The 70,118-nt window shown below is 45.3% G+C and overlaps 11 protein-coding genes across 11 annotated transcripts; 6 read left to right on the top strand and 5 right to left on the bottom strand.

Moving 5' to 3' along the window:
• Window positions 1-18,139: 18,139 nt before the first annotated feature.
• LOC138673897 (uncharacterized) lies at window positions 18,140-20,593 on the bottom strand. Its single transcript, XM_069761931.1, has 2 exons — window positions 19,929-20,593; window positions 18,140-19,145 (listed from the first exon to the last, which is right to left on the bottom strand). The coding sequence occupies exons 1-2, from the start codon at window positions 20,177-20,179 to the stop codon at window positions 18,164-18,166; spliced, it is 1,233 nt and encodes a 410-aa protein (XP_069618032.1). The 5' UTR covers window positions 20,180-20,593; the 3' UTR covers window positions 18,140-18,163.
• A 3,539-nt stretch (window positions 20,594-24,132) lies between these two features.
• Window positions 24,133-25,348, bottom strand: LOC138673896 (histone H2A.J). Its single transcript, XM_069761929.1, has one exon. The coding sequence runs from the start codon at window positions 25,319-25,321 to the stop codon at window positions 24,917-24,919; it is 405 nt and encodes a 134-aa protein (XP_069618030.1). The 5' UTR covers window positions 25,322-25,348; the 3' UTR covers window positions 24,133-24,916.
• Window positions 25,349-25,600: 252 nt separating this feature from the next.
• LOC138673895 (histone H2B) lies at window positions 25,601-26,057 on the top strand. The gene has a single exon (XM_069761928.1). The coding sequence runs from the start codon at window positions 25,641-25,643 to the stop codon at window positions 26,019-26,021; it is 381 nt and encodes a 126-aa protein (XP_069618029.1). The 5' UTR covers window positions 25,601-25,640; the 3' UTR covers window positions 26,022-26,057.
• A 1,096-nt stretch (window positions 26,058-27,153) lies between these two features.
• Window positions 27,154-27,515, top strand: LOC138673894 (histone H4). The gene has a single exon (XM_069761927.1). The coding sequence runs from the start codon at window positions 27,166-27,168 to the stop codon at window positions 27,475-27,477; it is 312 nt and encodes a 103-aa protein (XP_069618028.1). The 5' UTR covers window positions 27,154-27,165; the 3' UTR covers window positions 27,478-27,515.
• A 3,646-nt stretch (window positions 27,516-31,161) lies between these two features.
• On the bottom strand, window positions 31,162-31,679 carry LOC138673893 (histone H2A.J-like). The gene has a single exon (XM_069761926.1). The coding sequence runs from the start codon at window positions 31,645-31,647 to the stop codon at window positions 31,243-31,245; it is 405 nt and encodes a 134-aa protein (XP_069618027.1). The 5' UTR covers window positions 31,648-31,679; the 3' UTR covers window positions 31,162-31,242.
• Window positions 31,680-31,953: 274 nt separating this feature from the next.
• LOC138673892 (histone H2B) lies at window positions 31,954-32,427 on the top strand. Its single transcript, XM_069761925.1, has one exon. It carries the CDS (start codon window positions 31,983-31,985, stop codon window positions 32,361-32,363), a length of 381 nt encoding a protein of 126 aa, XP_069618026.1. The 5' UTR covers window positions 31,954-31,982; the 3' UTR covers window positions 32,364-32,427.
• Window positions 32,428-32,437: 10 nt separating this feature from the next.
• LOC138673891 (histone H3) lies at window positions 32,438-37,069 on the top strand. The gene is made up of 2 exons (XM_069761924.1): window positions 32,438-32,578; window positions 35,965-37,069. The coding sequence occupies exon 2, from the start codon at window positions 35,973-35,975 to the stop codon at window positions 36,381-36,383; it is 411 nt and encodes a 136-aa protein (XP_069618025.1). The 5' UTR covers window positions 32,438-32,578; window positions 35,965-35,972; the 3' UTR covers window positions 36,384-37,069.
• Window positions 37,070-40,798: 3,729 nt separating this feature from the next.
• Window positions 40,799-41,342, bottom strand: LOC138673890 (histone H2A.J). Its single transcript, XM_069761923.1, has one exon. The coding sequence runs from the start codon at window positions 41,299-41,301 to the stop codon at window positions 40,897-40,899; it is 405 nt and encodes a 134-aa protein (XP_069618024.1). The 5' UTR covers window positions 41,302-41,342; the 3' UTR covers window positions 40,799-40,896.
• A 283-nt stretch (window positions 41,343-41,625) lies between these two features.
• LOC138673889 (histone H2B 1.1-like) lies at window positions 41,626-42,029 on the top strand. The gene has a single exon (XM_069761921.1). It carries the CDS (start codon window positions 41,638-41,640, stop codon window positions 42,016-42,018), a length of 381 nt encoding a protein of 126 aa, XP_069618022.1. The 5' UTR covers window positions 41,626-41,637; the 3' UTR covers window positions 42,019-42,029.
• A 5,593-nt stretch (window positions 42,030-47,622) lies between these two features.
• Window positions 47,623-48,075, bottom strand: LOC138673888 (histone H2B). The gene has a single exon (XM_069761920.1). The coding sequence runs from the start codon at window positions 48,069-48,071 to the stop codon at window positions 47,691-47,693; it is 381 nt and encodes a 126-aa protein (XP_069618021.1). The 5' UTR covers window positions 48,072-48,075; the 3' UTR covers window positions 47,623-47,690.
• A 284-nt stretch (window positions 48,076-48,359) lies between these two features.
• On the top strand, window positions 48,360-48,808 carry LOC138673887 (histone H2A type 1-like). Its single transcript, XM_069761919.1, has one exon. The coding sequence runs from the start codon at window positions 48,398-48,400 to the stop codon at window positions 48,782-48,784; it is 387 nt and encodes a 128-aa protein (XP_069618020.1). The 5' UTR covers window positions 48,360-48,397; the 3' UTR covers window positions 48,785-48,808.
• Window positions 48,809-70,118: the final 21,310 nt, after the last annotated feature.

Here is a 70,118-nt window from a genome sequence, read left to right as displayed (position 1 = left end):
AATGGGAAGATGTGTGGTGTGGGCAGGGACTGCTCCGGGGCAAGGAATAAAGGGGATAAAGGGGAAAGGTGCATATATAGGCAGAAGTTACATCTAAAGAATATTCTGCCAATTAAAGAGAACAAAAAATAGGGAAATATATATATAAAAATACGTCAGTTTATGCAAGAAGGACAAGGGTGCCAAATAGTCTAAAAACTTTGATATATGCAACAGTGGATCAAAAAACAGACATATGTATCAATAAAAAGCATATATATGATTAACATAGTGTGAGAATTTCCAAGACTCCAATACGGAGAGAACTTGTCCTCATCTGGAATGGGTTATGCCGTTTGCAGTATGATGTAATTTGCAGATCTATTTCACTACGCCGCAGCAGTGTCCATCATGTCCATGAATTTCAAAGGAAAGAAGAGCATCGTAGACGAAATACATAGGTGAAACTGTTGTAGAAGAAAAGCATAAGTGTAAATATAAAAACATGATAAAAGCACTAAAAAATACATAAAATAAATTAGAGAAATGGGGCAAAACTGAGAATTTCATTTATACCATATGGTTGAACTGACCCTATTCTGTGGATCCACCGGGCCTCCAGCTGGGCAAGGGATTTCCTCCAATTACCCCCTCTAGCATCTATGTGAATTTTGTCTATCCCAAAGGCTTTTAAAAGGGAGGCATCACAGCCGTGTGCCACCTTAAAATGCCTAGGTACCGGTTTTAAAATGGCAAGGTCTTCAATCCCCTGGGCATTAATAATGTCCCGATAGTGTTCTCTGATTCTCGTTTTAAGCGGTCTCGAAGTAAGGCCTACATAAATTTTAGAACAGGGGCAAGAAATATAGTAGACTACCCCAATAGTATCACAAGTTATGTGTTGGGTTATTGAAAACGTCGTTCTCCCATCCCAAGATTTGAATGTGGTGGCCCGTACCATATTGGGGCAGGCAATACAATTGCCGCAAGGGTAAAAGCCCCATTTAGGACCTTTGGATGAAAACGCCTTTTCCGGGGTGGACCCCGAGTAGTAGCTCCGGACCAATTGGTCCTTGAGGTTGGGGGATTTTCTGTATGTGATAGAGGGTCGATCCGGGAGATGCTTTGCGAGGGTATGGTCGACCCTTAGGAGGGGCCAATATTTTGTGAGCGCTGCTGACATATCTTTCCAATTTTGATTGTATGTGGTGATAAAACGGATTTTCGTATCAAAGGTAGTTTTATTGCGAGGTTTCAGTAGGTCAGTACGGTTGGCCTTTTCGGCTCTCTTTAGTCCCCTCTTTATACTTCTATTGGAGTATCCTCTGTCCTGGAAGCGTGTAGCTAATGCGGCTGCCTGTTCGAAGAAGTGCCCGTCATCAGAGCATATGCGTCTTACTCTGAGAAATTGCCCAATCGGGATACTAGAGATAAGGGGCCGAGGGTGGGAAGAGGTGGCATGCAGGAGGGAGTTCACTGCGGTCTCTTTGCGGAATATACTGGTTTCCAAACATCCCCCTGGGGGGCCTAGTATTTGGATATCTAGGAAATCAATAGAAGTCTGGCTGCGTTTGTGGGTCAGTCTTATGTTGTATCCATTATCATTCAATATCCCAATGAACTCCAGGAGGTCCTGCTCTGGACCCTGCCATACCATAAGGATATCATCTATATAGCGGGCCCAGAACAGGACCCGCTCGATATGGGCTACAGGTTTAGTGAAAAAAAATGTCCCTTTCCCACATTCCCATAAAGAGATTTGCGTAGGAAGATGCAAAAGCCGCACCCATTGCGGTCCCCTGCTGTTGTTGGTAGATGCTCTGCTTGAAAATAAAGAAATTGTGCTCAAGAGCAATCCTAAGAAGGGTAAGGAGAAAAAGAACAAAATCGGGTTGGTATTCCGACATTTCAAGGAATATTTGTGTGGCCCTGATACCATGTTGGTGCTGAATAGAGGTATATAGGGATTCAACGTCCAAAGTTACCAACCACATGTCAGAATCTAAAGGGATACCTTCTATTTTTCTGAGAACATCACTCGTGTCTTTGACGTAAGAGGGGAGATCTGCGACTAGAGGTTTGAGGTAATGATCCAGGTATTTGCAAATAGTTTCTGTCAAGCTACCATTACCAGAAACGATAGGGCGTCCAGGGGGGTTAAGTGCGTTTTTGTGGATTTTGGGTATGAAGTATATACACGCCATCCTCGGGTAGAGTGGAACTAGATGGTTTTTCAAATCCGCGGTTATGAGACCCTGATCGAATGCTTTATCCAAAATATCCTGCAACTCCCCCTTAAATTTGACCGAGGGGTTAAACGTCAATTTTTTGTAGCAGGAAATGTCCCTTAGCTGTCGAAAAGCCTCCCTCTCATACATGTGTATGGGCCATACCACCACATTACCCCCCTTGTCTGCCTGTTTAATTATGACCCCTTTTAGCTTCTTGAGTTCGGAAAGGGCTGACCTTTGTGAGAAGGTAAGATTGTGATTGGTTACAGGAGTTTTAATCCGTTCAAATTCCTGGGTGACGAGTTTTACATATAATTCAATGTTGGGAAATAGGTTGAGTGGTGGAAATTTTTTGGGGACGGGAGGAATAAATTTACCTGAAGGTGTAGGGTCTGGTGGCTCGTCACTGAGTTCCTCAAGGATGGCAATGGCTCGCAGCTCATCCTCAGACCACACATCCTCAGATCCTGGTTTATCATTAAGTTTTTTCAACACTAGCTTACGGGCAAAAAGTTGGAGGTCTTTGATGGCTATGAAGGGATCACAAGCGGATGAGGGTGAGAAAGACAAGTCCAAACTGAGAACCTCAATTTGTGATGGTGATAGGGTGATAACAGAGAGGTTAATTACCTGCAGTTTGGAAGAAGATGCATTACCCGGTCGTACATGGGTTTTAGTAGGCGTATAACTTTTTTTACTGGGTTTGTCCTTACGCAGGTTATAGGCTCGCTGCTGAGAGCTGCCACTTTCCCTTGAGGAAGTAGATGATATAGAGGACGAGCGTATAGTTGTCCGCTCACGTCTTTCACCAGAGGGCCATTTGTATATGGAGCCATTATTAAAGTCACTCAAGTCCCTTTGAAACTTCCTGGCCTTGGTCTCTTTCACCTCTTTTTCCCATATAACAAATTGGTTGTCAATATCCTTATTGATTGCCTCAATTTCTACAGCCGGAAGATTATCCAGCAATTTGGAGCGAGTAGATTCAATATCCGTATCTAATTTTTCAAGGGTTTTTTTATTGTTCCCTATTAAGAGTTCGATCAGTGACTTGGAGCAGGAGGTACAGGATTCCTCCCATCTAGTTCTAAAAGTGGCATCCTCAATAGGAAAAGAAGGCATTATGCGTACACGCAGACCCCTGGGTATCAGTCCCTTGGCCAGATAGCTCTCTAAAGAGGCTTTGTTCCACCAGGTCCGAGTTCTTTTTTTGAGAAGATATTTCAGTGTATTTCTCAACTCAGTTTTTTGCCCATTTTCAGTAGTACTAAATTGCACAGTGTCTCCACAAAATACCGTATCTACACAAGAGAGCCAGGTTTTGTCCCTTGCTTTGTAATCCATCCTGGCACGTGGATGAAAACCTGTAACTGGTACAGAAAACAACAATAACCTCAGAAAGAGTACATGCCTAGGAAAGGCAGCTTTGACAAAAGATAAATGCATCCAAAAACTAGAACAAGAGAAAGCTATAGCCTTAAAATAGTAAACATACTTTATTTCAATCACAAGACATAAAAAAGCATTATCATAAAGGTAAGTAAAAAATGGGTTATGCGGATACAGAGTGCAAATTATATAATCGCCCCAGACTAGAACCAGGCAATGTCATGGGTCATTAAGTGCAGATAGGCCAAGGATTGTACGTTAGTGCAAATATAAATATATCCTAGTAACACCACTTTGCATCTTACCCCTCGTCAAAGCTACACGCGAAACGCGCGTCGGGGAATCGCTCCACGGCTGCAGGTAATGTGTCCTTGCCACTGTGCCTTATCCATTCTGGGTCACCACGTCAGTTCGCTACAGCAGCACTTACTTAACCGCTGACAATATAGTTAGGCCACATCATCCACTAGGATATATTTATATTTGCACTAACGTACAATCCTTGGCCTATCAGCTCTTTTTGCATATAGAACCGCTGCACCAAAGCACATCAGCACTTTATTAGCCATTAGAAGCGTTTGTATGCTCTTTACTATACCCTGCACTTAATGACCCATGACATTGCCTGGTTCTAGTCTGGGGCGATTATATCATTTGCACTCTGTATCCGCATAACCCATTTTTTACTTACCTTTATGATAATGCTTTTTTATGTCTTGTGATTGAAATAAAGTATGTTTACTATTTTAAGGCTATAGCTTTCTCTTGTTCTAGTTTTTGGATGCATTTATCTTTTGTCAAAACTGCAGGTAATTAACCTCTCTGATATCACCCTATCACCATCACAAATTGAGGTTCTCAGTTTGGGCTTGTCTTTCTCACCTTCATCCGCTTTTGATCCCTTCCTAGCCATCAAAGACCTCCAACTTTTTGCCCGTAAGCTAGTGTTGAAAAAACTTCATGATAAACCAGGATCTGAGGATGTGTGGTCTGAGGATGAGCTGCGAGCCATTGCCATCCTTGAGGAACTCAGTGACGAGCCACCAGACCCTACACCTTCAGGTAAATTTATTCCTCCCGTCCCCAAAAAATTTCCACCACTCAACCTATTTCCCAACATTGAATTATATGTAAATCTCGTCACCCAGGAATTTGAACGGATTAAAACTCCTGTAACCAATCACAATCTTACCTTCTCACAAAGGTCAGCCCTTTCCGAACTCAAGAAGCTAAAAGGGGTCATAATTAAACAGGCAGACAAGGGGGGTAATGTGGTGGTATGGCCCATACACATGTATGAGAGGGAGGCTTTTCGACAGCTAAGGGACATTTCCTGCTACAAAAAATTGACGTTTAACCCCTCGGTCAAATTTAAGGGGGAGTTGCAGGATATTTTGGATAAAGCATTCGATCAGGGTCTCATAACCGCGGATTTGAAAAACCATCTAGTTCCACTCTACCCGAGGATGGCGTGTATATACTTCATACCCAAAATCCACAAAAACGCACTTAACCCCCCTGGACGCCCTATCGTTTCTGGTAATGGTAGCTTGACAGAAACTATTTGCAAATACCTGGATCATTACCTCAAACCTCTAGTCGCAGATCTCCCCTCTTACGTCAAAGACACGAGTGACGTTCTCAGAAAAATAGAAGGTATCCCTTTAGATTCTGACATGTGGTTGGTAACTTTGGACGTTGAATCCCTATATACCTCTATTCAGCACCAACATGGTATCAGGGCCACACAAATATTCCTTGAAATGTCGGAATACCAACCCGATTTTGTTCTTTTTCTCCTTACCCTTCTTAGGTTTGCTCTTGAGCACAATTTCTTTATTTTCAAGCAGAGCATCTACCAACAACAGCAGGGGACCGCAATGGGTGCGGCTTTTGCATCTTCCTACGCAAATCTCTTTATGGGAATGTGGGAAAGGGAAATTTTTTTCACTAAACCTGTAGCCCATATCGAGCGGGTCCTGTTCTGGGCCCGCTATATAGATGATATCCTTATGGTATGGCAGGGTCCAGAGCAGGACCTCCTGGAGTTCATTGGGATATTGAATGATAATGGATACAACATAAGACTGACCCACAAACGCAGCCAGACTTCTATTGATTTCCTAGATATCCAAATACTAGGCCCCCCAGGGGGATGTTTGGAAACCAGTATATTCCGCAAAGAGACCGCAGTGAACTCCCTCCTGCATGCCACCTCTTCCCACCCTCGGCCCCTTATCTCTAGTATCCCGATTGGGCAATTTCTCAGAGTAAGACGCATATGCTCTGATGACGGGCACTTCTTCGAACAGGCAGCCGCATTAGCTACACGCTTCCAGGACAGAGGATACTCCAATAGAAGTATAAAGAGGGGACTAAAGAGAGCCGAAAAGGCCAACCGTACTGACCTACTGAAACCTCGCAATAAAACTACCTTTGATACGAAAATCCGTTTTATCACCACATACAATCAAAATTGGAAAGATATGTCAGCAGCGCTCACAAAATATTGGCCCCTCCTAAGGGTCGACCATACCCTCGCAAAGCATCTCCCGGATCGACCCTCTATCACATACAGAAAATCCCCCAACCTCAAGGACCAATTGGTCCGGAGCTACTACTCGGGGACCACCCCGGAAAAGGCGTTTTCATCCAAAGGTCCTAAATGGGGCTTTTACCCTTGCGGCAATTGTATTGCCTGCCCCAATATGGTACGGGCCACCACATTCAAATCTTGGGATGGGAGAACGACGTTTTCAATAACCCAACACATAACTTGTGATACTATTGGGGTAGTCTACTATATTTCTTGCCCCTGTTCTAAAATTTATGTAGGCCTTACTTTGAGACCGCTTAAAACGAGAATCAGAGAACACTATCGGGACATTATTAATGCCCAGGGGATTGAAGACCTTGCCATTTTAAAACCGGTACCTAGGCATTTTAAGGTGGCACACGGCTGTGATGCCTCCCTTTTAAAAGCCTTTGGGATAGACAAAATTCACATAGATGCTAGAGGGGGTAATTGGAGGAAATCCCTTGCCCAGCTGGAGGCCCGGTGGATCCACAGAATAGGGTCAGTTCAACCATATAGTTTAAATGAAATTCTCAGTTTTGCCCCATTTCTCTAATTTATTTTATGTATTTTTTAGTGCTTTTATCATGTTTTTATATTTACACTTATGCTTTTCTTCTACAACAGTTTCACCTATGTATTTCGTCTACGATGCTCTTCTTTCCTTTGAAATTCATGGACATGATGGACACTGCTGCGGCGTAGTGAAATAGATCTGCAAATTACATCATACTGCAAACGGCATAACCCATTCCAGATGAGGACAAGTTCTCTCCGTATTGGAGTCTTGGAAATTCTCACACTATGTTAATCATATATATGCTTTTTATTGATACATATGTCTGTTTTTTGATCCACTGTTGCATATATCAAAGTTTTTAGACTATTTGGCACCCTTGTCCTTCTTGCATAAACTGACGTATTTTTATATATATATTTCCCTATTTTTTGTTCTCTTTAATTGGCAGAATATTCTTTAGATGTAACTTCTGCCTATATATGCACCTTTCCCCTTTATCCCCTTTATTCCTTGCCCCAGAGCAGTCCCTGCCCACACCACACATCTTCCCATTCTAATGCTTTCCCATTTATGCACTTGTGTTTTCTCTTTATTTATAAGCCCCAAATGTACCTTTGCACACACCATTCTCTCACAGAGATTTCCTTCAGACATAGGGCATTGTTTCCCCCTGCTTAGTCCCTGTTTGCTGTTCGCCGTACACACTGAGTACCTGCTGAATCCGCCTCTGCAGCGGTGTGCGCTCCCGCTGGGCGTCCTGCTTGAGCGTTGCCGGGGCAACGCGTCTATTGTGGTACGATGCAGCCTCCCAGCTCTGACGCGTCGAGCGGGGAGGAGCACCGCCACATGACGCCGAGGCCCGATGACGTCGGCGGATCCTCCCGGCGGAAGCGCCGCCTCAGCCGCTGCCATTATGTCCCCACATGATATAAGCCGGTAACACCACTTTGCATCTTACCCCTCGTCAAAGCTACACGCGAAACGCGCGTCGGGGAATCGCTCCACGGCTGCAGGTAATGTGTCCTTGCCACTGTGCCTTATCCATTCTGGGTCACCACGTCCGTTCGCTACAGCAGCACTTACTTAACCGCTGACAATATAGTTAGGCCACATCATCCACTAGGATATATTTATATTTGCACTAACGTACAATCCTTGGCCTATCAGCTCTTTTTGCATATAGAACCGCTGCACCAAAGCACATCAGCACTTTATTAGCCATTAGAAGCGTTTGTATGCTCTTTACTATACCCTGCACTTAATGACCCATGACATTGCCTGGTTCTAGTCTGGGGCGATTATATCATTTGCACTCTGTATCCGCATAACCCATTTTTTACTTACCTTTATGATAATGCTTTTTTATGTCTTGTGATTGAAATAAAGTATGTTTACTATTTTAAGGCTATAGCTTTCTCTTGTTCTAGTTTTTGGATGCATTTATCTTTTGTCAAAGCTGCCTTTCCTAGGCATGTACTCTTTCTGAGGTTATTGTTGTTTTCTGTACCAGTTACAGGTTTTCATCCACGTGCCAGGATGGATTACAAAGCAAGGGACAAAACCTGGCTCTCTTGTGTAGATACGGTATTTTGTGGAGACACTGTGCAATTTAGTACTACTGAAAATGGGCAAAAAACTGAGTTGAGAAATACACTGAAATATCTTCTCAAAAAAAGAACTCGGACCTGGTGGAACAAAGCCTCTTTAGAGAGCTATCTGGCCAAGGGACTGATACCCAGGGGTCTGCGTGTACGCATAATGCCTTCTTTTCCTATTGAGGATGCCACTTTTAGAACTAGATGGGAGGAATCCTGTACCTCCTGCTCCAAGTCACTGATCGAACTCTTAATAAGGAACAATAAAAAAACCCTTGAAAAATTAGATACGGATATTGAATCTACTCGCTCCAAATTGCTGGATAATCTTCCGGCTGTAGAAATTGAGGCAATCAATAAGGATATTGACAACCAATTTGTTATATGGGAAAAAGAGGTGAAAGAGACCAAGGCCAGGAAGTTTCAAAGGGACTTGAGTGACTTTAATAATGGCTCCATATACAAATGGCCCTCTGGTGAAAGACGTGAGCGGACAACTATACGCTCGTCCTCTATATCATCTACTTCCTCAAGGGAAAGTGGCAGCTCTCAGCAGCGAGCCTATAACCTGCGTAAGGACAAACCCAGTAAAAAAAGTTATACGCCTACTAAAACCCATGTACGACCGGGTAATGCATCTTCTTCCAAACTGCAGGTAATTAACCTCTCTGATATCACCCTATCACCATCACAAATTGAGGTTCTCAGTTTGGGCTTGTCTTTCTCACCTTCATCCGCTTTTGATCCCTTCCTAGCCATCAAAGACCTCCAACTTTTTGCCCGTAAGCTAGTGTTGAAAAAACTTCATGATAAACCAGGATCTGAGGATGTGTGGTCTGAGGATGAGCTGCGAGCCATTGCCATCCTTGAGGAACTCAGTGACGAGCCACCAGACCCTACACCTTCAGGTAAATTTATTCCTCCCGTCCCCAAAAAATTTCCACCACTCAACCTATTTCCCAACATTGAATTATATGTAAAACTCGTCACCCAGGAATTTGAACGGATTAAAACTCCTGTAACCAATCACAATCTTACCTTCTCACAAAGGTCAGCCCTTTCCGAACTCAAGAAGCTAAAAGGGGTCATAATTAAACAGGCAGACAAGGGGGGTAATGTGGTGGTATGGCCCATACACATGTATGAGAGGGAGGCTTTTCGACAGCTAAGGGACATTTCCTGCTACAAAAAATTGACGTTTAACCAATCGGTCAAATTTAAGGGGGAGTTGCAGGATATTTTGGATAAAGCATTCGATCAGGGTCTCATAACCGCGGATTTGAAAAACCATCTAGTTCCACTCTACCCGAGGATGGCGTGTATATACTTCATACCCAAAATCCACAAAAACGCACTTAACCCCCCTGGACACCCTATCGTTTCTGGTAATGGTAGCTTGATAGAAACTATTTGCAAATACCTGGATCATTACCTCAAACCTCTAGTCGCAGATCTCCCCTCTTACGTCAAAGACACGAGTGACGTTCTCAGAAAAATAGAAGGTATCCCTTTAGATTCTGACATGTGGTTGGTAACTTTGGACGTTGAATCCCTATATACCTCTATTCAGCACCAACATGGTATCAGGGCCACACAAATATTCCTTGAAATGTCGGAATACCAACCCGATTTTGTTCTTTTTCTCCTTACCCTTCTTAGGTTTGCTCTTGAGCACAATTTCTTTATTTTCAAGCAGAGCATCTACCAACAACAGCAGGGGACCGCAATGGGTGCGGCTTTTGCATCTTCCTACGCAAATCTCTTTATGGGAATGTGGGAAAGGGACATTTTTTTCACTAAACCTGTAGCCCATATCGAGCGGGTCCTGTTCTGGGCCCGCTATATAGATGATATCCTTATGGTATGGCAGGGTCCAGAGCAGGACCTCCTGGAGTTCATTGGGATATTGAATGATAATGGATACAACATAAGACTGACCCACAAACGCAGCCAGACTTCTATTGATTTCCTAGATATCCAAATACTAGGCCCCCCAGGGGGATGTTTGGAAACCATCTCACGCCTGCCTTATTAGAAAACACCAGTGATTGTCTTACCGCTGTCTCTAGCATCATGTCCTCCCTCTATCTGAAACTAAACCTGTCAAAAACTGAACTCCTCGTGTTTTCTCCCTCTACTAACCTACCTTTGCCTGACATTGCCATCTCCGTTTGCGGTTCCACCATTACTCCAAAGCAACATGCCCGCTGCCTTGGGGTCATCCTTGATTCTGACCTTTCATTCACCCCCCACATCCGATCACTGGCTCGCTCTTCTTACCTGCATCTCAAAAACATTTCTAGAATTCGCCCTTTTCTTACTTTCGACTCTGCAAAAACTCTTACTGTTTCACTTATTCATTCTCGTCTGGACTATTGTAACTCTCTACTAATCGGCCTCCCTCTTACCAAACTCTCCCCGCTCCAATCTGTCCTGAATGCTGCTGCCAGGATCATATTCCTCACCAACCGTTACACCGATGCCTCTACCTTGTGCCAGTCATTACACTGGTTACCCATCCACTCAAGAATCCAGTACAAAACTACTACCCTCATCCACAAAGCACTCCATGGCTCAGCACCACCCTACATCTCCTCTCTGGTCTCAGTCTACCACCCTACCCGTGCCCTCCGCTCCGCTGATGACCTCAGGTTAGCATCCTCAATAATCAGAACCTCCCACTCCCGTCTCCAAGACTTTACACGTGCTGCGCCGATTCTTTGGAATGCACTACCTAGGATAATACGATTAATCCCCAATCCCCACAGTTTTAAGCGTGCCCTAAAAACTCATTTGTTCAGACTGGCCTACCGCCTCAATGCATTAACCTAACGATCCCTGTGTGGCCTATATTAAAAAAAAAAAAAAAAATTAATTAACTGGTTCATGCAGCTTTACATGAACACCCAAGCCTTACACTATGGCTGGTCCGAATAACTATAGCAATTGTTACCATCCACCTCTCGTGTCTCCCCTTTTCCTCATAGTTTGTAAGCTTACGAGCAGGGTCCTCATTCCTCCTGGTATCTGTTTTGAACTGTATTTCTGTTATGCTGTAATGTCTATTGTATGTACAAGTCCCCTCTATAATTTGTAAAGCGCTGCGGAATATGTTGGCGCTATATAAATAAAAATTATTATTATTATATTATTATTATAAACCAGTATATTCCGCAAAGAGACCGCAGTGAACTCCCTCCTGCATGCCACCTCTTCCCACCCTCGGCCCCTTATCTCTAGTATCCCGATTGGGCAATTTCTCAGAGTAAGACGCATATGCTCTGATGACGGGCACTTCTTCGAACAGGCAGCCGCATTAGCTACACGCTTCCAGGACAGAGGATACTCCAATAGAAGTATAAAGAGGGGACTAAAGAGAGCCGAAAAGGCCAACCGTACTGACCTACTGAAACCTCGCAATAAAACTACCTTTGATACGAAAATCCGTTTTATCACCACATACAATCAAAATTGGAAAGATATGTCAGCAGCGCTCACAAAATATTGGCCCCTCCTAAGGGTCGACCATACCCTCGCAAAGCATCTCCCGGATCGACCCTCTATCACATACAGAAAATCCCCCAACCTCAAGGACCAATTGGTCCGGAGCTACTACTCGGGGACCACCCCGGAAAAGGCGTTTTCATCCAAAGGTCCTAAATGGGGCTTTTACCCTTGCGGCAATTGTATTGCCTGCCCCAATATGGTACGGGCCACCGCATTCAAATCTTGGGATGGGAGAACGACGTTTTCAATAACCCAACACATAACTTGTGATACTATTGGGGTAGTCTACTATATTTCTTGCCCCTGTTCTAAAATTTATGTAGGCCTTACTTTGAGACCGCTTAAAACGAGAATCAGAGAACACTATCGGGACATTATTAATGCCCAGGGGATTGAAGACCTTGCCATTTTAAAACCGGTACCTAGGCATTTTAAGGTGGCACACGGCTGTGATGCCTCCCTTTTAAAAGCCTTTGGGATAGACAAAATTCACATAGATGCTAGAGGGGGTAATTGGAGGAAATCCCTTGTCCAGCTGGAGGCCCGGTGGATCCACAGAATAGGGTCAGTTCAACCATATGGTTTAAATGAAATTCTCAGTTTTGCCCCATTTCTCTAATTTATTTTATGTATTTTTTAGTGCTTTTATCATGTTTTTATATTTACACTTATGCTTTTCTTCTACAACAGTTTCACCTATGTATTTCGTCTACGATGCTCTTCTTTCCTTTGAAATTCATGGACATGATGGACACTGCTGCGGCGTAGTGAAATAGATCTGCAAATTACATCATACTGCAAACGGCATAACCCATTCCAGATGAGGACAAGTTCTCTCCGTATTGGAGTCTTGGAAATTCTCACACTATGTTAATCATATATATGCTTTTTATTGATACATATGTCTGTTTTTTGATCCACTGTTGCATATATCAAAGTTTTTAGACTATTTGGCACCCTTGTCCTTCTTGCATAAACTGACGTATTTTTATATATATATTTCCCTATTTTTTGTTCTCTTTAATTGGCAGAATATTCTTTAGATGTAACTTCTGCCTATATATGCACCTTTCCCCTTTATCCCCTTTATTCCTTGCCCCGGAGCAGTCCCTGCCCACACCACACATCTTCCCATTCTAATGCTTTCTCATTTATGCACTTGTGTTTTCTCTTTATTTATAAGCCCCAAATGTACCTTTGCACACACCATTCTCTCACAGAGATTTCCTTCAGACATAGGGCATTGTTTCCCCCTGCTTAGTCCCTGTTTGCTGTTCGCCGTACACACTGAGTACCTGCTGAATCCGCCTCTGCAGCGGTGTGCGCTCCCGCTGGGCGTCCTGCTTGAGCGTTGCCGGGGCAACGCGTCTATTGTGGTACGATGCAGCCTCCCAGCTCTGATGCGTCGAGCGGGGAGGAGCACCGCCACATGACGCCGAGGCCCGATGACGTCGGCGGATCCTCCCGGCGGAAGCGCCGCCTCAGCCGCTGCCATTATGTCCCCACATGATATAAGCCGGTAACACCACTTTGCATCTTACCCCTCGTCAAAGCTACACGCGAAACGCGCGTCGGGGAATCGCTCCACGGCTGCAGGTAATGTGTCCTTGCCACTGTGCCTTATCCATTCTGGGTCACCACGTCAGTTCGCTACAGCAGCACTTACTTAACCGCTGACAATATAGTTAGGCCACATCATCCACTAGGATATATTTATATTTGCACTAACGTACAATCCTTGGCCTATCAGCTCTTTTTGCATATAGAACCGCTGCACCAAAGCACATCAGCACTTTATTAGCCATTAGAAGCGTTTGTATGCTCTTTACTATACCCTGCACTTAATGACCCATGACATTGCCTGGTTCTAGTCTGGGGCGATTATATCATTTGCACTCTGTATCCGCATAACCCATTTTTTACTTACCTTTATGATAATGCTTTTTTATGTCTTGTGATTGAAATAAAGTATGTTTACTATTTTAAGGCTATAGCTTTCTCTTGTTCTAGTTTTTGGATGCATTTATCTTTTGTCAAAGCTGCCTTTCCTAGGCATGTACTCTTTCTGAGGTCACAAGTTATAGAGTTTAGACAATCCCTCGCGACCTATCACGTTCCCTAATCAAAGTTCTTTTTATACTTATATAGTCCATTCTCTACCTCTGATAACTAGTAAACTCCACAGCTCAAGCATCCTTTATCCCCATTCCCTCAAGATGGCTGGACCATCATTGTAAATAAGCCCCTGTACTTTATCTCCCCACCACATGATTGTTGATTGTAAGCTCTCATGTGCAGGATCGTCATTATTTAGCTTTAATTATTGTATTATTTTTCACATTGTTACGACTGTCGTATATGAGTTATTACATTGTAACGTGTTGCGAAATATGTTGGCGCTATATAACTAAACATTATATGGCACAATTTGGAGGTTATGAAGCACTACGCTGATGTATACCGAACTATATTTAGGTATATAGCACAATATTGGGGTACACAGCACTATATGGGAGTACATGACATGATAGTGAGATTGGTGTGTTATATGACATTTTAGCTTAATGATGGAAGGTTGTGATTCCTGTGACCCCTAATGTGGACATTGCCCCCCACACTCTGCACACACTGGATCTATCTATCTATCTATCTATATATATCTATTATTATTATTTATTGTTATAGCGCCATTTTTTCCATGGCGTTTTACATGTGAGGAGGGGTATACATAATAAAAACAAGTACAATAATCTTAAACAATACAAGTCATAACTGGTACCGGAGGAGGGAGGACCCTGCCCGCGAAGGCTCACAATCTACAAGGGACGGGTGAGAATACAGTAGGTGAGTATCTATATCTATCTTCTCTATTTATCTCTATCTATATCTATCTTCTCTATTTATCTCTATCTATATATATATATATATATATATATATATATATATATATAATCTATCTATATCTCCATCTCTATCTATCTATATCTCCATCTATACATAAATAATAAATAAATCACCTATTTTTTCTATTGGAGTGCTGCCTTCATTTTTCTGGACAATAGCATGAGGTTTGGTATATACCTGGAAGGATTTTTTGCACCCTTTGTCTTCTTTTGGTGCTGCTTTTTGTTTTCTCTATCTATCGATCTGTATCTATCTATCTATATCTATTATTATTATTTATTGTTATAGCGCCATTTTTTCCATGGCGCTTTACATGTGAGGAGTGGTATACATACTAAAAACAAGTACAATAATCTTAGGGTACGTTCACATTTGCGACGCAGCGTCGCCGGCGCAACGCACGACGCATTAGGAACGCACAATAAAACGCAACGTTTTCGACGCATGCGTTAAACGCATGCGTCTAAAAACGCAGCGTTCTTTGCGCGTTTTTGTTGCGTTTTTGTGAAAAACGCGTTTTTCGACGCATGCGTTGTCAAACAATGATGTCATTTTCCACCCAATAGCATGACAAAGAACCTTTATCTAGTGTCTAGACACTAGATAAAGACCACCAATAGATAGAAGAGGGTGGGTATAATGAAATTTTAGTATATATACCCCCGGAATATATAAATTCCTCCCATGTTGCGTGTTTTCAGCATCAAGATGGAGCGTCCCATGGAGAGTATCTACCTCAATATGGAGCTGGATTTTGCCATTGCTAATGCTTACGCTATTGCCTGTCATGAACAAAGAAAAAGAGATAAACAACGGAGGAGGAGTCATCGGCGCTTTTGGCTACACCCTATAGTGGAAGTCCGAGAGAGTCGTGGAGCCTACCATTGTTTATTTGGCGAGCTAAATTACAACCTGGAAAAATATTTTGAGTATACCAGGATGTCTCAAAACAGCTTCCGCTATCTGCTGCGTCTGGTGGAAGGAGACATTACCAGGAAGGACACGCAGCTCCGGAGATCAATTTCTGCCGAGGAACGTCTGCTGGTGACTCTACGGTACGTAATGTAGCTATTTGAAGGACTTTATATAGTTCTGCCCTTTTTTTAAATAACCTTTTTTTTTGGTGGGGGGCGGGGGAGGAGGGATGGAAAATGTAATTTTATTTTATAACAATGTACTTTAATTAATTAAATTTATTTATTTTTCTTCTTGTCAGTTTCCTGGCAACCGGAGAGACCTTGAGATCCCTGCATTTCCAGTTTCGGATTGGAGTCTCCACACTTTCGGGTATTATTGCCGACACATGCCGCGCATTGTGGGACAATCTCCGTGAGGAATTTTTACCAATCCCAACTACAGAATTATGGCAGGCCAACGCCCAAAAATTTGAACAACTGTGTTCTTTCCCTAACTGTATTGGAGCAGTGGATGGGAAGCACTTTAGGATTACAAAGCCAGCAAGAAGTGGATCTCTTTTTTTTAATTACAAAAAATACTTTTCCACCGTGCTGATGGCAATTGCTGGTGCGGACTGCAGGTTTCTCGCCGTGGACATTGGAGCGTTTGGCCGTGCAAATGATTCACGGACATTTAAGGAGTCTGATATGGGCCGAAGGTTATATGAGAACAATTTTAATTTCCCCCAGCCACGACCTCTTCCCAACACCGAAGGCCCGGCCATGCCATTTGTTGTGGTTGGTGACGAGGCTTTCCAAATGTGTGCCAACCTACTGAAACCGTACTTCAGTCGGGGCTTGAACCACACAAAAATAATTTTTAATTATGGACTGTCCAGGGCCAGAAGAACTGTGGAGTGTGCCTTTGGAATCCTTGTCTCCAAATGGCGGATTTTAGGATCCGCCATTAATCTGAAAATTGAGACAGTTGATCAGGTGGTGAAGACTTGTGTGGTTCTCCACAATTATATTATTGCTAAAGAGAGTCAACGTGGAACTAGATGAACCCATACCAAACCCATTGCCTGATTTCCAAGATCATCCTCTGAGGACAACTTTGGAAATTGCTCAGATGAGGGATCGATTTGCTTCATATTTTGTTTCAGATGTTGGCCGTGTGTCATGGCAAGATCAAATGGTTTAATGTAGAAACAGTATTTCATTCTGCTGAAACTGTAACTAAATTTATTGTGCCTTTCCGTTTAAAAAAAAAAAAATGCTACCCCATGTTACAATGTTGTTGCCAATAAAAATTTTTTTTAAACAAATCCAATGTTCTATAACCAAATGTGTGTACCACAAAATGTAGTAATGTGAGCACCAGTTACCACATTGACTCTGACAATACAAACAAATTGTTCACATAGCCGTGTGTTTCATAGTTTTACACGCGAACATGATCGGCTCCCACCTTGTCAAGCAATTAATCTTGCAGACTATTTGCATATGGAACCTGGCATCATGGAGCGTGATGGCTGAAGCAGGTTTTCTGCCGCTGCATGTGCCGCGGCTGTGTGACAGGCACTACACATGCATGGCGATGCCAACAAATAGGCCTTGGATGTGCATGTGTTCTGCCTGTCACACAGCCTCGGAACATGTGGCTGCAGATCATAATCCGCACTCCATGAAGACGCGGCCCATATGCTACTAGTCTGCAAGTGTTTTGCTTGACAAGGAGGGAGACGATCATGTTCGCTCAACTCTAGTGAGTTAACACTATTGAACTCAGGATGCTGGAATACGTCCAGAGTAAAATAGTGGCGACACTTGGCCACGTGAACATTGCTACCACCTCACCTGACCAATAACCTTAAGGTACCGTTACACTAAACTATTAACCAACGATCACGACCAGCGATACGACCTGACCGTGATCGTTGTTAAGTCGTTGTGTGGTCGCTGGAGAGCTGTCACACAGACAGCTCTCTCCAGCGACCAACAATTTACCAGGGTAAACATCGGGTTACTAAAGCGGCCCTGTGCTTTAGTAACCCGATGTTTACCCTGGTTACCAGTGAAGACATCGCTGGATTGGTGTCACACATGGCGATCCAGCGATGATAGTGGGTGATCTGCGACCAAAAAAAGTGCTGATCATTCACAGCGACCTACGATCTCCCAACAGGGGCCTGATCGTTGGTCGCTGTCACGCATAACGATTTGTTAACGATATCGTTGCTACGTCACAAAAAGCAACGATATCGTTAACGCAATCGTTATGTGTGACGGTACCTTTACAGTAGGTTTGGAAAATTGATATATATTTAATCCTCTTTGTGTTTGTAACATCTCATAGTACAGTGAGACACCCCAAAAAAATTTACAACAAACTTGATAACATTGTGTCAGACATTGCAGATATGAGGTGTTAAAAACACAAGATTTGTGTATACGGCGCACGGTGTGAGTTGGTGCAAACTTTATTTTAGACCAAGAAACTACAATGTTGTTATCAAAATAACAATTTTATTTAGGGATGAAACAAAAAGAAAAATGGGTAAAGTTTAAGGGGTCAGAACTTCCGCAATTAAGGGGGATTGATATCCACCAGTTTGGGAGTGGGTGGAGGAGGAAGAGGAGAAGGAGGAGCAGGAACCACCATACAGCAAAACACTTGAGGGTATGCCGACGTCTGACCACCCTGTGGTCGATGGTGGCAAGATTGCCAACGCAGGAGGTGAGGGAGGAGGCACGACAAGTGTCTTTGGCACTGTGGACTGGCTCTGGCTACTCCTGCTCCGGCTAGACCCCGGCCGAGAGCTTGGTGTTGCTATTGGAGCAGCCAGAGCCGCCGTAGATGTTACAGTTTTCGCCCGTTTTCTTCTTTCTCCCTCTGGGTGTTGTTCTGCCTGGCGTCTTTGTGGCCTTGAAGGCCTGGCAGGAGCAGGACTTTGCGGCTCGGTTCTATGGTGTCGGTGGCCCTCGGCACGCGGAGCTCTGTGTGGGTGCTCTGCAGCAGGAGTCGGAGTCATGCTAGCCAGCGATGGTACTGCGGGCATTGTAGTCGCTGACTGCATGACCCGAGCCTGCTGCAGAGCAGTGACGTAGGCATTGTTGCAGGCCTGCATCACCAAAATCTGGAGTTCCGGCGTAAGATGTTCCAACATGCCCTTCGCAATGGCACTAAAGAAATGTTTTGCCGGCCTCGAGAGCTCAGATTCCATTGTTTGAAGGCGCCGGTCGAAATTGGACAGAGCTGTGTCCATTTTATCGCCCAGCGCCTTGAAACAATTCTGGAAGACCGTGCTCAAATGCAAAAATTCGGGCATTAGCGGCCTGTCCGAGGCCCGCTGACGCTGTCGGGAATACCCGAAGGAAGGAGCGCCAGTGGCCTCGGACAGGGGAACATCTGATGGACCGGCTGCCGGTTCTCCAGATGGTGGTGCAAGCCTACTCTCGCTGTGGGATGGCTGTGACGGGTCAGATGGCGATTCACGAAGGACCGCTCCAGAGGGCCGAACAGGCTCGAGGGTGTTGCTGTGTGTTCTGTGAAAACAAAAGGAAAACATTAGTATACAAAATAAAACATTTCACATTCGCCAACATTGCATCACACACTATAAAATTATAATTTGGCCTTTTATGTAAAGGGTCAGTTCCGTCTGTCAGTCCTAACGGTATTAATTCGCTGAATGTTACGGCCAGCTGTCTGTCATGGCTGACGCAAACAATCAGCGCCGGGCACAGTCATGAATAAAATGGCCGCTCCTTACTCCCCGCAGTGAATGCCTGTCGCCCGCATACTCACCTCTCTCAGCGTTAAACACTTACCGGCGGTAACTGTTGCCGCCGTTAAGGATGTAACCAAATTTTTACTATTGACACTGCCTATGCCGCATCAATATTAAAAATTGATAAAAAATTTATTAGAATAATTACCATGCTATACTCAGCCATGGTTTGCGTTTTTAAAGGACGCCATGGTTTACGCTTACCGTTGGAACTGCCATGATGTCACGGTCATGTGACCGAGACGTCATCACAGGTCCTGCAATCAGACCAACCCTGGGAACAGAACCTGCCGCGGACTAGAAGGTCTCCCGTGTGTTTTATTTTAACGTGTTATTTGAAACTCTGATAATCCAGGAAGGGCAATATACTACGCCACAATGAAATATTGCGCGTGGCTGGCCAATCTACTATGTGTCTGTGTGCTGTATACTGGGCAATATAATAAATGGCTAGGCAATAACTATGTGGCTGGGGAATATACTACGTGAATAGGCATGTTGTTCAATACCCGATGTGTGGGAATCGGTAAATACTTACTGTCGGCGGGCAAGGACCGGTCTCAGGAACTGCAGAATTCTGTTATACTTGTATGTTGATGTCCTTGCCGCAGCAGCACCACTACGTGTCTGTCCCTCCTTTTTCAGGCCCCGATTGAAACGGTCCTTCATGGAGTGCCATCTGGTCTTCAATTTTTTGACTGTGAAAAAGTCAAACAAAAAATTAAGGTTGAGATAAACTTTTTTTATTTGATACGCAACCGTGTGCGATGCCACAAAAGTAGAACACATCACAAACGGTTGTGTATCCTGGCCTGATGGATCAGAGCGGAATTTCGGCAATACTTACCAAATTTATCTTTGTCCGTGGGTGAAGCGCTGTCAAAGCCATCCCACAGCGGTTTGGCCACCTCAGCCCACATCCGTCTCAACACCACCTGGTCCACCTAGGTTGTTTGAAAAAAAACTTACTCACCGTCTTGCCACCACAGTTTGGCCCCGTGGACGCTGCTCCTGCTGGGTCTGTTCCTCCTCACTTGAAGAAGCCTGGAAAATAGTTTTAAAAAATTGAGTGACACGTCTACAAATGACACCGAATAGTAAGCAACAGTAGATCATGTACTCACCTGACTCCCCAGCGGTGTGGTGTGGCTTGAGTCGCTGGCCAATAAACTTGATGAAATTCTCAAATGAAAAAAATGTAATTATTTTACTATTATTATTATTATTATTATTTATTATTATAGCGCCATTTATTCCATGGCGCTTTACATGTGAGGAGGGGTATACATAATAAAACAAGTACAATAATCTTGAAAAATACAAGTCACAACTGGTACAGGAGGAGAGAGGACCCTGCCCGCGAGGGCTCACAATCTACAAGGGATGGGTGAGGATACAGTAGGTGAGGGTAGAGCTGGCCGTGCAGCGGTTTGGTCAATCGGTGGTTACTGCAGGTTGTAGGCTTGTCGGAAGAGGTGGGTCTTCAGGTTCTTTTTGAAGGTTTCGATGGTAGGCGAGAGTCTGATATGTTGTGGTAGAGCATTCCAGAGTAGGGGGGATGCACGAGAGAAATCTTGTATGCGATTGTGGGAAGAGGAGATAATAGGGGAGTAGAGAAGGAGATCTTGTGAGGATCGGAGGTTGCGTGCAGGAAAGTACCGGGAGACGAGGTCACAGATGTATGGAGGAGACAGGTTGTGGATGGCTTTATATGTCATGGTTACTATGCACAATACAGAGGAAAATATAGGAAAATATCAAGAAATCCATACATTAACATTACGACCACAACGAACAGTGCACTCATAGTACAATGCCAACTGAACTAGCGCTGAGCAAACAACACAGCCATACATTGAAATAAAAAACAATGGCAGGGACGACACAATGCCAGAGTATAAACAAAAGCATAATACCAGTCCCAGGAAAGATAAGAAAACAAATAAACAACAGACCCTATGTACTAATCCAAAAAGACAGATTTTTTTGAGCCAAATTTTTACAACATTGATTTCCAAAAGGCACAAGAAAAGGCAAACCATAACGCCATACGTTACTATAGAAAAAATAAAAAATCTAAAAAGAGTACGGCTACATAGGAAGCACTGAAATTCATCAGAAAACATTTCTATTTAAAAAAAAAAACACAGTGGAACAACCGCATGCACGGAACAAACAAAACAGCACAATAGATTTCAGAAAAAAAAGTAACAACCCAAAAAAAAAAAAAAAAGAAAAGTCAATCCTGGATACACCACCATACTTTACAATAAAACCAACATGGCCGGAGACAATGAAACGCCATAATGCCAGAAATATACATCACAACCAGAATACCAAAAACACCCCCCCCAAAAAAAAAAAAAAATGGAAAAGAAAAGTCAATCCTGGAAAGACCACTGTACTTTACAATAATCAACAAGGCCGGAGACAATGAAACGCCATCCTATACAACGCCATACATCACAACCAGAATAAAAATACACCAATGTCTTTACACAACCACAGTGCAGAACATACACAACTTGCAATAAAACAATTTACAAATAAAACATGTAGAAAATGCGCAGAATCATTCTATACTTACATCTCTTGAAAGCAGATGATGAGGTCTGGTGTCTTGGTATGCTGCAGGACAAGTGACAAAAACAATGCAAACTTTTGTTTATATATGGGGGAAGTTTTTTCACTGTCTAGACACAGTCTAGACAATTTTTGGATAATTTTATTTACCGACGCATGCACGACGCACGCACTTGCGTCCCGTGCGTTGTCAATTGGTTTCAATGGGGATTGTAACGCAATTACGACGCACGTGCGACGCACGCGTTTTTACGACGCTACAAAACTGCAACATGTAGCGTCGCCCGCGCCCCGCCAGGTGCGGCCAAATGACACATGCGTCGTGCGTTGCACCAAAACGCATGACAACGCATGTTCATGCGTCCCCAATGTTAAAGATAGGGGTGCATGACGCATGCGTCGTTATGAGTCGACGACGCTGCGTCGCAAGACGCTAATGTGAACGTAGCCTTAAACAATACAAGTCACAACTGGTATAGGAGGAGAGCAGATCCTGCCTGCGAGGGCTCAATCTACAAGGGACGGGTGAGGATACTGTAGGTGAGTATCTATACAGTGGGGCAAAAAAGTATTTAGTCAGTCAGCAATAGTGCAAGTTCCACCACTTAAAAAGATGAGAGGCGTCTGTAATTTACATCATAGGTAGACCTCAACTATGGGAGACAAACTGAGAAAAAAAAATCCAGAAAATCACATTGTCTGTTTTTTTTATCAATTTATTTGCATATTATGGTGGAAAATAAGTATTTGGTCAGAAACAATCAAGATTTCTGGCTCTCACAGACCTGTAACTTCTTCTTTAAGAGTCTCCTCTTTCCTCCACTCATTACCTGTAGTAATGACACCTGTTTAAACTTGTTATCAGTATAAAAAGACACCTGTGCACACCCTCAAACAGTCTGACTCCAAACTCCACTATGGTGAAGACCAAAGAGCTGTCAAAGGACACCAGAAACAAAATTGTAGCCCTGCACCAGGCTGGGAAGACTGAATCTGCAATAGCCAACCAGCTTGGAGTGAAGAAATCAACAGTGGGAGCAATAATTAGAAAATGGAAGACATACAAGACCACTGATAATCTCCCTCGATCTGGGGCTCCATGCAAAATCCCACCCCGTGGGGTCAGAATGATCACAAGAACGGTGAGCAAAAATCCCAGAACCACGCGGGGGGACCTAGTGAATGAACTGCAGAGAGCTGGGACCAATGTAACAAGGCCTACCATAAGTAACACACTACGCCACCATGGACTCAGATCCTGCAGTGCCAGACGTGTCCCACTGCTTAAGCCAGTACATGTCCGGGCCCGTCTGAAGTTTGCTAGAGAGCATTTGGATGATCCAGAGGAGTTTTTGGAGAATGTCCTATGGTCTGATGAAACCAAACTGGAACTGTTTGGTAGAAACACAACTTGTCGTGTTTGGAGGAAAAAGAATACTGAGTTGCATCCATCAAACACCATACCTACTGTAAAGCATGGTGGTGGAAACATCATGCTTTGGGGCTGTTTCTCTGCAAAGGGGCCAGGACGACTGATCCGGGTACATGAAAGAATGAATGGGGCCATGTATCGTGAGATTTTGAGTGCAAACCTCATTCCATCAGCAAGGGCATTGAAGATGAAACGTGGCTGGGTCTTTCAACATGACAATGATCCAAAGCACACCGCCAGGGCAACGAAGGAGTGGCTTCGTAACAAGCATTTCAAGGTCCTGGAGTGGCCTAGCCAGTCTCCAGATCTCAACCCTATAGAAAACCTTTGGAGGGAGTTGAAAGTCCGTGTTGCCAAGCGAAAAGCCAAAAACATCACTGCTCTAGAGGAGATCTGCATGGAGGAATGGGCCAACATACCAACAACAGTGTGTGGCAACCTTGTGAAGACTTACAGAAAACGTTTGACCTCTGTCATTGCCAACAAAGGATATATTACAAAGTATTGAGATGAAATTTTGTTTCTGACCAAATACTTATTTTCCACCATAATATGCAAATAAAATGTTAAAAAAACAGACAATGTGATTTTCTGGATTTTTTTTTCTCAGTTTGTCTCCCATAGTTGAGGTCTACCTATGATGTAAATTACAGACACCTCTCATCTTTTTAAGTGGTGGAACTTGCACTATTGCTGACTGACTAAATACTTTTTTGCCCCACTGTATCTATCTCTATATATAGCTATCTATATCTCTCTGCCCTGTCCTTCCACAAAGGCTCTTTGCAGAGTCACCACCCTACAGAACACTGAATGTAAAATTCCCATATTAAAGCTGATAGTTTCTCCTCAGTGTAATAAGTGGTGCACAGCGCTAAATGAAGGGAAACAACATCTTATAGAGCTATATGACCGTATTCAGCACTATATAGGAGGTACATCGCAATCGCACTACATGGTGGCATACAACACAATATGGGGTGTGTATATATTTGGATATCCCCTCCCCCCCCATACACCACAGTTAATGCACAGTCCTCACATCACATGTGGCAGCACATAGGGTCATACTGCAGTGCACTAATGCTGCCACCAGGAGCAGCATCTGCCCACAATACTCATCTAATGCAAGGTGCCCAGCACAGGTCATAAATATGAACGTGTGGTCACCTTACTGCAGGTTTATTACTCACACTTTGGACTACAGGACCTGGAGGTTGGGGGAGAGGAGGGTGTAAGACCTGATACCAGACCAGTAAGTGCCAGTCACAGCAGATTATTAACCATCATCAGTCCCACTGTGCCAACCCAATAGTGACAGGATTATACCCACTGCCGGGTGCTACTACAGCTCTTGTTTACTCTAATGTTATACAGAATGTCAGGCAAATAACAGATCTGTATGCACAGAACATCACAGCAGAGATCAGCGGCGTCAGCTCTTGTGATGATGGTGTGGGTGGCTCTTAGAAGAGCCTTTGGGTTGTGTGGATAGATGGGATCAGTGTTGCTTACTTGCTCTTGCCTGACTTGCTGCTCACCTTGCTGCTCTCGGTCTTCTTGGGCAGCAGCACGGCCTGGATGTTGGGCAGGACGCCCCCCTGGGCGATGGTCACCCCACCCAGCAGCCTGTTCAGCTCCTCGTCATTGCGCACGGCCAGCTGCAGGTGTCGGGGGATGATGCGGGTCTTCTTGTTGTCCCGGGCGGCATTGCCGGCTAATTCCAGGATCTCAGCGGTCAGATACTCCAGCACAGCAGCCAGATAGACCGGAGCACCGGCGCCCACCCTCTCAGCATAGTTACCCTTGCGGAGAAGTCTGTGCACACGACCAACCGGGAACTGCAGTCCTGCCCGGGATGAGCGGGTCTTGGCTTTAGCACGGACCTTCCCGCCTTGTTTGCCGCGTCCAGACATCACTGAGTTCACAGTTATCAGCAGACAGAGAACTCTATTGTGTGGTCTCCTGCGCCTTTTATAACCTGCTGCTGCCCCGCCTCCTCTCCTGCCATTGGCTGCATCTAAAGTCACTAATGCAAACAAGACTTGTGGAAACACCAATGAGCTGCAGTGGGCGGAGATCATGACGTTACTTTGGTCATATGACTTTCTCATCCAATAGAACAGCAATCTGACAGCATTGCTCATTTGCATGGCCGGTCTATAAATACGGCCGCTCTGGGAGGAGCAGGATCATTATTTTCTTTTCCAGTGAAGAGAACATTCTGCTGTCATCATGCCTGATCCTGCCAAGTCTGCACCAGCAGCCAAGAAGGGCTCCAAGAAAGCTGTGACCAAGACTCAGAAGAAGGATGGAAAGAAGCGGAGGAAGACCAGGAAGGAGAGCTATGCCATCTATGTGTACAAGGTGCTGAAGCAGGTCCACCCTGACACCGGCATCTCCTCCAAGGCCATGGGCATCATGAACTCCTTTGTGAATGACATCTTTGAGCGCATCGCAGGGGAAGCCTCCCGCCTGGCTCACTACAACAAGCGCTCCACCATCACCTCCCGGGAGATCCAGACCGCTGTGCGCCTGCTGCTGCCCGGAGAGCTGGCCAAGCACGCCGTGTCTGAGGGCACCAAGGCCGTCACCAAGTACACCAGCGCCAAGTGATCTGCTCCGTGCTCTGCACCCAAAACCCAAAGGCTCTTCTAAGAGCCACCCACCCCGTCTACATCAGAGCTGTGGCTGCTTTTGTTCTACATGGGGAACATGTGGCTGCACTGACCGTCATCTCATTTGTTCAGAGGCTCAGACGAGGGTCTGTTTCTGTCCTTAGAGCACAAGTTGGGAGGGAGATTAGAGGAAGGTGATATAAAGATGGGGAGAATGATGATGTTGATAGTGGGCTATAGAGCGGATGTGGAATGCTGGGAATGGTCTGGCCATGAAGGGGCAGATGCCGGCCACCATTAATGCCCTATTGCACTTCACTGGATCCTGTTCTCCCAGAGTGCGGAGTCCTAGTTCTCTGGTTACGTTGTTCTGCTGACAATAGGTGGAGATGGGCTGTTTAAGGACTTTCAGTGTTAGTGATATTTTCAGCAGTTTCTCTTAAATCTCATTGGAGCTCTGTATTCTAGCTGATATTCCTGACATTACACACCCTTTGCTCTGCAAACAGCTGAAGGCACATGGTCAATAAGCTCCCAAAGAATGATCTATTTGTAGGTCTGAATCTCACATCATTAATGGAGCAGTACGATTCTTGACACAGGCGCTGCTGCTACGTGAGCAGAGCACAATACGGAGGGTATAAAGCACTTTGAGGGTTTATAGCACTACATGGAGGAATACAGTAGTATATAATTTACATAGCGCCAACATATTCCGCAGCGCTTTACAGTTTAACAGTTTCAAACACAACATAATTAGAGCAAAATAAAAAATGGAGGTTATACACTACTATGTGGATGGTGAGAATACAGCACTATAACTGACAGACTGATCTCCAGATCTGGTTCTCACATAGTAATCACTCCGAGCAGGAGGTCACTGGGGAGAGGAATCAGGTTTGTGACTATTTTTAGGGTCATCTTGGTAGAAGCTGGAAAAAACAAAATAAGCGGGAAATTCAAATTCACTAACAGTTCTGTGCTTGGCCAATCAGCAGAGGAAGGGGCGGAGCTAACTATGCTATTTAATTACATCCCTGCCCATGAAACGTTTCATCGCTGCAGTTCTCTTTCTGGTCCACTCATGGACCATATAAAGGAGGACTGTGCACTCAGTCAGTTTTCTGCTGACTACAAGGAAGATGTCTGGTCGCGGCAAAGGAGGGAAAGGTCTGGGGAAGGGCGGTGCCAAGCGGCACAGGAAGGTTCTCCGCGATAACATCCAGGGCATCACCAAGCCTGCCATCCGCCGTCTCGCTCGCAGAGGAGGAGTCAAGCGCATCTCTGGCCTCATTTACGAGGAGACTCGTGGTGTCTTGAAAGTTTTCCTGGAAAATGTGATCCGTGACGCCGTCACCTACACCGAGCACGCCAAGAGGAAGACCGTCACCGCCATGGACGTGGTGTACGCGCTGAAGCGCCAGGGCCGCACTCTCTACGGCTTCGGAGGTTAAGGTCTCTGTTCTGCTAAAACACAAAGGCTCTTCTAAGAGCCCCCCACATCTTCTGAGGAGAAGCTACAGCTGCTGGGGAGGAGGGGAAGGGGCTGCTGATAGCACTGTGCTGGGATGACTGCAGCTGGAAACATTGCAGGCTCTAATGGGTTAACACTGAGGGTCTTGGGGGTTAAGGAATCTGGTGCTGTGTGGGGGTGGATCCATAGTACTATTTGGTGTTCATGTCAGGAATATACAGCGCTATATGGAGGGTATACAGTACAGTGTGGAAAGCGTATAGGCATCAATAGCACAATTTCTGTATACGGCACTAGATGAACGGGATTGTGAAGGAAACCATTTTGTCATCCACCTTGTTCCCTGAATTAATCATGTACATGGACTTTTCTCCAAGCATCCCCCAACCTTGAAGAACAAGTCCTGGACTCTGTATGAGGGCAGGCCGTATCCATTGTGATCACCCTGAACACTTACAATTAATTTGCATACTTGTCTATATAATCCTGTGTGAGTCCAAATAAGAAGAAATTTACATTATGCGCAAAATAATCGAAAAAAAGCTGAATCCTCACAATAGCCTTTATTTCCATATATACAGAGGCGCTGGGAGCTGCACACTCTATTCCAGATGTAAACATGATCAAAATATCAGTTTTTAAGCTGAAAATGAAGAAAGAATAATCGGATGCTCAACAAAAAATACCAGTGTGTGCAATTTCATTTACAAACTTGAATATTTACAGCATAAACTGAAACTTGAATTACAGGGTCTGTGCACACGTTGCAGATTTGCCTGTGCAGATTCTTCCCTCTCTTGCCAGAAAACGCAGGTGTGGATTTGCTGCATTTTTGCTGTGTTTTTTGCTGCGTTTTTTTTTTTTTTCATGCAGATTTGTATTAGTTTTTGAAAGCTAAATACAGATCCACTATTGAACCAAAAAAAAAAAAATTGTGATGTCATTTCTGGTCCTACCTCCTCTTTAACATTTGTCCAACCCACACTCCATTACACGCACAGATAGATAAACAGAAGGAATGAGATAGATAGACATATACATCTATAGATAGACATCTCTCTAGATATCTATCTATAGATCTATCTATATCTATCCATCTATCAATTGATCTATCTACAGTATATCTAAATATATCTTTAGATCTATCAATGGATAGATCTATTTATAGATAGAAAAAATCTGCTTTAGACCGGGGTCACAATTTACGAGAAACTCGCACGAGTCTCGCAAGTCAATACCCGGCACTGCCGCCGGCATTGGACAGGAGCGTCCAGCTGCATAGAAATACATGGAGCCGCACACTCTGGTTCAGAGTGCCAGTTGCAGTGTCGGGTATTGAGGCGAGAGACTTGTACAAGTTTCTCGCAAGTGTGACCCCGGCCTTAAGCACAATATCTGTTTAATTTTTTTTTTTAAATTGCGTGGGATCCTGCACACTTTTCAAGTCCAGAGCGGGAAAGCCAGCGACTGGGGATCGGTGTTTATAGCCTAGGAAGCAGGTAATACCCACGGCCCCCTCCCAGGCTATGAATATCAGCCCACAGCGGTCTGCGTGGCCTTTACTGGCTATTAAAATAGGGGGACTCCCAAAAAATGATGTGGGGTCCCCCTATATTTTATAGCCAGAAAGGCTACGCAGACAGCTGCGGGCTGATATTCATAGCCTAGAGAGGAGCCATGGATATTGCCCCCCTGCTGCAAATACCAGCCCACAACCGCTCCAGAAACGGCACATCTGTAAGATGCGCCAATTCTGGCACTTAGCTCCTCTCTTCCCACTGCCCTGTAGCGGTGGGATATGGGGTAATATGGGGTTAGTCACCTTTGTACTGTAAGGTGACATTAAGTCCGGTTAATAATGGAGAGGCGTCAATAAGAAACCTATACATTACTAATCCTATAGTAGTGAAAGAGTTAAAAAAAGACACAGCCAGAAAAGTTTTTTTTAATATTCTTAATTTCAACATACTTACCATACTCAATTACCTGCAAAAAAATAAAAATAATAAACCAACCGTATACTCCCTGTACGACGCAGTCCAATTAATAACGAGTGTCCCATGATGATCTCCCCTATAGAACAGTGATATCGGGTGATATCTCTGCTCTATAGGCCTCCAGTGACGCACAACAGGAGACAATGGCTCTTGCAGTGCATCACTGAAGAGGTTACTTTAGCTCATTGCTCTCACTTTATGGCAATGCTGTGTGGGAAATTTCCCACGCAGCAGTGCCGAAAGTGACAGTATGAACAACACTGTACTCACAGCGGCGGAGGGATACAGTGTAGAAGGATACCTTCAGTCATTGAATCCTGGATCCCCTGGAGAGTGGTCGCATCTACAGATCTCCACGGGAGATCATCATGGGACACTCGTTATTAAAAGGATTACTGCGGATCAGGGAGTATATTGTTGGTTTATTATTGTAATATTTTTTTCCAGGTAATCGATGGCTTCTGGGACAAGGTGATTGGTGAGTATGTACTCTATGTTGTATGTTCTGTATGTGTGTTTTTTTTTTTTTTTTTTTACACTTGAACACAGTAGCCTGATGATGGGACTATACTGTCCCATTATCCGGCTACCTGTCACTGTAGCAGGCATAGCCGGATGGGACTAGTAGTCCCATCGGTTGATGCCTGCCTACATACAGCCTCGCACACACAGCTCTGCACACAACGCCCTGTGATTCCCGCACAGCTCTGCAGACACCCCCCCCCCCCCGCACAGTCACACACACAGCCCCGCAGACACACACAAACACCCTCACACAGACAGTCTCCACCCACACACTCTTCCCCCTCCCGATCTGCATCGTTTCTCGCACCCAACTCCGCAGCAAAAATAAGTGATTCTTCAGAATTTCTTTTACTCTTTGCCTGATGGAGACCTGTGTAGTCTCGAAAGCTTGCAATTTGTTACCATCTTTTCAGTTAGCCATTAAAAGGTATCCGTCGCAATGCGTCGTCAATACAAGTCTATGGGGAAAAAACGCATCCTGCAATCACTTCTGCAGGATGCATTTTTTCTGCAAAACGACGCATTGTGACGGATTGCAGTTAACGCTAGTGTGAAAGTAGCCTAATAAGTGGTGCACAGCGCTAAATGAAGGGAAACAACATCTTTTAGAGCTATATGACTGTATTCAGCACTATATAGGAAGTACATCGCAATCACACTACATGGTGGCATACAACACAATATGGGGTGTGTATATATTTGGATATCCCCCTCCCCCCCCCCCCATACACACCAGTTAATGCACAGTCCTCACATCACATGTGGCAGCACATAGGGTCATACTGCAGTGCACTAGTGCTGCCACCAGGAGCAGCATCTGCCCACAATACTCATCTAATGCAAGGTGCCCAGCACAGGTCATAAATATGAACCTGTGGTCACCTTACTGCAGGTTTATTACTCACACTTTGGACTACAGGACCTGGAGGTTGGGGGAGAGGAGGGTGTAAGACCTGATACCAGACCAGTAAGTGCCAGTCACAGCAGATTATAAACCATCATCAGTCCCACTGTGCCAACCCAATAGTGACAGGATTATACCCACTGCCGGGTGCTACTACAGCTCTTGTTTACTCTAATGTTATACAGAATGTCAGGCAAATAACAGATCTGTATGCACAGAACATCACAGCAGAGATCAGCGGCGTCAGCTCTTGTGGTGACGGTGTGGGTGGCTCTTAGAAGAGCCTTTGGGTTGTGTAGATATATGGGATCAGTGTTGCTTACTTGCTCTTGCCTGACTTGCTGCTCACCTTGCTGCGCTCGGTCTTCTTGGGCAGCAGCACGGCCTGGATGTTGGGCAGGACGCCCCCCTGGGCGATGGTCACCCCACCCAGCAGCCTGTTCAGCTCCTCGTCATTGCGCACGGCCAGCTGCAGGTGTCGGGGGATGATGCGGGTCTTCTTGTTGTCCCGGGCGGCATTGCCGGCTAATTCCAGGATCTCAGCGGTCAGATACTCCAGCACAGCAGCCAGATAGACCGGAGCACCGGCGCCCACCCTCTCAGCATAGTTACCCTTGCGGAGAAGTCTGTGCACACGACCAACCGGGAACTGCAGTCCTGCCCGGGATGAGCGGGTCTTGGCTTTAGCACGGACCTTCCCTCCTTGTTTGCCGCGTCCAGACATCACTGAGCTCACAGTTATCAGCAGATAGAGAACTGTATTGTGTGGTGACTGTGCGTTCTCCCGCGCCTTTTATAACCTACTACTGCCCCGCCTCCTCTCCTGCCATTGGCTGCATCTAAAGTCACTAATGCAAACAAGACTTGTGGAAACACCAATGGGCTGCAGTGGGCGGAGATCATGATGCTTACATTGGTCACATGATTTTTTCATCCAATAGAACAGCGATCTGATCGCATTGCTCATTTGCATGGTCGGTCTATAAATACGGCTCTGGGAGGAACAAGATTATCATTTCTTTTTTTTTTTTTTAGTGAAGAGAACATTCTGCTGTCATCATGCCTGATCCTGCCAAGTCTGCACCAGCAGCCAAGAAGGGCTCCAAGAAAGCTGTGACCAAGACTCAGAAGAAGGATGGAAAGAAGCGGAGGAAGACCAGGAAGGAGAGCTATGCCATCTATGTGTACAAGGTGCTGAAGCAGGTCCACCCTGACACCGGCATCTCCTCCAAGGCCATGGGCATCATGAACTCCTTTGTCAATGACATCTTTGAGCGCATTGCAGGGGAAGCCTCCCGCCTGGCTCACTACAACAAGCGCTCCACCATCACCTCCCGGGAGATCCAAACCGCTGTGCGCCTGCTGCTGCCCGGAGAGCTGGCCAAGCACGCAGTGTCTGAGGGCACCAAGGCCGTCACCAAGTACACCAGCGCCAAGTGATCTGCTCCGTGCTCTGCACCCACAACCCAAAGGCTCTTCTAAGAGCCACCCACCCCGTCTACATCAGAGCTGTGGCTGCTCGTCTGTGTCCTGCTGCACTGACCGGCATTGAAAGGGATGATTTGCAAAATGTTTTGGAAAGTAATTTAATTACCAACCATCAGTATAGATTCCTGAAAAATGTCTCAACCCACATGTTGGGTGTCTAGGAAAAGGTAAGTGCCAATCTGGATATTTGTAATGCGGCCAATGTGATATCTGGACTGATAATACTGAACCACACAACAGCCTTAAACCGGCGCTCCAGAACCTGGGAATATAGAATATATACACTATATGCAGATGGAAGAACTGGCTAAGAAAGGAAACTGGTGTAAATAGAACATTAAATGCAATATGGAGTGGGGACTGCAAGGATCTGTAGTGGGAGCAGTGGGGACCCAAGTTAATGTTGGGACCAATTTTTTTTTTTTATAACCAACAATGGCCTTGTATATGGGACTGAGTAAAGTGTCAGCCTTTGCTATTGACACCACTATGCGGGATAATAAACTGACCTTGATATTACAATGCCATTATTATTATTATACATTTCTATAGCCGCATTTATTCCATGGCGCTTTACACATGAAAGGGGCGAATATAGACAAGTACAATAGAGGAGTAACACAAGGCGCCCAGGAGCACAGAGGGAGGACCCGGCCCTATTTATAGAGGGGAAACATCTACAATACGGAATCCAGTTTGTTGCACATTATAAAAATCAAATATTAAGAAAAGCGGCAACACCTCCCGCTGTCACCTTCCACTGATCCCAGAGCGCTGGGTCCTAGTGCCGCCAGACTCCAGTGGTCTCCTGGTAATAGGCGCAGATGGGCTGTTAACTCTTTCAGCGCTTAGCGATATTTTCAGCAGTTTCTCATTGTTCTGTTCAAAATGTTCTAATGAAATAACGCAGCGGTCACTCCCCGGACCAGAGGCTCCTGATCAATGAGAAACTGACAATCACTGATCTATTTCTGGGTCTGAATCCCACTGGTTTATCGCAGCCGGAGCTACAAGAGCAAAGCACAGGAGGGTGTATAGCGCTATACAGGGGTATAATATGGATTTATACAGCACTATATGGGGGTATAAAGGGGGAGATACAGCACAATATAGGGGTATACAGCAAGATATGGAGGCTATACGGCAATATATTGGGGTATACAGTAGGATATGGGGTATACAGAACTATGTGCATCTGTGATTTATCAGTCTCCCGCCGCCATTGTTCTGAGCAGGAGGTCACCGGGGAGGACTCAGGGCTGTGACTAGATGTAACGTCCTCGTGATAAACGCGGGAAAATGACAGGAAAAAGTGCGGGAAATTCAAAATCCCCAACAGTTCTGTGCTCCGCCCACATGTGAGGAGAAGCCGCGGCTCCTGCTGCTGGGGGAGGGGCTGGTGATCGCCCGGTGCCCGGATGGCTGCAGTCTGCTCTGCGGGAGCTGGAAACATCGGGCACTAAAGGGTGAACACCACGTGTCTGCGGGGAAGTGACCCTGTGGGCGGAGCCATAGCCCTACTGAGTGCTGATTGGCTGAGCACTGAATATGAAATTCCCGCCCAACGGCTGATAGTTTCTCCCGCTCTTTGTTCTCCTCAGTAACACGTGGTGCAGAGCGCTATATGGAGGGAAATGATATATGGCCGTATACAGCGCTATATGGAGGGTGTATGGTACTATTTGGGCATAGACCGCTTCACATGGAGGAATACAGCACGATATGCAGTGTATGAGGCATTATAGCCTGGCACACAGCACTATATGGGGTGTATGAGGCATTATATGGGGTGTGACACTATCTGGCGATATATAGCACCATAGATGAGGTATTCAGCACTATATGGCCATATATAGCACACTATTAATGCTGAGGGCGGACACAGCGCTATTTCCAGGGTATATAGTGATATTCTTCACTATATGTGGACATAGTCACAGAGAAGGGGGAATGGGAGAGAGTCCGCTCACCCGAGTGTCAGCACGGAGAAGCCTGGAACCAGCAGAGGCGAAACAGAGGAACGAAAATCCAGCGAGGCCGGAGGTACAGTATGTACGATAACATCCACATGTATTATGGAAAGATGAATGAGAAGTGCGCGACAGATCCAGTGTGACCGAGTCCTGCGCCTTCCAGCTCTTCGGGGCCTCAGTCAGGTCACTTATCTTGGGTCTCAGTCACACTGGAATTGTCAGGCACTTTTAATACAATTTTCTACAATAAATTTGGATGTTATCGTACATAGCTGCTGCCTCGATGGTTTTTCGTTCTATATGTGGGAAAAACACTATTTTGATGTACACATCAGTATCTAGCACTATATGGAGGGTTTCAGCACTATACGTATGTATACGGCACAATGTGGAGAGTATAAAACACTACACGGACGTATACAGAACTATATGTTGGTATATAGCACAATACTGAGGTTCAGAGCACTATATGGACTGATAGAGCACTATATGGAGATATGTGCAGCTATATGATATATACCACTATATGGAGCTGTGATACAGACAAGGAGCCTCACCTAAGAAATAAGCAGCAGCTGCCCCGTCCTTCTCCCACAAAGGCTTTATTTCATAGCCACCACCTTGTCCCGGCAGAGCTGTGTGATCAGTGTCCGAGTTCCCCACCGATTCCATCAGCACCATTGTAGTTTTTATAATAATAATAATTTTTATTTATATAGCGCCAACATATTCCGCAGCACTTTACAATAAGCGGGGACATGTACAGACAATAAATTCAGTATAAGTTAAGACAATTTAACCAGTGACATTAGGGGTGAGGTCCCTGCTCGCAAGCTTACAATCTACAAGGAAATGGGGGGACACAATAGGTGAAAAGTGCTTGTTATTTCAGGTCTGGCAATTATAATAAACAGGGATTTTCATATAAAGCTGCATGATCCGGTCATCAGCCCGTGTGTTTAAGTGCAATAGTCAAGTATCAAGTGCAGTTATCGTGTGCATGGAGGGTGTAGAGACAAATGAATAGTAGGGGGCAGGTTATAGGTTTTTACTGTAAACGATATCTATAACTGTACGTAACCCCCTTCTCATGTACAGCACCATGGAATTAATGGTGCTATATAAATAATAATATTAGGGCAGAGCATTCATGTTACTGACAGGTGAGCACTTCCCTCACATCCTATGTCTAGATGTGGGGCGCTATGTGAGGATTGGGGGGATCTAGGGTGATGATGAGGGGGCTCCACTATACAGCGCAGTGTACGGGGATATGGAAGTACAGCGCCATCAGAGGCCGCTGCTGCAGAAGCCTCGTGTAGACATGATGTGACCCTTCCTGCATTATCGCAGCCTGTAACCAGTGTGAACCGTGGAGACCCAGCAGCACTTCATGGAGGAGGGAACAAGGAGATTTCTGGGAGTTCTGCTGACTGAGCTTCTCCTGCATAATGATTGGATGCAGACAACCAATGGAGTGTAGGGGGCGTGTTTCACATAAACCAATGAGAACGATCACATGAGTATAAATACCCTGCTTTTGTTGCTCTCATTATATCTGTGTTCCTTCATCTCTACAGACAGAGCTATGGCCAGAACTAAGCAGACCGCCCGTAAATCCACCGGAGGGAAAGCTCCCCGCAAGCAGTTGGCCACTAAGGCTGCCAGGAAGAGTGCTCCTGCCACTGGTGGAGTGAAGAAGCCGCACCGCTACCGTCCAGGAACAGTCGCTCTCCGGGAGATCCGCCGTTACCAGAAGTCCACTGAGCTGCTGATCCGTAAGCTTCCCTTCCAGCGCCTGGTGAGGGAGATCGCCCAGGACTTCAAGACTGATCTGCGCTTCCAGAGCTCGGCAGTCATGGCCCTACAGGAGGCCAGCGAGGCTTATCTGGTGGGACTGTTCGAGGACACCAACCTGTGCGCCATCCATGCCAAGAGGGTCACTATCATGCCCAAAGACATCCAGCTGGCCCGCAGGATTCGTGGGGAGAGAGCTTAGATCTGTCCCGGGCACCGAAGACAACACAACGGCTCTTCTCAGAGCCACCAAATCCTCCCACTAAGGAGCCAATTACTCTCCTCTCCAGATCCTGTAATGGATCTTTTTGCCCTTAGCCTCCAATGTGTTATGTGGAGATGGGCTATCTTTTATTTCCTTTTTTTTGTTTGCGAGATTCACTTCTGGTAATCAAATTTTAGTTTATAATTTATCGTATGCCTCATGAGCAAAAAGGGTTAATGTAACATGAATATAAAGTGCAGAGATGTAATTATCTTATGAAATCTTTCTAGATGCAGTTACCCAGGTAATTGTTATTTAGCGCTCCTCACTTTGTCCTGACACCTCATGGCACATGAATAAAGGGGTTACTGCTTAACTCTAATCTGACACTGCCTGTGGGCGGAGCCATGGTGCTGATTGGCTGAGCACTGAATTTGAAATTCCCACACTATGGCTGATAGTTTCTCCCTCTTTGTTCTCAGTGTAACACATGGCGGCTCTCGGGCTGTAAGTGAATATGTAATATATTCAGCACTAAAGCACGGTGCACTACACTATTTGGGGGCTAAACTGCATCATATTGCTGTAGAGATCTATATGGAGGTATATAGTAATAATTAGCATAGAAAGTTTTATACGGGGGTATAACACAAATTTTATTTCTATGGCACTAACCTATTTAGCAGCACTTTACAGAGTAAAAGTTCCAGGCGTGCAGTCCTGCTCACAATCTATAAGGAAATAGGATACAATAAGTAGAACATGCTCATCATGTGCAGTCCGGCCATCATAATAAATTGGGTTTTTCATATAAAGCTGCATGATCCGGTAATCAATCAGTATCTGCAACTACAGTTACCAAGTGCTATTGGGTATATGGAGACCAATAAGAGGGACTTGTGGCACCCCAGGAGTTTGGGTACCACAGTATTGTTGCCTTCCTCTCGGGTAGTGTAGTGCTTTGCCTGTAGACAAGAGGGATCCTTTTGGCAGGTAATCTCACACACAGCACCTTCTGAATCCAGGCCAGGAGGGGGAGCTCAAAACCCGCTTTTAGGGCAGCTTCCCTGAATAAAGATCCTGGTCTGGAGGAGTAGTCAGTTCAGTCTGGAGCAGACCGGAAAGGAGCAGAGGAGAGATTGAGGGCTCAAGGAGGCGTTGATTAGGCCCCTAAAAGACCGCAGAAATCGGGCATCGGAAGCCCAAGGTTGTGGATAGCTCTAAGGTCCACAGCAGACCCGGAGGGCATAGGACTATAAGTATACTTCCCCTACCATACCTGAGGCAAAGCAGCAGACAGCCTGGAGTCACCGTATCAGAGACCCCCAAGAGTACAGCTCAAGCTGCCTGCCGTGCAGGTTCTGTCCCAGGACAGGAGAGAGGAAGGAGGTTTGCCAGCAAACCACAGGTAGCAAGGTACTAGAAACCCAGCATAGAGGAAGGCTCCCAACCTGACCTGCTAAGGGGACCCCTTCTGTACCTGTTGCCGGTACCCTAGACTGAGGCCTATTACAACTCCAGTAAACCATGTAAAGGCTGCAACCTGCCATACACCTTGGGAGCCCTGGGGACCCCACTTCACCTATGGGAAGCTTCACCATCTTGCTGCAACACCACCCCAGAGGACCCCTTTAAGCAGCGTTGGTCCCCTCTGACCGAAAGCCACAGGTGACATCACAAATAGACTTTATTAAACCCTTTAAAGACTTTCCCCTTTTTGTTGAGTCCGAGGTCCACGGATCGGGTCACAGACACTGTGACATCCCCTTTAAGAGCGACTGGACCTGGTACCGAGTATCCCCATTGCCCTGGTGGGTGACTCAGACTAAGGAAAAATTAGAAAAGGGAGGGCAGAGTTAGATTAATTAAATATTATGCCTGTATAAAGAGATATTGGCAAATCACATAATTCTGAGTAGTGCATTCCAGGAAACTGGCACGGCACAAGAGAAGTCCTGGATAACAGTGGGAGATCCACACTCTGATTTTATTCACAATGGATTACATCAGGTCAATCAGTGAATAATATGATTAAGAAGGAGAGAACATCAGGTTATAAAAGTAAAATATTCCTCCTCCTCAGATCGTATTCTCACTCATGAACAAGGTTTAATCCACTTTGAGTAAACAATTTTGAATCTCAGTACTTCTCAGGTTGCTGGAACATTAATCTGTTGGTCGCTTCAGTTTCTCCAGTGGCTGCTGATGGCAAATGTGAGGTGAACTGATTTTTTTTCTACCACTAGATTATTGTTGTGTACTCACTATATAGTGCTTTAATAAACTAGAAGGAGAATGTATAAAACCATATGGGCATATATAGCACTACTAGATGGAGGCCCGATGCGATAGCATCGGGAGGGCTGTAGTGTCACAATGAGGGCAGGCATGCGGCGCTATTGTTACCTAATGGCATCTTTTGATGATAATCTAATGACTTTTGCATCAGTGGACTCATGTGCTTGGCATCTACACTTATATGTATTGTTTTTGTCCCAGAGTCTCATTTGCCCTTTGTTGTCTTTGACGTTGTGCCTTTGCTGCTTTCCTTTCATTGTCGGACTTTTTAGGAGGAGCCATGTTGGCGTTTATATTTACTTTTTAAAGGGGTTTTCCAACAAAAGTGCATAAGAAAAATTGTGTCTGACCGTGTACTGAACATACCACAGCTCCTGGGCAGGGGAGGAAGCAAAAGACAATACTGACATTACAGCAGGACGTCGCAGAGGATACATTTTGTGAGGTAAAATATTTTTGAAAAACAGTCAGTGAAATATTTTACCTCACATAATGAATCCACTGTGACCCCTGCTATAATGCCAGTATTGGCTTTTGCTTCCTCCCCTGCCCAGGAGATGCTCCGTACACGGTCAGACACAGTCAATTTTTTAAATTAACTTTAGTTCGTGGGAAAACCCCTTAAATGTTAACAGCTTCCTCTGCCTGTAGACACGTCGCGCATCTGCTGCCGGGATCAGCAGAATGATTCGCACAGGTGCAGTAAATCAGACCAATGCACAGATAGCGGCGGTCACATTAAAACTGCGCATGCACTCCTCCTGTACAAAGATGGAAGCAGTGAATCATTTGATAGATCCTGGCGGCGGCATCTTCGCAACAGTGTTCCGCAGGTGGTACCGTGCAACAGGCTACGTGAATGTGTGGTGCGACAGTGTTCCACTGGTGGTACCATGCAATAGGTTGGTACCAGCAGCAGTTTACATATTGAGACACAGGAACATCATAGGGATCGCCCCTGGAAGCATTTCTGACTCCAAGGTCACAGCTGCGCAGTGAATAATTTTCCTACGGCTGTCTGGCGGGGAGGGGTCCTTATGGCGTGGGGAGGACTGGCGATGACCCACTGGTGGTACTGCGCAAGGGCCTGGTACCACCAGCGGGTGCCATATTGGAATACTACCCATTACTTGGGTATTCCAATTTGGCGGTCGGCATACATCCTGTGCGGCGCAGTGGATTGTGGGATTCGTCCAGACAGAAGTGGATGACAATTTAAGGTAATTATATAAATAATCTCCCGCCTTGACTACTTCAACATCCTTTTCTGCGGCCTCCCGGCTAATACCCTTGCACCTCTCCAGTCTATCCTTAATTCTGCTGCCTGACTAATTCATCTCTCTCCTCCTCTGCAAATCTCTTCACTGGCTCCCATTCCCTCAGCGTATCAAGTTCAAATTACTAATACGGACAAAGCCATCCATAACCTGTCTCCTCCATATATCTCTGAACTAATCTCCCGATATCTTCCCTCACGTAATCTCCAGTCCTCCCAAGACCTCCTTCTCTCCTCCACACTTATTCGCTCCTCAACCAATCGCCTCCAAGACTTCTCCTGAATATCCCCCATCCTCTGGAATTCTTTGCCCCAACACGTCCGATCATCAACCACATTCGGATCCTTCAGACGGAACCTGAAAACCCACCTCTTCAGGAAAGCCTACAGCCTGCACTGACCCCGCTGCCTCCTCACCAACACTGGAGCTCCTACAACTTTCAACCTACTGTCTCCTTCCCCATAATCCTGTAGAATGTAAGCCGGCAAGGACAGGGTCCTCGCCCCTCTGTATCAGTCTGTCATTGTTAGTTTGTTTACTGTAAGTGATATCTGTAATTTGTATGTAACGCCTTCTCATGTACAGCACCATGGAATCAATGGTGCTATATAAATAGGTATGGGAGGTATTCAACAAAATGTATGGACTGATCATATACAGTACTATATGGGGGATATTCATCAGAATATGGATGGTATACAGCAGTATTTTGTAGTTTACAGCTTTTCATGGCCAGAGGGTACAAGCATTAAGCACAATATGGACGGTCTACTTAAAAAAAAAAATCCCATCACTATCTGTCTACATTAGTATTTGCAAAAAAAAAAAAAAAACACAATCACACCAGATATCAGCGGCATCAGCTCATGTGGTGACGGTGTGGGTGGCTCTTAGAAGAGCCTTTGGGTTGTGTAGATAGATGGGATCAGTGGCGCTCACTTGCTCTTGCCTGACTTGCTGCTCACCTTGCTGCTCTCGGTCTTCTTGGGCAGCAGCACGGCCTGGATGTTGGGCAGGACGCCCCCCTGGGCGATGGTCACCCCACCCAGCAGCCTGTTCAGCTCCTCGTCATTGCGCACGGCCAGCTGCAGGTGTCGGGGGATGATGCGGGTTTTCTTGTTGTCCCGGGCGGCATTGCCGGCTAATTCCAGGATCTCAGCGGTCAGATACTCCAGCACAGCAGCCAGATAGACCGGAGCACCGGCGCCCACCCTCTCAGCATAGTTACCCTTGCGGAGAAGTCTGTGCACACGACCAACCGGGAACTGCAGTCCTGCCCGGGATGAGCGAGTCTTGGCTTTAGCACGGACCTTCCCTCCTTGTTTGCCGCGTCCAGACATCACTGAACTCACAGTTATCAGCAGATAAAGAAATCTCTGGTATATGTGATGATTACACTGTCTCCTGTGCCTTTTATAACCTGCTGCTGCCCCGCCTCCTCTCCTGCCATTGGCTATATCTGAAGTCACCAATGGAAACAAGACTTGTGGGAGCACCAATGAGCTGCAGTGGGTGGAGATAATTATATAAACATTGGTCACATGACTTTCTCACCCAATAGAATATTGAGCTGATAGCATTGCTCATTTGCATGGCCGGTCTATGAATACGGCCGCTCTGGGAGAAGCAGGATCATTATTTTCTTTTTCCAGTGAAGAGAACATTGTGCTATCATCATGCCAGATCCTGCCAAGTCTGCCCCAGCAGCCAAGAAGGGCTCCAAGAAAGCTGTGACCAAGACTCAGAAGAAGGATGGAAAGAAGCGGAGGAAGACCAGGAAGGAGAGCTATGCCATCTATGTGTACAAGGTGCTGAAGCAGGTCCACTCTGACACAGGCATCTCCTCCAAGGCCATGGGCATCATGAACTCCTTTGTCAATGACATCTTTGAGCGCATTGCAGGGGAAGCCTCCCGCCTGGCTCACTACAACAAGCGCTCCACCATCACCTCCCGGGAGATCCAGACCGCTGTGCGCCTGCTGCTGCCCGGAGAGTTGGCCAAGCACGCCGTGTCCGAGGGCACCAAGGCCGTCACCAAGTACACCAGCGCCAAGTGATCTGCTCAGTGCTCTGCACCCACAACCCAAAGGCTCTTCTAAGAGCCACCCACCCCGTCTACATCGGAGCTGTGGCTGCTCGTCTGTGTCCTGCTGCACTGACCTTATCAGATATTACCTGTAAAAACTCTGCAAAAAAATGTTGCTCACCAGTCTGGTCACTGGTGCCTAATCCAGGTAAGTGCCATCTGGATATTGGTCATGTGGCAGATGTGATGTATATGGCCTGATAATGAACCTCATGAGTCTTGTACAGATGCTCTAGAACAGTGGTTCTCAACCTGGGGGTCGAACGACCAAAGCACAGGGGTCGCCACCAGTGGCGTAGGAAGGGGGGAGAAAAAAAAAAAGACGCCCCTTTAAATCTTCGGGCGGCGCCGTCCGCCGCCACGACCAGGGCCAGCTCCCCCTACCCCCGGGCCCCGCCCCCCGCTCTAATACTCACATCTATTGGTTCCTGCGGCGCCGGCAGCTGCAGCGTCCTCTGACTCTGCGACGTCTCAGAGCAGAGGGCGCGATGACGTCACTACTGTGCGCGCCGCTCTGCCTCTCTGTCCTGAGCGTCGCAGAGCCGGAGAGACGCTGACTGGCTGCACCGGACCTGCGCTAGGAACGGGAGAGGTGAGGATTTTACTTTTTTTTTTTTTTTTTTTCTATGTCTGACTGTCTGGGGGCAATGCTGGACACACTGGGGCAATACTGGAGACCACGGGGCAGTTTGCTGGACACACTGGGGCAATACAGGAGACCATGGGGCAGATTGCTGGACACACTGGGGCAATACAGGAGACAACTATGGGGCAGATTGCTGGACACACTGGGGCAATGCTGGAGACCATGGGGCAGATTGCTGGACACACTGGGGCAATACAGGAGACCATGGGGCAGATTGCTGGACACACTGGGGCAATACAGCAGACTACTATGGGGCAGATTGCTGGACACACTGGGGCAATACTGGAGACCATGGGGCAGATTGCTGGACACACTGGGGCAATACAGGAGACCATGTGGCAGAATGCTGGACACACTGGGGCAATACAGGAGACCATGGGGCAGATTGCTGGACACTGGGGCAATACAGGAGACTATGGGGCAGATTGCTGGACACACGGGCAATACAGGAGACCATGGGGCAGAATGCTGGACACACTGGGGCAATACAGGAGACCATGGGGCAGAATGCTGGACACACTGGGGCAATACTGGAGACCATGGGGCAGATTGCTGGACACACTGGGGCAATACAGGAGACTATGGGGCAGATTGCTGGACACACTGGGGCAATACTGGAGACCCTTTGGCAGATTTCTGGACACATTGAGGCAATGCTGGAGACCCTGGGGCAGACTTCTGGACACACTGGGGCAATGCTGAACACTGGGGCAGATTGCTGGACACACTGGGGGTAATATGCTGGACACACTGGGGTAATATGCTGGACACACTGGGGCAGATTGCTGGACAACATGGGGGTAATATGCTGGACACACTGGGGGCAGGACTTGAGGCATGGGCAGAATGTAGATACGGGGCATGATTGGAGACACGGGGCAGGATTGGATCATGGGGCAGGACGGATACGATGGAGGCTGGTGGGGCAGGATGGGGAGATCATATGGAGTAGAATGGATACTCATGAGGGCAGGATGCGAGAACATATGGCTGGAGCCAGGAATGAGATAAACGGGGCCAGGGTGGGGAATAGTGTTACCATAGGCATAATAGGGGATAATTAAGGGATATTATTACTGCAGTGATGTATTTATTTTATTTTTTGAGTATACTGTTTTAAATGGGGGGGCGGTCCTGTTACTGTGCAGAGTGACACTATATTGCCTTTTTATCTTCATGTGGTGTAATGTAGAAGTTGTGAAAAATTAAGTAATGTGTTCTGCAAGCGGAGCTCTAGATAACTGTGTTATTTCCTGCAGAAACGAGTCCTGGCTGGAAGGAATGATGGCGGTCTGTGCTGGATGAAAGATGAAGGACTTCACCTAGAGACGTCACTGGTGAGTCAGTGTTACCTATACACTGACACTATACACTGTATACTATATAGAGGTCCTGTGTATAATGTCACCAGTGATCTCTGTATTACCTCTATACATAATGCATATCAGATATTTACATTCCGAATCATAACTAATAAAATTACAGTTTTAAAGTAGCCACCAAAATTATTTTTTGGGTTGGGGGTCACCGCAACATGAGGAACTGTATTGCGGGGTCACAGCATTAGAAAGGTTGAGAACCACTGCTCTAGAAGCTGGGGCTAGACACCATTCAGATGGGTAAAGAACTTAAGACAGGGGACGTGGGTGTTGTAAATAGAACATTCCCTAAATGTGATCTGGTTTGAGTGGGGACCACAAGGATCTGTACTGGGAGCATTGGGGACCACAAGGATCTGTTGGGACTAATTCAATATCTTTCATTATTGACCTTGTGGATGGGATTTAGTCAGTATTCGCGAATTCCAAACTAAGTAGACTAAAATCTGATCCTCACAGTACAATATTACAGAATAATCTGAAGATGACTGAATGAGACACTCGGGAAATAAGAATGTTGATAGAGGAGTAATGCACCTAAGATGGAGTGACACTATTGATGCATACACAATAAATGGAACAAAACATAATCTGCCTGGGGTTTGTACGTTCCCCCCGTGTGTGGCTCTCTCCGATTTCCTCCCACATTTACAAAGACAATACTGATGGGGAATTTAGATTGAGCCCCATTGGGGACAGCAGTAATGTATGTAAAGGGCTGAGGAATATCCTGGCGCTATATCAGTAAAGTCAGGCAGCAGCTGCAAAGGCAAACAAGATTTTCGGGTGTATAAGGAGAAAATCCTGCGATCCCAATGTATGCGGCCTCATGAGCGATAGAGCAACATCTAGAATATGGGATCCAGTTTCGGCTCCACTTTATAATGATGTTGGGAAGTTAGAGGATCCCATTAGGTTACATGGGATGGGAGGCTCCTGCTCAGTCACCTCTCACTGGGTCCCATTCTCTCCCAGAGCGCTGGGTCCTAGTGCCGTCTGCTCCAGTGTTCTGCTGGTTGTAGCCAGAGATGGGCTGTTAATTTTCAGCAGTGTCTGCTGGTTCTGATCGGAGCTCTCTGCAATTTCTTGCTTATATTCCCCTGATATTACGCACCCTTCACCCCCCAGAGCAGTGGAGGCTCCTGATCAATGATGAATTAAACACTGATCTATTTCTAGGTCTGAACCTCACATTGTCATTAATGGAGAAGCACAGTATGGAGATATAAAGGGTATATAGCACTATATGGGGGTATACAGCAGGATATGGAGAGTATATAGCACTATATGGGGGTATACAGCAGGATATGAAGGGTATATAGCACTGTATGGAGGTATACAGCAGGATATGGAGAGTATATAGCACTATATGGGGGTATACAGCAGGATATGGAGAGTATATAATAACACTATATGGGGGTATACAGCAGGATATGGAGAGTATATAGCACTATATGGGGGCATACAGCAGGATATGGAGAGTATATAGCACTATATGGGGGTATACAGCAGGATATGGAGAGTATATAGCACTATATGGGGGTATATTGCAGGATATGGAGAGTATATAGCATTATATGGGGGTATACAGCAGGATATGGAGAGTATATAGCACTATATGGGGGTATACAGCACTATATGGGGGTATACAGCAGGATATAACCCTTTGCTCCCCTGACCAGTGATTTCTCGGTCTCACGCCGCCATTGTTCCGAGCAGGAGGTCACCGGGGAGGACTCAGGTCTGTGACTAGATGTAACGTCGTCGCGAAAAAATGCGGGAAATTCAAAATCCCCAACAGTTCTGTGCTCCGCCCACATGAGAGGAGAAGCCGCGGCTCCTGCTGCTGGGGGAGGGGCTGGTGATCGCCCGGTGCCCGGATGGCTGCAGTCTGATCTGCGGGAGCTGGGAACATCGGACACTAAAGGGTTAACACCAAACGTCTGCGGGGAAGTGACTATGGGCGGAGCCTTAGCCTTACTGAGTGCTGATTGGCTGAGCGCTGATCATGAAATTCCCGCCCAACGGCTGATAGTTTCTCCCGCTCTTTGGTCTCCTCAGTAACACGTGGTGTCATGGCGGCGGCTCCTGACAGACTGAGGGGATCTTGTAGATTCCTCACTATGTGACTATTACATCATAAGGCGGTATATACTGCTATTTATGAGGGTCACACATCACAATATGGTTTTTTTTTTGTTCTTTGTCTCTGTAAATAATGACAGGATGATACCCCCTTTGCCAACCTAACGATGCTGGAGTTGGTTTCTTTTATTCAGCAATTTTTTTCTTGTTTTTTTTTTTTTTAAATAGGTTTAACAAAAAATAAGCATCACAATAATAACATACATTGCAGCGAGGTGACCTGATGTGAAAAAACTGCTACAAAAATGGGCACTGAAGGGTGTTAATCAAAGGGTTAAATCCCCAATCCCCACAGTTTTAAGCGTGCCCTAAAAACTCATTTGTTCAGACTGGCCTACCGCCTCAATGCATTAACCTAACGATCCCTGTGTGGCCTATATTAAAAAAAAAAAAAAATTAATTAACTGGTTCATGCAGCTTTACATGAACACCCAAGCCTTACACTATGGCTGGTCCGAATAACTATAGCAATTGTTACCATCCACCTCTCGTGTCTCCCCTTTTCCTCATAGTTTGTAAGCTTACGAGCAGGGCCCTCACTCCTCTTGGTATCTGTTTTGAACTGTATTTCTGTTATGCTGTAATGTCTATTGTATGTACAAGTCCCCTCTATAATTTGTAAAGCGCTGCGGAATATGTTGGCGCTATATAAATAAAAATTATTATTATTATTATTATTATTATTAAATCGCTTTATAATTAATCATCTTTATTTTTATATAGCGCTAACATTCTGCAGCGCACACATTGTTGGGGCTCACAATCTAAATTCTCTATCAGTATGTCTTTGGGTCACTGATCTCACGCTAAGAATACAGTGATGCCCTGCATCCAACCCAGCTCCGTACAGCCTGGTCCAAATGGGTTCTGGGCACCAGAATTGTTGTGGTATCTAAAGTGGGCAAACTACCGATTTTGGCCATTTGAATAAGTAACTGTTTAAGGGGTTAAATGACTTTGAGTCACTTATCTCACACTACCTGTGAAAATCTGCTCTTTGCCTACTTTGATGCCCAGAGCCCATTTGGGCCAGGCTGGAGACTTGGGTTTGATGTGTGGCCCAAAGTCATGTAACCCTTTCATTAACACCCTTCGGTGCCCATTTTTGAGACCGTTTTACTTGTATTCACACCAGGACCTACAAATACTCATCTAATGCTGTGTGGTCACCTTCCAGTGGCTCACCACACACTACAACCATGGAGGTTGGTGGAAAGGATGGTACAAGACTGGATGGACACCAGACCAGTAAGTGGCAGTCACAGCCGGTTCTAACCCAATAGTGACTGGATTATACCCACTGCCTGATCCACTATATATCCCATGTGCAGCACAATGTTACACAGAATCTTGGCTATACAATCCATACATCCAGAACATCACACCAGATATTAGTGGTATCGGCTCTTGTGGTGATGCGGTGGGTGGCTCTTAGAAGAGCCTTTGGGTTGTGGGTGCAGAGCACGGAGCAGATCACTTGGCGCTGGTGTACTTGGTGACGGCCTTGGTGCCCTCAGACACAGCGTGCTTGGCCAGCTCTCCGGGCAGCAGCAGGCGCACGGCGGTCTGGATCTCCCGGGAGGTGATGGTGGAGCGCTTGTTGTAGTGAGCCAGGCGGGAGGCTTCCCCTGCAATGCGCTCAAAGATGTCATTGACAAAGGAGTTCATGATGCCCATGGCCTTGGAGGAGATGCCGGTGTCAGGGTGGACCTGCTTCAGCACCTTGTACACATAGATGGCATAGCTCTCCTTCCTGGTCTTCCTCCGCTTCTTACCATCCTTCTTCTGAGTCTTGGTCACAGCTTTCTTGGAGCCCTTCTTGGCTGCTGGTGCAGACTTGGCAGGATCAGGCATGATGAGAGCAAAATGTTATCTTCACTGGAAAAGAAAATAATGATCCTGCTCCTCCCAGAGCGGCCGTATTTATAGAGCGGCCATGCAAATGAGCAATGCTGTCAGATCACTGTTCTATTGGGTGAGAATATGGTGTGACCACGGCAGGCATAATGATCTCCGCCCTCTGCAGCTCATAGGTGTTTCCACAAGTCTTGTTTGCATTAGTGACTTCAGATGCAGCCAATGGCAGGAGAGGGGGCGGGGCAGCAGTAGGTTATAAAAGGTGCAGCCTGCAGCAGTCACACAATAGAGTTCTCTATCTGCTGATAACTGTGAGCTCAGTGATGTCTGGACGCGGCAAACAAGGAGGGAAGGTCCGTGCTAAAGCCAAGACCCGCTCATCCCGGGCAGGACTGCAGTTCCCGGTTGGTCGTGTGCACAGACTTCTCCGCAAGGGTAACTATGCTGAGAGGGTGGGCGCCGGTGCTCCGGTCTATCTGGCTGCTGTGCTGGAGTATCTGACCGCTGAGATCCTGGAATTAGCCGGCAATGCCGCCCGGGACAACAAGAAGACCCGTATCATCCCCCGACACCTGCAGCTGGCCGTGCGCAATGACGAGGAGCTGAACCGGCTGCTGGGTGGGGTGACCATCGCCCAGGGGGGCGTCCTGCCCAACATCCAGGCCGTGCTGCTGCCCAAGAAGACCGAGAGCAGCAAGAAGAGCAAGTGAGCGACACTGATCCCATCTATCCACACAACCCAAAGGCTCTTCTAAGAGCCACCCACACCGTCACCACAAGAGCTGACGCCGCTGATCTCTGCTGTGATCTGTACATATTCATCTGTCATGTATACCACCTTATAGTGCAGGTCACACACATTGCTGTATACCCACCATATAGTACTATGTTCATCCATGTAGGTTATGTGCACACAATGCAGATTTGCCTCTGGAATTTTCTGTGCGGATTCTGCATCTCTTGGCAGAAAACGCAGGTACGGATTTGATGCCTTTTTCTTATGGATTTTGTGCAGAATTCATGCGTTTTTACCCCTGCAGACTTCTCTTATGGGATAGGTGCAGAAACGCAGCAGATCTGCAAAAAGAATTGGCATGGTCCTTTTTTGAATCTGCTGCGCTTTCCGTGCAGATTTTTCCACACCATTAGCACAGCATTTTTTTTGCTATTGATTTACATTATACTTTAAATAACTTGCAGGTCTGCAGCGTTTCTGAGCGTAAAAAAACACTGCAGATCTACAGGAAATCTGCAACATGTGCACAGAGCCTTAATGCTGTGTATGTCTATATAGTGCCGCATACTGCTATAAAGCAAATTATACCGTTCATCCATCTAGTGCTATGTACTCCCCATATAGTGCTGTATACTCACTATATATTGCTTTGTGCTCCCCATATAGTTTTTTATACCCACATAGTCTTATACCTTCCATATTTTGCGGTTTGCCTATATACTGTATACAATTAGTCCAGTGTTAATATTTTGAACATATTTTTGCAGATTTTCCACTTCCAAGCTGTATAATCTTGAATGCTGATTGGATGAAGCAAATCAGGTGATGTATAATAAGGGGTGTGGCCTCAAAATCCGCCTCCCTTTATCAGTGTGCAGAATTTTTAGGCACTTAATTTAAATTTTTTTTTTTTCAAATGAAAAATGACCAAATGATTTAAGAAGCTCTATGAAGTCACAAATTGTTAGCGTTCTTGTAGAGGGTGCCGCACTCCTAATAGTAGCAAGATATTGGTGCGATAACAGAACTGGCAATAAACCTCAATAAACGTAAGGAAAAAAGTCTTAGATTAACTTCCAAGGATGTGAGAAGAATCAGACGTGAAGCCATTTTATTCCACTGCTGTCATATTTCAGGGTCATGGAGACATTGTTGAGGTGAGGAGGCTGAGCCCGACCACCACTGAGCAAGACACAGGTATACAAGGTGTTCAGTGGCACGTCTGAGACCTGGGCATCCCCTAAAAATTATTTTCACAGTGTATGCCCTCCATCCATATATTGTATAGTTTCTATATACTGCTGTATGTTATCCATATAGTGCCGTATACTCCCCATGTAGCACTGTACACCTCCATATAGCGCTTTATATCCCTATATAGTGTTATGTTATAGCATCAATATTTATTTGTAAAGCACCCTTAATTCCAGGGGGTCTTTACATGTGAATAAGTGGTTACATACAGGATAGATATTGTATCTGTGTATATAACATTTTCAGTAGACTATGGAGTATGCCCTTGAGACGTTTTGGTGGCAATTGGGTGAGGAAGGTATGAGGGCAGAGGACTCGTGTGAGGAACGGAGAGTAAAGGTACCGTCACACTTAGCGACGCTGCAGCGATACCGACAACGATCCGGATCGCTGCAGCGTCGCTGTTTGGTCGCTGGAGAGCTGTCACACAGACCGCTCTCCAGCGACCAACGATGCCGGTAACCAGGGTAAACATCGGGTAACTAAGCGCAGGGCCGCGCTTAGTAACCCGATGTTTACCCTGGTTACCATCCTAAAAGTAAAAAAAACAAACCCTACATACTTACCTACAGCCGTCTGTCCCCGGCGCTCCGCTTCTCTGCACTCCTCCTGCACTGGCTGTGAGCACAGCGGCCGGAAAGCAGAGCGGTGACGTCACCGCTCTGCTTTCCGGCTGACCAACGCTCACAGCCAGTACAGGAGGAGTGCAGAGCACAGCGCTGGAGGACAGACGGCTGTAGGTAAGTATGTAGTGTTTGTTTTTTTTACTTTTAGGATGGTAACCAGGGTAAACATCGGGTTACTAAGCGCGGCCCTGCGCTTAGTTACCCGATGTTTACCCTGGTTACCAGTGAAGACATCGCTGAATCGGTGTCACACACGCCGATCCAGCGATGTCCGCGGGAGATCCAGCGACGAAATAAAGTTCTGGACTTTCTTCCCCGACCAGCGACAGCACAGCAGGGGCCTGATCGCTGCTGCCTGTCACACTGGACGATATCGCTAGCGAGGACGCTGCAACGTCACGGATCGCTAGCGATATCGTCTAGTGTGACGGTACCTTTAGTCTGGGGAGGTACCTGGAGGTGTATGGGGGAAACAGACTATGGACGGTCTTTTGTTAGTTCCAGTTGAATTGGCAGGAGGAGACATGGATTAATGGGACAGTAACATTTTAGCAGATTTGGGAGTGGAGGCATTTGGGAAAAAAAATTCGAGATAAGGTACCGTTACACTAAACGACTTACCAACGATCACGACCAACGATACGACCTGGCCGTGATTGTTGGTAAGTCGTTGTGTGGTCGCTGGGGAGCTGTCACACAGACAGCTCTCCAGCAACCAACGATCAGGAGAACGACTTCGGCATCGTTGAAATTGTCTTCAACGATGCCGAAGTCCCCGGGTAACCAGGGTAAACATCGGGTTACTAAGTGCAGGGCCGCGCTTAGTAACCCGATATTTACCCTGGTTACCATTGTAAAAGTAAAAAAAAAAAACAGTACATACTCACATTTCGATGTCTGTCACGTCCCCCGCCGTCAGCTTCCCGCACTGACTGTGTCAGCGCCAGCCGTAAAGCAGAGCACAGCGGTGACGCCACCGCTGTGCTCTGCTTTACGGCCGGCGCTGACAGTCAGTGCAGGGAAGCTGACTGCGGGGGACGTGACAGACATCGAAATGTGAGTATGTACTGTTTTTTTTTTTTTTTACTTTTACAATGGTAACCATGGTAAATATCGGGTTACTAAGCGCGGCCCTGCACTTAGTAACACGATATTTACTCTGGTTACAAGTGAACACATCGCTGGATCGGCGTCACACACGCTGATCCAGCGGGTGATCAGCGACCAAAAAAAGGTCCTGATCATTCCCCAGCGACCAACGATCTCCCAGCAGGGGCCTGATCGTTGGTCGCTGTCACACAGAACGATTTCGTTAGCGGGATCGTTGCTATGTCACAAAAAGCGTGACGTTGCAACGATATCGTTAATGAAATCGTAATGTGTGAAGGTAACTTTAGAGGTGGTCGAGGCTTGGATATAGAGTTTGAAGGACAGGGTAGAAACTGAGGCAGCAGAATTTTGGTACAGGCCGTTTATAGTGATAGATGGGGTAGGACCCTAGGGGGGCTAACTGTGATGAAGGAAAGATAGGTTCGGTTTTGTCTGCATTGAGCATTAGAAAGTTTGATGAGGAGGGTATGACTGATAGACACTTGAAAAATATTTAGAATTGAGAGTCCTCAGTGGTTGATACCTTTTAATGGCTAACTGAAAAGATGGTAACAAATCAAAATGTTAGAGACTTTGAAATTCTGGAGCAGAGAGGTGACGTCTGGGCCAGGGAGGTAGATCTGAGTGTCATCAGTAGTGTTGAGCATTCCGATACCGCAAGTATCGGGTATCGGCCGATACTTGCGGTATCGGAATTCCGATACCGAGATCCGATACTTTTGTGGTATCGGGTATCGGTATCGGATACATAGGGATCTGTAAAATAAAGAATTAAAATAAAAAATATTGATATATTTACCTCTCCGGCGGCCTCTGGACTCAGCGCGGGTAACCGGCAGGCTTCGTTGTTCAAAATCAGCGCTTTTAGGACCTGAGAATCACGTCCCGGCTTCTGATTGGTCGCGGGCCGCCCATGTGACCGCCACGCGACCAATCACAAGCCGTGACGTCACCGCAAGCTATTGACGCGCTCATTTTTAAAAATGAGCGCGTTAATGGTTTTGAAAGACATAGCGGCTTGTGATTGGTCGCGTGGCCGCGACCAATCACAAGCCGCGACGTCACCGCAAGCTATTGACGCGCTCATTTTAAAAATGAGCGCGTCAATAGCTTGCGGTGACGTCGCGGCTTGTGATTGGTCGCGGCCACGCGACCAATCACAAGCCGCTATGTCTTTCAAAGCCATTAACGCGCTCATTTTTAAAAATGAGCGCGTCAATAGCTTGCGGTGACGTCGCGGCTTGTGATTGGTCGCGGCCACGCGACCAATCACAAGCCGCTATGTCTTTCAAAGCCATTAACGCGCTCATTTTTAAAAATGAGCGCGTCAATAGCTTGCGGTGACGTCGCGGCTTGTGATTGGTCGCGTGGCGGTCACATGGGCGGCCCGCGACCAATCAGAAGCCGGGACGTGATTCTCAGGTCCTAAAAGCGCTGATTTTGAACAACGAAGCCTGCCGGTTACCCGCGCTGAGTTCAGGGGCCACCGGAGAGGTAAATATATCAATATTTTTTATTTTTATTCTTTATTTTACACCTCCCTATGGATCCCAGGGCTTGAAGGAGAGTTTCCTCTCCTTCAGACCCTGGGAACCATGAGAATACCTTCCGATACTTGATGTCCCATTGACTTGTATTGGTATCGGATATCGGTATCGGCGATATCCGATATTTTTCGGGTATCGGCCGATACTATCCGATACCGATACTTTCAAGTATCGGACGGCATCGCTCAACACTAGTCATCAGCGTATAGGTGGTACTGGAAGCTGTGGGTCTTTATGACCCAGGCCAAAGGTATAGATGAGGACTAGGGGCCTTGAGGGACACAGACAGGATGAGGATGTAGTATGGAAATGGGAGATGCTAAGTGTGCAGTTGGAAAAGAAAAATCCATTAGAGGGCAAGGTCTGTGATATCAAGAGAAGAAAGGAGTAGGAGGTAGTGGTAAAAGGCAAAGGACAGCTCTAAAAGGAGGAGTATAGAGAATTATCTAATAATAACAATGACCATATATTCCATGGCTCTTTACATGAGAAAAGGGGTAAACATAAAAAACAAGTACAATAGTCATGAAACAATACAATTGACCTACTGGTACAGGAGGAGACAAATCCAGGCCCACAAAGCTTTGTAATTTTAATTAGGGCAAACTGTGGTGGGGACAGAAGCCAGATTGTAGGTTGCAAAGTAGTGAGTTGTTTGACAGGTGGCGGGAAAGTTCAGTGTTCCAGGATATTGGAGGCAAACGGGAGTAGAAATATGGGGTAATAACTGGACGGTAGAGATTGGGTCAAGGGATTGTTTCTTCAGGATAGGTGTGATTGTTGCATTTTTGAAAGCAGAAGGGAAGACACCAGAGGTTAATAATAGGTTGGAGAGACAGCTTAGGGACCATATATGTGGTGAGGTTAGGGAGTAGGTGACCGGGTTAAGTTGTGAGTAGAGATGGGCAAACTCGGACAGTAAAGTTTGGTGTTCGTACCAAACATCTACTGTTTGGGCACGGACATCACCAGGAAGTCTGTATAAGGCCGGAGTCATACTAGACCGTAATACGGCCGAGTGCAATGCGATAAAAAATCGCATAGCACTCGGCTCAATGTTAATCAATGGGGCAGCTCCTATTATCCGTTGTTTTCTCGGCCGTATTCAGGATCCGAGTGAAATCGCTGCATGCTGCGATTGTCAGCGTATCTCTGCCGAGAATCGCCAATGAAAGTCTATGGGGGCAAGAAAAATCAGATTACACACGGACCATCAGTGTGACTTGCGAGAAATACGCAGCGGTGCTCTATAGAAAAGCCGGCAATTCAGCGCGGTTTACAGTAAAATCACACTGACAGAATAGCATAGGTATAGATATGTCAGTGAGATAGATTATATATATATACAGTGGGGCAAAAAAGTATTTAGTCAGTCAGCAATAGTGCAAGTTCCACCACTTAAAAAGATGAGAGGCGTCTGTAATTTACATCATAGGTAGACCTCAACTATGGGAGACAAACTGAGAAAAAAAAATCCAGAAAATCACATTGTCTGTTTTTTTTATCAATTTATTTGCATATTATGGTGGAAAATAAGTATTTGGTCAGAAACAATCAAGATTTCTGGCTCTCACAGACCTGTAACTTCTTCTTTAAGAGTCTCCTCTTTCCTCCACTCATTACCTGTAGTAATGGCACCTGTTTAAACTTGTTATCAGTATAAAAAGACACCTGTGCACACCCTCAAACAGTCTGACTCCAAACTCCACTATGGTGAAGACTAGTGTTGAGCGATACCGTCCGATACTTGAAAGTATCGGTATCGGATAGTATCGGCCGATACCCGAAAAATATCGGATATCGCCGATACCGATATCCGATACCAATACAAGTCAATGGGACATCAAGTATCGGAAGGTATTCTCATGGTTCCCAGGGTCTGAAGGAGAGGAAACTCTCCTTCAGGCCCTGGGATCCATAGGGAGGTGTAAAATAAAGAATAAAAATAAAAAATATTGATATATTTACCTCTCCGGCGGCCCCTGAACTCAGCGCGGGTAACCGGCAGGCTTCGTTGTTCAAAATCAGCGCTTTTAGGACCTGAGAATCACGTCCCGGCTTCTGATTGGTCGCGGGCCGCCCATGTGACCGCCACGCGACCAATCACAAGCCGCGACGTCACCGCAAGCTATTGACGCGCTCATTTTTAAAAATGAGCGCGTTAATGGCTTTGAAAGACATAGCGGCTTGTGATTGGTCGACCAATCACAAGCCGCTATGTCTTTCAAAGCCATTAACGCGCTCATTTTTAAAAATGAGCGCGTCAATAGCTTGCGGTGACGTCGCGGCTTGTGATTGGTCGCGGCCATGCGACCAATCACAAGCCGCTATGTCTTTCAAAGCCATTAACGCGCTCATTTTTAAAAATGAGCGCGTCAATAGCTTGCGGTGACGTCGCGGCTTGTGATTGGTCGCGGCCATGCGACCAATCACAAGCCGCTATGTCTTTCAAAGCCATTAACGCGCTCATTTTTAAAAATGAGCGCGTCAATAGCTTGCGGTGACGTCGCGGCTTGTGATTGGTCGCGGCCATGCGACCAATCACAAGCCGCTATGTCTTTCAAAGCCATTAACGCGCTCATTTTTAAAAATGAGCGCGTCAATAGCTTGCGGTGACGTCGCGGCTTGTGATTGGTCGCGTGGCGGTCACATGGGCGGCCCGCGACCAATCAGAAGCCGGGACGTGATTCTCAGGTCCTAAAAGCGCTGATTTTGAACAACGAAGCCTGCCGGTTACCCGCGCTGAGTCCAGGGGCCGCCGGAGAGGTAAATATATCAATATTTTTTATTTTAATTCTTTATTTTACAGATCCCTATGTATCCGATACCGATACCCGATACCACAAAAGTATCGGATCTCGGTATCGGAATTCCGATACCGCAAGTATCGGCCGATACCCGATACTTGCGGTATCGGAATGCTCAACACTAGTGAAGACCAAAGAGCTGTCAAAGGACACCAGAAACAAATTTGTAGCCCTGCACCAGGCTGGGAAGACTGAATCTGCAATAGCCAACCAGCTTGGAGTGAAGAAATCAACAGTGGGAGCAATAATTAGAAAATGGAAGACATACAAGACCACTGATAATCTCCCTCTATCTGGGGCTCCACGCAAAATCCCACCCCGTGGGGTCAGAATGATCACAAGAACGGTGAGCAAAAATCCCAGAACCACGCGGGGGGACCTAGTGAATGAACTGCAGAGAGCTGGGACCAATGTAACAAGGCCTACCATAAGTAACACACTACGCCACCATGGACTCAGATCCTGCAGTGCCAGACGTGTCCCACTGCTTAAGCCAGGACATGTCCGGGCCCGTCTGAAGTTTGCTAGAGAGCATTTGGATGATCCAGAGGAGTTTTGGGAGAATGTCCTATGGTCTGATGAAACCAAACTGGAACTGTTTGGTAGAAACACAACTTGTCGTGTTTGGAGGAAAAAGAATACTGAGTTGCATCCATCAAACACCATACCTACTGTAAAGCATGGTGGTGGAAACATCATGCTTTGGGGCTGTTTCTCTGCAAAGGGGCCAGGACGACTGATCCGGGTACATGAAAGAATGAATGGGGCCATGTATCGTGAGATTTTGAGTGCAAACCTCCTTCCATCAGCAAGGGCATTAAAGATGAAACGTGGCTGGGTCTTTCAACATGACAATGATCCAAAGCACACCGCCAGGGCAACGAAGGAGTGGCTTCGTAAGAAGCATTTCAAGGTCCTGGAGTGGCCTAGCCAGTCTCCAGATCTCAACCCTATAGAAAACCTTTGGAGGGAGTTGAAAGTCCGTGTTGCCAAGCGAAAAGCCAAAAACATCACTGCTCTAGAGGAGATCTGCAAGGAGGAATGGGCCAACATACCAACAACAGTGTGTGGCAACCTTGTGAAGACTTACAGAAAACGTTTGACCTCTGTCATTGCCAACAAAGGATATATTACAAAGTATTGAGATGAAAGTTTGTTTCTGACCAAATACTTATTTTCCACCATAATATGCAAATATAATGTTAAAAAAACAGACAATGTGATTTTCTGGATTTTTTTTTCTCAGTTTGTCTCCCATAGTTGAGGGCTACCTATGATGTAAATTACAGACGCCTCTCATCTTTTTAAGTGGTGGAACTTGCACTATTGCTGACTGACTAAATACTTTTTTGCCCCACTGTATGTATATATATATATATATATATATATATATATTTAATTCAGCGCTAGATAGCGGTGATGCGCCCTCTGCTGGATGAACTCATATGGACTCGAGTCTGGGAACTTTTCAGAATATTTTCCCACGCTCGAGTTCATATGAGTTCATCCAGCAGAGGGCGCATTACCGCGACTCGAGGTAACTACAGTACATTCCCCATGCATTCCATTCATTCACCAAGTTTTACAGTCAGGAGCACAACTGCATTAGCAGAGCTCCTGGGTGTAAAATGATTTAACCCCTTCAGATGGATTTACAGCGTGGGACAAGACTGTAATGACGGAAGTTATGGAATATTGTTGTTTGTTTTCTTAACTTTGTTTCAGGTGACAAGGGTCTTCAGGTGGATTAAGAGTATAATAAAATATTAAAACACCATGTGTCTTTATTGCATTAAAATGCTTTTTAATAATGTGTGTGTGTTTTATTAATCATTTCGTACTATTGGATTAATAATGGATAGGTGTCATAATTGACGCCTCTCCATTATTAACCTGACTTAATGTCACCTCACAATAGCAAGGTGACATTAACCCTTTATTACCCCATATCCCACCACTACACAGAATGGGAATAGAGTGGCCAAGTGGCAGAATAGGTGCATCTTATATCTGCCCTCAGTCACTGGCTTTCCCACTCTGGTGGAGAAAATTGCTCGGGAGCCCATGCCAGTTTTTTTCGCGATTTAACCCTTTATTTTACCGGCTAGAGTGCTCAAATTTTACACATACACACTACTAACATTAGTAGTGAGGAATATGAAAGAAAAAGGGATATGAGATGGTTTACTGTATGTAAACCGTGTCTCATATCCTGTCGGGTTTGGGAAGGAGATAGGAAAAGCCAGCAATTGAATTACCGGCTTTTCTGCTATCTAGCGCTGTATGAAATATAAATATATGTATATATATATATATATATATATATATATATATGTGTCTCACTGATATATATATATATATATATATATATATATATATATATATATATATATATATATATTGCAAGCCAGCGAGAAAATCTCGCCGTACGGATGCCATACGGTTGTCACACGGAGTCTGCGCTATAAATAAATAAATAAAAAATTGACGTGGGTTCCCACTGTATTTTTGACATCCAGTCAGGTAAAACTGACAGCTGTGGGCTGCAACCCTCAGCTGTCAGCTTTAGCAAGGCAGGTTATCAAGAATAGAGGGGTCCACACATAATTTTTTAAAATTATTAGTGATGAGCGAGTGTACTCGTTGCTCGGATTTTCCCGAGCACGATCGGGTGACCTCCGAGTATTTATGACTGCTCGGAGATTTTGTTTTCATCATGGCAGCTGAATGATTTACAGCTAGCAGCCACGCTGAGTACATGTGGGGGTTGCCTGGTTGCTAGGGAATCCCCACATGTAATCAAGCAGGCTAGTAGCTGTAAATCATTCAGCTGCCACGATGAAAACTAAATCTCCGAGCAGTCATAAATACTCGGAGGTCACCAGAGCATGCTCGGGAAAACCCGACCAATGAGTACACTCGCACATCACTAAAAATCATTTAAATACATTTTTTTTTAAATAAAGCGTGGGGCATCCCCCATTTTTGGCAACCAACCAAGCTAAAGCAGACAGCTGGGTGCTGGTATTCTCAGGCTGGTAAGGGGCCATGGATATTGGCCCCCCAGCCTAAAAATAGCAGCCCGCAGATGCATCTTTTTGGGGGCGGCTATTAGATGCGCCAATTCTGGTGCTTTGCCCGGCTTTTCCCACTTGTCCTTTGGCGGTCGCAAGTGGGGATCATATTTGTGGGGCTGATCTCACCTTTGTATTATCTGGTGACATCAAGCCCACAGCTTAATAATGGAGAGGCGCCTATAAAACGCCTATCCATTACTAAATCCTATGGTTATATGGTAATTAAACATGTAATTTAAAAATACCAAACAGTTATACTCCCCTAATGCCCATTCCATTGAAGCAATGGTCTCCTGTATAAAAACAGAGAATAATAAATAACAAAAATACTCAACTATCATCCATTCCATTGAAGCCATGGTCTCCTGTAAAAAAACTAAAATAATAAACAAACTATATCCTTCACCTGTCCAATGTTTTGTTCCACGCCGTAATCCATGTCTGGGATAAATAGTTTTCAGCCTGGATGGTGCCAAGATGCCACCTTCCAAACTGAAAACCACTGGAGAATGAGTTGCTGCAAGCTCAGCGTCAGTGACTAGAGGTGACGTCATTGAGGTTAACCGCAGGTCACAGGATGCATTACCAGCTGGGCCCCTGAACTGCGGTGAACTCACTGAGCTCAGCGCTGCACCGTGAGACTTTATATATATATATATATATATATATATATATATATATATATATATATATATATTACATTTGTTATATATTTCAGTACTAGAAATAACAGGCATTTTGGGTTGTTTTGACTTGGAAATGTGAGGCATGCGCCTAAAGATATACAAATTAAAAAGACGGATAATTAAATTAGCTATACAAATCAGAGAGCATCACGGCAGCCACAAAATAAGATTTTTTTTTTAGTAAGCAGCAGGGAGAGTTAAAACACAAAGTGATGTGATACAATCACTTGTAAAAGAGATGTATCATGAATACAAACCAGTTTAGTATGAGCTGCAAATAGTAACAAAAAGCCAACATATAATACATGCACAGATTGGGTCTGCCAACATCAGAGACAATTTCTCAGTGCATCTCTGCTATACGACGAGAATACAGTCCTATTTCTACCAGCTCGGACAGCGATTTTGGTACCACTCATTCATCTTTTTTAGAACCACGTCGAGGCCGAATTTACCGAGGAAAACGAGGAGGGGGAGGCGACTACGGACAAGAACAACACAGGATGACAACGAGATCTCAGGTACTGACTTCCCCTCCAATATTGTCTACAACATCTCGTATTGTCTTTCCCCATTTGAAATGACAATGTTACAAAAAGGTTTGACTTTTTGCCCGTTACCAATGTTCAGTACCTTTCAGCTTGATCAAGAGCTACACCGATTCTTCAGGAATGTGAGACTAAAAGCCCATTTTTCTAATCTATCTATGTCCACTGTTCCAGTACCTGAGCCCATAGGGACGACCCTCACTTCTAAAGCCTTGAATTTGCGTGTTCCGAGTTCTTATCAACCACCACGTTCGTACCTTCCAGTGGAAACCTACATTGATTTTGTCAAGAAAGATTAAGAATGTTTTGGTGTCCATAGAGAGGGGGCAGGTACATATTAAAAATAACCTCACCAGTGATGAGTATAGTGCCTTGATGTCTTTAAAAGAAAATAAAGAGTTAATTATAAAACCGGCGGACAAGGGGGGGCTCTATTGTAATATTAGATCCTAGTTACTATATGAATGAGATACGTATGCAACTTAATGATTCCGACACATACCAACCTATCAGTCACAATCCTACCTTTGACATAGCTAGAGAGATTTAGGACCTCATAATCTATTATAGTAAATTAGGAACCATTGATGAACAGCAGGGGGAATTTTTGATTAATCAACATCCAGTTATACCCGTTTTTTTATACCCTTCCGAAAATTCACAAACACCTGCAAAAACCCCCAGGACGTCCTATAGTTGCTTCAACCAACTCTATTCTTTCTCCTCTAGCCATCACTTTAGAAAAAATGTTGTCCCCCCTTGTACCACACATCAAAGCATTTCTCAAGGATACAACAGATTTTTTGACATCCCTACAGAGTTTGGGCACCTTACACAATGATTGTAAGCTAGTAGTTATGGATGTAAACAGTTTATATACCAGCATAAGACATCAAGATGGTTTGGAAGCAGTTATGCTGTTCCTCTCTCGACACACAAATTTCTCTATTGACCAACTTAACTCTTGTAAAGATTTACTTACACTTATTCTCACCCGTCATTTTTTTTTTTTGAAGATCAATTCTATATACAGAAGAAAGGTACGGCTATGGGGTCCAATGTGGCACCCCCATACGCAAACATATTTATGGGACAATTTGAAATATCCTATGTATACCCACATTCATGTTACATGTCACATATAATACACTGGTGACGTTATATAGATGATATTTTTTTAATTTGGACCGGTCATGATGAGGCCCTTCTCTCATTCTATAATGATCTTAATTTGTGTGTACCTGGTTTAACCTTTTCAATCAGTCATGATTCCTGTTCTATGAATTTTTTGGACACAATGGTTATTTTTAAGAGTGACAGAAGTATTGAAACAGATTTGTATGTCAAACCAACCGACAGGAATAGCTTGTTAAAATATGATAGCTGCCATCCTAAACATGTAAAAAGAGCACTTCCAAAATCACAACATGATAGAGTCGACAGGATAGTGTCCAATCCAGACATCCGTCAAATTAGACATCATGAAATGAATATTAAATTTCATAGTAGAGGATACCCTAATCATACACTGACCAATAACATTAATGACACCGAGACATCTATCATAGATCGGAAAGGCACCCCGTCTGGCATTTGTGAGCACCTTTCACCCTTTCAATCATCTTTTTAACCAATGTATATTGAAACATTGGAATATCTTGCAGAAGGCGTACCCACATGTTAAGGAATTTAATACTAATCCTATTATCTGTAACAAAAGATCCCAGAATATCAAGAACTATTTAGTTAGGGCAGATGTAGGCCCATCTAATAAAGAACATATACAAAGGGTCTTCTCTACACCTCGAAATGGGACTTTCTCATGTCTAAATTGCCTTCAATGCTCTAACATCACTAAATGGGACTCTTTCACACACCCCCGTACAGGTCGGAGATATCCAATTAAGGGAAATTTGTCATGTGATTCGAACATTGTTGTTTATCTTATAAAATGTCCATGCGGTCTCGGATATGTGGGAGAAACTACCCAACATATCCGAGACCGCATCTCTCAACATAAGTCTACCATTAGGTGTGGGAGAACACTTCTTCCTATTCCGGCTCACTTTCAACAGCATAACCATGGTATCACTCAATTAAAATACCAAATCATTGATCATGTCCCTACACTAAGAAAAGGTGGAGATAGGGTTAAAAAATTGAATGAACGGGAGTCCTTCTGGATCCACACGCTTCAAACCCTTACTCGATTTGGTCTCAACAGAGAATATGAGTTTAGTTATTGATACATTCTTATGATTTGGACCTTTGTTAGACCCTTGTCATTATGGACCCTACTAATATATTTTTCAGTACATGTAACTTTTTCAGATAATTTTAGTCCTCTAATATATTCAACAACCATATTGGATAGATATCTGGGTATGGTGAACACATATTGTATAAGTATAGATTTCACTTACATTCTTTACTTATCTCTTTTTTACTTATGCTATTTTTATTTATGTTATTTACAAACTTCATCCTAGAGTGTATTATTCATATGTATTATATAGTTGAGAAACATTTTTCTCTTTAACCCCCTTTTTTCTGTTTTCGTTTAATAGTATACCAGCGGAGATCCGAGATAAACCGTGCGCTTGTAATAGTCCACGCATGCGCACTCACCATCGATACACTACTACGAGCTGTTTTCGGAGGTTATTGGCTTTTTCTGGAAGACACATGCGCACAACGCTTTTCGTCCCCAATTCCAAAACCGGAAGCACTTGCTCACACGCTGGCACCGGAAACATATAAAAAGTCGGCACCGCGCGGCCTTATCACTAGGACTCACCACTGCCGCTCTGTATAATTCTTGTTCCCGGATCCCGCAGCTCGGAGATACGTATACGGTAACCTTTTCTCTCATAAGACTTTTGCAGGTAAATTACCCGGAACATTCACTTCTGTTATGACCGGTTTATGGTTTTTCTTTTTCTTTTTTCTTTCATGGAGATTTGGAGTTTATCTCTAAATATTGCTCCTATACCTACAGTGCAATCTAACAATTTCCTTATGAAGAACTATTATAAGTAAAGTATAAACCAATTTTTTTTTCTAACTTTACCTCTATTCTTATACGTCGCTCGGCGATTGGGTGACGGGTGTCATACTCAATACCATTGACATTTATCACAATAATCAATAGTCACGTTTAAAAGAGGATTTCCCATTGTTGCTCTAGTTCCTGTGGGTAACACAAGGGATGCTTCTCTATATACAAAATTTCACATGGTTGCACTAACTTTACTTGTTTTTACTGAGTTTACGTAAGGTTCCACTCATTTTATGTCAGATAACTTAGACAGGTGCACTTATATACCACAGATATCAGATACTATGATGATCTTACTCACATTGTGATAATTTTTTCCACTTTTCTGTTATTCTTTTATTATGTATTTTTATACTTTTTTGTTCATATATATTTCAGCCACAGACATTTCTTGGGAAAGGCTGGTTAGCCGAAACGTTGAATTTCATGTCTGTAAGAAGAATTTCTTGTTTGTAAGAATCTTTGGAAAACATTGTTTTGGACAATTGGAGTCCTATTATTTGGAATTTTTGTTGAATACAAATATCACCCGTACTATTTAAGTGTGCCGGAGTTTTTTCAATTATTCTTGGACTATATTTTTCTCCAGAGCACCTTCAAAGAAAGCAGTGAGCACCCCTTAAACTATAATCAATTATATTTCAGAGAGGTGCCTTCTGCTGTTTCCTAATCCAGTCTATAGAATAGTTTTTTTTGTTTTCTTCTTGAGATAATCCCTCTAAGCAGGGGCTGGCTGGCACTTTTCAGCCTGGGGGGCAATCGCAATGGCAACCATTATGACATCTACGTCGATACTGTGCCCGTTGCTGATTGGTCGAGGCCTGGCGGCCTTGACCAAACAGAGACGTGGGATGTCTACGTCCTTTATGACATCACTGCCGCCAGGCCTCGACCAATCAGCGACGCGGGATTTCTACGTCGATGCTGTGCCCGTCGCTGATTGGTCGAGGCCCCCAGGCCAATGGCCAATGGACAATGATGATTCCAGAATTCGCAGCAGACTGTGCCCGTCGCTGATTGGTCGAGGCAACCTTTATGACATCATCGTTGCCATGGCAACCATTATGACATCTACGTCGATACTGTGCCCATTGCTGATTGGTCGAGGCCCGGTGGCCTCGACCAATCAGAGACGCGGGATTTCCAGGACAGACAGAAAGACAGATAGAAAGACCCTTAGACAATTATATATATAGATAGTATGATGGCCCAAGTTCCCCATATTAAAAATAATGAAGTTTACATTCACCACATCCTGATTCCTGGCACTGCAGCCTCTATTTTTTCTTCCTGTCCGCAAAGCGGCATCAGGCAATAATGTCATCGCGCTGCCTGCATGAGCACACTAAAGCCTCAGGAAGCAGTGGTCTGGAGCTTATGAGACAGACCAGGGCTGCCACTAGGAATTTCGGGGCCCCATACTGGCAAACTTTTTGTGTTCCCTTGACACTCCGCCCAGACTCCACACCAGCTCCGCCTCCACCATCACACTGCCCACTCTTGGAAAATCTCAACTTCTCCACCACATCCTAACCGATCAGATATTAACAGTTCCCATCAAACACCAGATCACATTCATAACCAGCAGCTTTTGTTCTGGCGAAAAATAAATTTTAAGTTGACACCATGACACGGTAGACTCTTTCGGCTGGGCCCTATTCTAGTCTAAACTATTAAAAATACCACATACAAGGGACAAATATCGTCACACCATGACCAGACCACATATTACCACCACATAGTGACTGAATAATACCAAACACACGGAATACCGCCACACCATGACCAGACCACATATTACCACCACATACTGTAGTGACTGCATAATAGCACATACAAGGAACAAATACCACCACACCATGACCAGACCACATATTACCACCACATAGTGACTGAATACTACAATACTGATCATTAATTTAAAAAAAAAAACAATACTAAGTGTGATTGTATACAGGAACTCTGTATTTACTGTCAGTGTACAGGTAATACAGTGATCACTGGTAACATTATATACAGGAGCTCTGGATATAGTGTCAGTGCACAGGTAATACAGTGATCACCAGTGACATTATACACAGGAGCTCTGTATTTACTGTCAGTGTACAGGTAATACCGGGATCACCAGTGACATTTTACACCGGAGCTCTGTATAAAGTGTCAGTGTACAGGTAATACAGTGATCAGCACTGCCAGTGACATTATACACAGGAGCTCTGTATATAGTATACAGTGTAAAGTGTCAGTGCACAGGTAATACAGAGATCACTGGTCATGTGCAGTTCACCTTAGCCCCCACTTCATCATGTGCAGTCTCCTTAACCCCCAATTCATCATGTGAAGTCCTTATTACCCCACACTTCATGCGCAGCCCCCCTTACAACCAATTCATCATGTGCATCCACACTCCCCTTCTTCATCATGTGCATCCCCACTCCCCCTTCATCATGTGCAGTCCCCCTTACCCCCCAGTCATCATATGCAGCGGCACTCCATCATGTACAGCCCCACTCCCTCAACTTCTTCATGTGCAGCCCCACTTACCCCCCACTTCATCATGTGCAGTTCCACTTACCCTCAGTCCATCAGGTGCAGTCTCCTTTAACCCCCAAACTCCATCTTGTGCACCCCACTCCCCCTTCATCATGTGCAGCCCCACTTAACCCTCACTCCATCATGTGCAGCCCCACTTACCGCCACTCCATCATGTGCAGTCTCCTTTAACCCCCAAACTCATTAATGTGCAGCCTCACTCCCCCTTCATCATGTGCAGCCCCACTTACTCGCCCCACTCCATCAAGTGCAGTCTCCTTTAACCTCCAAATTCCATCATGTGCAGCTCCACTTACCCCCCACTAAATCCTGTGCAGTCTCCTTTAACCCCCCAAACTCCATCATGTGCAGCCTCACTCCCCCTTCATCATGTGCAGCCCCACTTACTCCCCCCCACTCCATCATGTGCAGTCTCCTTTAACCCCCAAACTCCATCATGTACAGGCTCACTCCCACTTCATCATGAGCAGCCCCACTTACCCCCCTCCATCATGTGGAGTCTCCTTTAACCCTCAAACTCCATCAATTGCAGCCCCACTCCCCTTTCATCATGTGCAGCCACACTTACCCCCCACTCCATCATGTGCAGTCTCCTTTAAGCCCTAAACTCCATCATGTGCAGCCATACTCCCCCTTCATCATGTGCAGCCCCACTCCTCCTTCATCATGTGCATCCCCACTTACCCCCCACACCATCTTGTGCAGTCTCCTTTAACCCCCAAACTCTATCATGTGCAGCCCCACTCCCCCTTCATCATGTGCAGCCCGACTTACCCCCCCACTCCGTTAGGTGCAGTCTCCTTTAACCCTCAAACTCCATCAATTGCAGCCACACTCCCTCTTCATCATGTGCATCCCCACTTACCCCTCACTCCATCATGTGGTGTCTCCTTTAACCCACAAACTCCATCATGTGCAGGGCCACTCTCCCTTTATCATGTGCAGCCCCACTTACGCCCAGTCCATCAGGTGCAGTCTCCTTTAACCCCCAAACTCCATCGTGTGCAGCCCCACTCCCCCTTCATTATTTGCAGCCCCACTTACCCCCCCACTCCATCATGTGCAGTCTCCTTTAAGCCCTAAACTCCATCATGTGCAGCCCTACTCCCCCTTCATCATGTGCAGCCCCACTCCCCCTTCATTATTTGCAGCCCCACTTACCCCCCCACTCCATCATGTGCAGTCTCCTTTAAGCCCTAAACTCCATCATGTGCAGCCCTACTCCCCCTTCATCATGTGCAGCCCCACTCCTCCTTCATCATGTGCATCCCCACTTACCCCCCACACCATCTTGTGCAGTCTCCTTTAACCCCCAAACTCCATCATGTGCAGCCCCACTCCCCCTTCATCATGTGCAGCCCGACTTACCCCCCCACTCCGTTAGGTGCAGTCTCCTTTAACCCTCAAACTCCATCAATTGCAGCCACACTCCCCCTTCATCATGTGCAGCCCCACTTACCCATCACTCCATCATGTGGAGTCTCCTTTAACCCCCAAACTCCATCATGTGCAGCCCCACTCTCCCTTCATCATGTGCAGCCCCACTTACCCCCAGTCCCTCAGGTGCAGTCTCCTTTAACCCCCAAACTCCATCGTGTGCAGCCCCACTCCCCCTTCATTATTTGCAGCGCCACTTACCCCCCCACTCCATCATGTGCAGTCTCCTTTATCCACCAAACTCCATCATGTGCAGTCCCCCTTACACCCCCCACTTCATCACCTGCAGTTACCCCCACCCATTGAATTCATCTTATAAAGAAAACAAAAAGGTTTTTCATACTTACCTCACCAGTCGCTCCCCTGCAGCGCCTCTCTGCTTCCAGCATCCGGGACATGTCGGCGAGTGCGCGATGATGTCACCATGCATGCGCGACACCTGACCTGGAAGTACAGAGAACATGGAGGGAGCAGGAGCTGTGCAGCCATCAAGGTGACGGCCGTGCATAGCTCCTGGCCCCGACGCAGACTTGTGCACTGATAGACTGTGATGTGGCTGTGTCTGCTGCCGGCTGCATCACAGTACACCGCGCAGACTTTCCATCAGGCGGCCGGCCCTGTACTGCTGCTGGGGGAGCGGCCCAGGGGGCATTTGCCTTTCTGCCACCCGGCCCTGCCTGCCCCTGCCTCTAAGATGCAGTAAATGGAGACATGTACCAACCTGCGATCTTCTATGATGCAATTGTTTGCTAATGGAGACATGTACCAACCTGCAATCTTCTATAATGCAATCTTTTGCTGAGCATCATATAACAGATACAAGTTTTGGAAAGGTGTGTTTGCAGCGTGTTCCCAAAATCCTTAGTTCACGAAAAAGTTTATTTTTTTTTTGGTAGGGGATTAAACTGGTCACAATGGAGGGTAATTACTGCCGATGTCAAATTAAGACTATCTCGTATTTCAGACATTTACATGGAAATACTGGTGTAAGAGCTCAGAGTAGAGCGCAGAATAAATGTGAGCCGAGCCTTACTGCAATCTTTGGGAGGCAGAATGAACAAATCAGCAGCAGGTGAATAATTGGTTTTATTTATTTTTTACGGTGTTCCTCGTGCATTATAAATGATTATTATGTGTTATTCAGTAGATTACAGCGATACCAGATGTATATATTTTTTTTTCATGTTTGGCAGCTGTTACAAACTAAAGGCGCTTTTCTTTTGCAAAAACAAGATTTTGCATCACTATATTTTGAGTGCTATAATTTTTCAATATTTCTGACAACAGTGATATTAGTGCTTGCTTTTATGGGATGAGCTGATGTTTTTATTTGTACCATTTTCCAGTCACAACATTTTTTGATCGCTTTCTATTCCAATTTTAGGGAAGCAGAATGAACGAAAAAAGCAAATTTAGGATTATTTTTTATGCCAGTCCGCAAACCATGAAATTGAAAAGGCAGCTTTATTCTTCGAGTCAGAACAATTACAGTGATACCACACTTACCGTATATACTCGAGTATAAGCCGAGAATTTCAGCCCATTTTTTAGGCTGAAATTGCCCCTCTTAGCTTATACTCGAGTCATTGCCAGGGTCGGCAGGGGAGGGGGAGCGCCAGCTGTCTAATCATACTCACCTGCTCCTGACGCGGTCCCTGGACGTCCCTCGTTCTCCGGGAGCTGACAGCTTTTTCCTGTATTGAGCTGTCTCTATCGAGCATCTTATGGGGCCATGTGCAGCATTATATGGGGGCAAATATCTCTATGGAGCATCTTATGGGGCCATGTGCAGCATTATATGGGGGCAAATATCTCTATGGAGAATCTTATGGGGCCATGTGCAGCGTTATATGGGGCAAATATTTATATGGAGTATCTTATGGGGCCATGTGCAGCGTTATATGGGGCAAATATTTATATGGAGTATCTTATGGGGCCATGTGCAGCGTTACATGGGGCAAATATCTCTATGGAGAATCTTATGGAGCCATGTGCAGCGTTATATGGGGCAAATATTTATATGGAGCATCTTATTGGGCCATGTGCAGCATTATATGGGGGCAAATATCTCTATGGAGCATCTTATGGAGCCATAATCAGCATTATATGGGGGCAAATATCTCTATGGAACATCTTATGGGGCCATAATCAGCATTTGTGCAGCATTATATGGGTTAAATGTCTCTATGGAGCATCTTATGGGGCCATAATCAGCATTTGTGCAGCATTATATGGGGCAAATGTCTCTATGGAGCATCTTATGGGGCCATAATCAGCATTTGTGCAGCATTATATGGGGCAAATGTCTCTATGGAGCATCTTATGGGGCCATAATCAGCATTTGTGGAGCATTGTACGGGGCAAATGTCTCTATGGAGCATCTTATGGGGTCATAATCAAAATTTGTGCAGCATTATATGGGGCAAATGTCTGTATGGAGCATCTTATGGGGCCATAATCAGCATTTGTGCAGTATTATATGGGGCATATTTCAATATTGAGCATCTTATGGGGCCCATCATAAACTGTATGGAGCATTATATGGGGCATTATATGGGGCCCATCATGAACTGTATGGAGCATTATATGGGGCTCCTGATTCAAT

This window comes from Ranitomeya imitator, chromosome 4, assembly GCF_032444005.1.
Source record: "Ranitomeya imitator isolate aRanImi1 chromosome 4, aRanImi1.pri, whole genome shotgun sequence".
Taxonomy (NCBI): domain Eukaryota; kingdom Metazoa; phylum Chordata; class Amphibia; order Anura; family Dendrobatidae; genus Ranitomeya; species Ranitomeya imitator.
This window is presented reverse-complemented; position numbering and strand designations above follow the sequence as displayed.

Excerpts from the sequence above, each read along its gene's own strand:
- LOC138673897 (XM_069761931.1), bottom strand. The coding sequence starts at position 20,179 with ATGTGTTCTACTTTTGTGGCATCGCACACGGTTGCGTATCAAATAAAA. Across the intron at positions 19,146-19,928 it reads CCGGTCCTTGCCCGCCGACA|AACACACAGCAACACCCTCG; the intron begins GTAAGTATTTAC and ends TTGTTTTCACAG.
- LOC138673896 (XM_069761929.1), bottom strand. The coding sequence starts at position 25,321 with ATGTCTGGACGCGGCAAACAAGGCGGGAAGGTCCGTGCTAAAGCCAAG.
- LOC138673895 (XM_069761928.1), top strand. The coding sequence starts at position 25,641 with ATGCCTGATCCTGCCAAGTCTGCACCAGCAGCCAAGAAGGGCTCCAAG.
- LOC138673894 (XM_069761927.1), top strand. The coding sequence starts at position 27,166 with ATGTCTGGTCGCGGCAAAGGAGGGAAAGGTCTGGGGAAGGGCGGTGCC.
- LOC138673893 (XM_069761926.1), bottom strand. The coding sequence starts at position 31,647 with ATGTCTGGACGCGGCAAACAAGGAGGGAAGGTCCGTGCTAAAGCCAAG.
- LOC138673892 (XM_069761925.1), top strand. The coding sequence starts at position 31,983 with ATGCCTGATCCTGCCAAGTCTGCACCAGCAGCCAAGAAGGGCTCCAAG.
- LOC138673891 (XM_069761924.1), top strand. The coding sequence starts at position 35,973 with ATGGCCAGAACTAAGCAGACCGCCCGTAAATCCACCGGAGGGAAAGCT.
- LOC138673890 (XM_069761923.1), bottom strand. The coding sequence starts at position 41,301 with ATGTCTGGACGCGGCAAACAAGGAGGGAAGGTCCGTGCTAAAGCCAAG.
- LOC138673889 (XM_069761921.1), top strand. The coding sequence starts at position 41,638 with ATGCCAGATCCTGCCAAGTCTGCCCCAGCAGCCAAGAAGGGCTCCAAG.
- LOC138673888 (XM_069761920.1), bottom strand. The coding sequence starts at position 48,071 with ATGCCTGATCCTGCCAAGTCTGCACCAGCAGCCAAGAAGGGCTCCAAG.
- LOC138673887 (XM_069761919.1), top strand. The coding sequence starts at position 48,398 with ATGTCTGGACGCGGCAAACAAGGAGGGAAGGTCCGTGCTAAAGCCAAG.